This window comes from Amblyomma mixtum, chromosome 2 (assembly GCF_055824585.1).
Source record: "Amblyomma mixtum isolate Tamu chromosome 2, ASM5582458v1, whole genome shotgun sequence".
NCBI classification, from domain to species: Eukaryota; Metazoa; Arthropoda; class Arachnida; order Ixodida; family Ixodidae; genus Amblyomma; species Amblyomma mixtum.
This window is the reverse complement of record NC_143013.1, coordinates 11,604,101-11,676,189: the sequence shown is the minus strand read 5'-3', so window position 1 is coordinate 11,676,189 and position 72,089 is coordinate 11,604,101. Positions and strand designations below refer to the sequence as shown.

The 72,089-nt window shown below is 48.3% G+C and overlaps 2 protein-coding genes across 2 annotated transcripts; both read right to left on the bottom strand.

The window, feature by feature from the left end:
- Positions 1-42,558: 42,558 nt before the first annotated feature.
- LOC149358423 (neprilysin-1-like) lies at positions 42,559-65,986 on the bottom strand. The gene is made up of 4 exons (XM_089568835.1): positions 65,927-65,986; positions 63,920-63,970; positions 49,043-49,135; positions 42,559-44,980 (listed from the first exon to the last, which is right to left on the bottom strand). The coding sequence occupies exons 3-4, from the start codon at positions 49,127-49,129 to the stop codon at positions 42,908-42,910; spliced, it is 2,160 nt and encodes a 719-aa protein (XP_089424961.1). The 5' UTR covers positions 49,130-49,135; positions 63,920-63,970; positions 65,927-65,986; the 3' UTR covers positions 42,559-42,907.
- LOC149358424 (neprilysin-1-like) lies at positions 60,866-62,981 on the bottom strand. Its single transcript, XM_089568834.1, has one exon. It carries the CDS (start codon positions 62,833-62,835, stop codon positions 60,952-60,954), a length of 1,884 nt encoding a protein of 627 aa, XP_089424960.1. The 5' UTR covers positions 62,836-62,981; the 3' UTR covers positions 60,866-60,951.
- Positions 65,987-72,089: the final 6,103 nt, after the last annotated feature.

Sequence of the window (72,089 nt, the reverse complement as noted above, 5' to 3'; positions counted from 1 at the left end):
TGTGTACTCAGTCGAGACGTATGACTTTTTTTACTTTTTTGCTTACTGACCGTCCTTGTCCTGTCGAGTAACCCCGTGGGAGTTGCGTTCCAGCGGAACCAGTGCAGTGCTCCGACAGGGTTATTGACTTGAAAAATGAAAGGCGGTCCCTGGGAAATAACAAGGAAACTTTGGCTTATAAAGGTCACGTGACCATGCCATATCCCAGAACGCTGACGTCGGGTCGAATAAACGCCAGCATGTGATATGGCGGTGCAAGATTCGTCTTAAGTATAAAAATAAAAAAGGGAAACCCTAGTTCCTTTCCGTTTCCGCCCACTGTAATAGAACTTTATGCAGGCCTTCAACACATTATTAATTAATTCATCAATTTATTAATGTCGCTGCTCTTTCACGGAAAGGGGTGACATGTTGGCGTTATTGCAGAAGAGGAAGAGTGTTTAAGGAATGAATTTTGAGAAGCGGTGAGCAGTCATAAGGGCGATGAGCTCCACCCCTATGGGTGCAGTGTCGCTTATCACGATTGAGCTTGTGGTCTCAATGAATAACGTGACAACACATATACGACTCGTAGTATTCTTGACCCATCAATGACACAACTGATGCCAATTAGTCATGCGACTGTGCCACGTAACGACGTTATTTCACGCACACGACCACAAGATTTTAGAAGTGGGGGGGGGGGGCTTCTGAGATGACGATGCGGCGGCATGCAGTGTAGCTAGAGTAGCTCTCGACTGCTTTAAACATGCAGTAAACAACGGCAAAATCGTCACGTTTGGAACATTTCTGATGGAATGCTGGTATCCGTCGTCACGTACCTACCGTATACTTCATATGGGTGCCTTGTTTCTTCTAAATTGTTATTTGAAGGTGCGTACCATAATTTTGGCGCGCTTATAGTGCATTTCGTTCGTCGAGCACACGGGATTCTGCATGTCTTCTGTTCCCGATTGCAAATACACGTCGGAAATTTGCTTTGGCACAAAAGGAAGAACACAATACCCAAAGGAAATGGCGCCGATGCCAATATCAATTGCTCTGCCTGATTTATTTTGGATGGTGAGCGTATTGTCGTAGCAAATGTCGAAGGTTTATTAAGCTGCCACGTGCCTCATGCATTTTTTTTTATTTTTCACTTTCGCCGAGGACGACGGTGCCGTGCCTTTCCTGGCACGGGACGGCCCTATAGTGGGATTATTCGTCCAGAGCAACGCTCCAAGCATCATCACGAACGGCTGTAACAGCAGTTGCCAGTAAGCATGAGTAGCAGCGAGATGGAAGCAGAAATGCACGAAACAGTGTCAACTTTACTTACCGCATGCAATAGCGCTGCAATGCGTAATCCAGAACGCATTTAAGCGCAATTGAGAACACCCATTAACCTTTATAACTAGCATCAATATGTACTCCGTCAAGCAGATTGAGGCGAAAAAATGGCCATAAGAAAGCCGAATGCAGTGAAAAAGTGAACAGCAGCAAGGTTGATTCGCTTGGCGTCATCCGCCTTCATAAAGAGCTCAGAGCCCGGGGGATTTTTGTTCACGCGCCTTGCAATACAAAGTTCATGTATCTTTCGTTATGGATGGTAAAACCTGACGTGAAATGAGCAGATGTATCGTTTGTCACGTTTACTGACGGGCGATCCGACATGCCCGATCCTTTTGGAGCTTTTGTCTTGCATACAACGCATGAAAGTGGCATCCCGGTGCATGAGAGCGCGAGTGGCTCTTTTTGTCGCATACGGCTCTTTGCTTTAAGTCCCTTAGTCCTATAGCTTAATCTCCTTAAGCAAACCGAAACAATGAAAATCAGAAGTTTAAAACCGAAACTCCACGAGCGTTTACTCGTAAACATCGTTCACAAAGGGAACCAATGGGTGTACTAAGCATTGCGAAGTGTATTTAAGAACATAAAAAATACGAGTAAAACTTTCATAAAATTACTTTCTTTACCGTAGTTCTCGGAATTAAGCCATCCTTGACTTAGCAAGAAAAAACTGCTGGCCACAATGATGTGTTGTTACATCCATGGGTGCCTACATCCATGGATGCGTACAGGTTTGCTTGCTCAGCTGTACCCCCCCCCCCCCCTTACTCTGATTAGCACATGCGTATACAGGTTTACCGGACCCCTCCTGCGCACGCGCAGGGGACCCGCCAGCTCCATCCATGTCACTGGGCGTGAGCAGGGCGGATCTGGTAAAAAGGAATGCGTCTCCGACGTGCTAAAAGCCTCTATTGACGAAAACACCATCCGAATTACGAGTGTAAGCCCACAACAATGCTACGCCGAGTTGTTGCTTACTCTCTCGTCCTGAGGTCGTTCCAGGCCCATTAATTCTAACCAATTTCTTCTAACTCTTGAGGTCTGGGCACGTTAGCCATTTCCAGCTTTGATCCCGTCGTGTCTGCGCACGGTTACGGCCCGTCATCCCGTACTACTCTCGCTGAACGTGAACTTGTTATCACCGACAAAATTTCAAGCATTCCGAGCAAGCGTGGCATTCTTTTTTCCCTCATTTAAGGCAGCTGTGCCTTGGAGCTTACAGCCAGGGCCCCGTTTTCACTCCACATCTCGCGAGCACAATCACCCTAGATGCAGGCACTGATACGTTCAATTTCGTTGCCTTCAAGCCGCATGATGTGCCCCTACAACACCTACCCCTCCCCCCCCCCCCCCCCCCCCCCCCCCACCGCACGCGCGCACGCACGCACAAACGAACATATACACACGTCAGGCTCCGTTTGTCAAACACGTGTATGTGGTCCCGTGAACGTTGCCCCGAGACCTGCAAGCTGCCGTCGCCTGAAGCAGTGAAGGCGATTTGGAGCACGTGCATTCGAAACCGTTCCCCGCAAACAATCCTGCTACCCTCCTCCTCTTTCCTACGTTTCAGAACAAGAATCTCACGTGGCGTTTCCCTCTACACGGCCAGTAACAAGCGGATCGCCCGTACACGGCGTACAACGCCTGTCAATTACGATATCGGCACAAAAATCCCGCCTCCATAGAGCTGTGGCGAACAGCGACCCCGTTGCCTTGACTCACATGGGGTCCCGGAAACCGCGCTCACCCCATTACGTGCGGAGCCTCTGCTATGCATGCGGGACGCTTTCTCCGGACTTGCGCTGTTCTTTCGATACTAGCTCGAGAATAAATAAATACATTAAGGTTCGGAGTGGAATTTCGCGGCCTCTCGCCGAGGAGGTGAGGTTTTATCTTCACCCTGTTTTATTGATACGCGTGTGAGGAACACCTCCTGTGAGGTAAGACGAGATGGGCTCCAAGGACGTAGCCAGAGAGGAAGCTCTGAGGTCGGAACGCCACCGAAATACTGATGCTCTTTCGTCTCCTGTATTCCTTTCAAACCTACTGACATCAATACGTAGGGTGATAAAGGTTTTTATCCTATCGCCAGCAATGCAATTTAATGAAAGCGCTACAGTGGTGATCAGCATTACAGTGAACACCGGTGCGCGTGTTCTTGCGCGTGCAAGCCCGCGTCGTCTGCTGTAGGCCGTGTCGTCTGCTGCGTGTTCTTTCTTGATGCCGGCGAAGGTCGCTTTAACTTCGCGATGCAATATCGCGATAACGAAACACACTCGCTGGAGTGTCCACGGTGACGCTGACCGCCACTGTACGTGGCACTGGTGAACGGCATGGAGGATTGCGAAAGCATCGAGAAGAGAGAGAGAGGCGATGGAGAGCGCGCGGCAGCGGCGGCGGCCCCGGTACGCTAGCTATGCGCCGCTACTGCGCATACGCAACTGGCAAGCGCGGCGGCGGCACCTTTGAGTCACCCGCGTAGCGACGGCGGCGGCGCGCCAGCTGTGCGCCATCCTCGCGCATGCGCAGTATGGCCTTGCGTCAGCTCCGCGAAATGGCTTGGCGACTCGCGTAGTGTTGCTTTCCCAACAAAATCCCATAGTCTGGCGTGTTCATTTGCGGCCAGCATATCACATCGTGGTCCGCGTGACGCTGCAGTTCACCTGTGGTTCGGCCCCACTCACGCTTAAGTGCTCCCTCCAATTTTTTTTTTTTTTCCCTTAGGCGTAAACTTTCGTCCCCTGCTGTACATGATCACTATCGCAAGGACGCAAAATTCAAAACTTTAGTATGCATCGTGATGCCACCGAGAGGAGCGATTGAGCGCAACGCTTGGTTTCGCAGAGCAGTTTGCTGGGTTGAACACACCACAAAATGACCGTCCCAACCCAACACACGCGTCCCACCCGATATGATCGCTGTCCTGCAACCAACCCTTCGCGTTCAGTCATTCTTCATTAAAGTCAGTCGACTGACTGAGTTGACGGGCCCCCTATTTTAGAACTCTCTAACGCCTTCGACGCCGGCGGAGGCTTCCATTACCGCTGCCGATCGACGGGAGCGCGATCGGCTTCACAAGCAACAGCCGACAGATTCGACTATTCTCCCAAGCACCGAAGGCAGGATCGGCATAGAAAGCTATAAAACACGGTGCTAATAAGGGAGTAATTGCTCACTGGCAAACACCCGTGCGCAGCCTTACGGCTACAAAGGAAAACTCAACAGCTTTCTCAGAAACTTTGTAGTTAACGGAAAATACGCCCCGGTCCGTGGCGGCAAGCTTATCGCAGGACGAGAGCGAATTCAATAACTCAATAGCTCAAAGTGGGAACAGTGTTGGTCAAATGTTTAGGGGTATCCCTCAAGGCGGTGTAGATTTGCAATAAGGGAGTAATTACTCATTGGCATCCAGCCAAGCACAGCCTTAGGGCTACAAAGAAAAGCTATACAGCTTTCTCAGAAACTTCGTAGCTAAAGAAAGAAGCTCATGTAGTCCTAGCATGGCATAGTTTAACCTGTGAATGTTTCCACTTTCAGGACGTTCACTTTGCGAAAGAAGCTGCCCGTCTGCCTTATCTTATTAAGGCTGCAAACGATACACTGCAGCGCACCAGTGCGAGCGCCACGCACATGAAAGACAGAGCACAAAAATGCTTGCCATGAAAGCAGTGAGTGCAGTAGCAACACTCGTCGAGCCGTGGCCACATTGCGACCTCACCACGCGCCCGGTCCGAGAGGCTTTCGGCAAGCGTGCAAGTTTTTATTTTTCAGCCGAAGATGGAGCTCCCCCTCAGCAGCAGTAACGCCTCTCGACGGTAATTTCGCAGCCTGTACTGCTTATGTACATATTTCTATTTACCTTGCTGACTTTTATGGCATGGGAGTTGAAGTTGCATTGTCCTATAACCGTTCTAACAGTTTATTGTTGGACGACCACATTTCTCTGGGTCGCTATTTTGCTGCATTGTACAATATGTAATTTCCTGTAGTCTACAATCTACTAACAGCAGGTCTTAAAGCAGCGTGGAATTCTGGGACCACTTTATTTATCCTACATTCTACGCCAGGCATGTATCCAAGAGGGGCCCAAAGGGGGCTAGGACTCCTCCTGAAATCGAGCTCAACCACTCCCCCCCTTTTCTGTGTACAAATAAATTTCCTCGGGGCCTCTCCCGAAAAAAATTCTGGCTACGTGACTGTCCCACACGCAATTTTGTTGTGATGATAGAATAACTGAAGCCGAGTCTAAATTTAGAAACCATAAAAGCTGAACCAACACCAGGCTGTTGAGCTCGCCGCGCACGCGTGGTCGTCTAGCCGTATTTTCTTTCTTTTGGTCGGAACAATCGAGCCCGAGAGGTCGCTGAAAAGGTATCATTGTGTTCTATGCATCTGCAATTAGTGCAGTTTCTTTCTGTAGGCGGTATTGTTATTACTTTTTTGCTGCGTTAGACCGCTCTTCACATTCTTGCTTCGTCGTTTGCTTCAAGGTCGGCCGCGGTGTTTGCTTGAACAAGGTATGACTGTGGGGATATTTCGCTAACAACGATTATTTTCAAGGCTAGCGGCATCGTCACAAAGTGCGCGTCACACCGGGTAAGTAGTGTTCAAAGCTAAAGACAAAGCGATAATGTACCAGTTAGAAATATAACAGAGCGGAGCCCCCCCCCCCCCCCCCCCAAAAAAAAAAAAAAAAAAAAACTTTCTCAAGGGCTTTTCGTATGTACAGCGACATCAAAAGTTGTTTTTGTATACGGCGTTCTTGACAACCTGCGTTTCCGTTAGCAAGCTGCCAAGTCATAGCACAGAGGCAATAATTTTCCCGCTTTTGTTATCATGGATTTAAATAACGCCGATCCTTTTCATCTGGCGCTATTACATCCAATGGTTGTTAATATGGACGTGCACGCCGTGTACGCCGTGTACGCCTCCGTGTACGCCGAGAGCCGGGTTTAACGCTCTTTTGCCCCTTGTATCGCTGTGCTGTTCAGGCTCGTTCTTTGCTACTACTTTACCATTTCCACCTCCCCGTTTGTTTTTCTGGTTGTTGTTCAGTCGCGGCCCGTGTAAGAATTGTCGTGCTGCCTATTATACGGTCCCCTGCCCTCATTCTCAAGTTTGTTTAGAGGGCAGAGATTATACCTCCTCGCTCGTTCTGTGTCCTTATATTGACGAAACGGATTCATTGTAAGCCTGCCCTGACGAAGGGAATACCATTTCCGAAACTGTTGGCAAAATAAACGTTAAAAGAACAGTCGCGTTTGTCGTAATACTGTACCTAAACTAGTAAACTGGGCCATTGGAACCCCTACTGAATATATATATATATATATATATATATATATATATATATATATATATATATATATATATATGTCCATGCAATATATTCGTCAGTTTTCTCGCTGAACACAGGTATCAAGGTTCGCTGAAGAGAAGGCCATGGTAATTAGCGAACATAAGCGTCACGGGTGATGTTTACGCCTCCAACAGAGTCCAGTGCTCAGCACGGACGTACACAAAACAGGATGTTACTCAAGAGAAGCGTCCGTAGCAAAAAGAGGTTTGACGTCATCGGGTAAGTGAACGGTTCGCTATTCAAGCTGTTATGCCAAGCCCCTCTAGCAGAGGTGGGTAAATAAATAGCAGTTGGAAAATTACCCCGTCGAGCCGGCTATACGTGCGTGAATACAGCGCAGGAATGGGTAAACTCACACGTCTTTTATTATTTTTTTCGTGACATAACCCCCCCTTTAGATCCTTCGCGTTTTCTGGTCCGCTTGTCGAGTGGAGCCGCGGCCAGCTATCGCGGTAATTGAGTTTGACGGCATCAAGAAATGGAGGCAGCGTTTTGTGAAGAGAGCTTGTAAAAAGGACGGAACTCGTATCCAGAAGGCAAGGGTGCCGTTTTACGAATTTTGGGTGTAGAAATGTATCAAAAGCGAAGCTGCCTGCCCCTGAAGTCCGAGGGCTATAGAAAAGAGACTTCAGAAAGAAAACAAGCGATGTAATTTGAAAATACCTTGTATTTTAGGTAAATGGTGGTCGGTCCTTAGCAGAGATAACAATTGCATTTTCTTTTTTAACACGTTGAAGAACTATTTTGAAAACTGAAGAAGAGCCTAAAAGGGGTCTTACTGCTGTAGTTCTATGAAGACGCAAGCAATGCGAACAGACGAAGGGGTTGGTGAAGCCAGAAAGGGGGATTAGGGCGGATTTGAGGTATCGAGGGTGAGGCCTACAGCAGACAACGAGACGTGAATTCAGGCTTTATGGTGAAGCAGTGATCAAGGTTATAATGCACCAAACAAGCGGTCTGAAAGGTTGTAGAATTGTTTTTACTTACTCATTCCGTCACATAAAACAACGAAATCGGTTGACGTACAGTCTTTGTCAAAAGTTTAGAGCCCAGGGGTTTGGCTTCTAGGCCTTGTATTGGGACTACTGAAGCAGTAGTGGAAGCCCTACCCGCTGTAGGAGGCAGGACCAGAAATCTTCTCACCTGCAGCAAATTTGGAGCGCTGGAGATGCATTACGAACCACACAGTGTGACTCAAAAGAAAACTCCCTGGGCTCCAAACTTTTGACAAAGACTGTACCTGTTAACGCGCGAAAGCTCGAAAACTTTTCCAAAAAGAAATTTCAAGTTCGTGCAATAAGAACACGTGATGTAGGGACACAAGATGATCGTAAAGTGGATAAAATAGTTTACGGCGAGAGTGTAAACCAGGTTCCGCCAATTTAAAAGTTCGATAGCACGCTGACCTTCACTGTCAGCACATGGAGCTGATTGTTTCCCAGTAAGTGGTTGTTTCATGCAGTATCTTCTGAGAATTCCGTCAACACAAATACACATTCTGCTATTCATATTACGACTCTGCTATTTTTTCTCGAATTCTCTAATTTTTTTCGTTTTTTTTTTGGGGGGGGGTCTATCGTGGTTTTCCTCGTAGACACACCACTCATCCGCACCCTGTGCTCAATTAACGTAAATGCGTTTGTGTTTTCCCGTATGCGTGCCCTGAGCGTGAGCGAGCATCGCTTCATATTTCATCATCTTCAATGGCCAGCCGGGTTACATTACACTCTACACGCAAATATGCCTGTATAAGACTAAAAATGGAGTAAGCCATCCTCTAGCACCCTCCCTTTCAGTAACAGTGTAGGCTGCCCAAGACCGGGTCCAGATTTCCATCACTAAGAATGCGGAATACTTACGCTTGGCAACGGAAATCGATTCCCTCATCAAACCATGCCAAGTTCGAACAGTTACGAGAATTTTAAGTGAGGCTTTAATCTCCTTTATCGGCTAATCTCAACACCCCCCGGTGCCGCGTATAAAAGCCTTCTTCCATTGCAAACTGCACCGAGTTACTGTGATTTGCAGTGAGATTATCCGTCCGTTGCCAAGAGTAAGTATTTTGTATATTTAGTGATCGAAATCAACCCTGGGACACGGGCATCATACCCTTCCCAGTCAAAAAATATGACAGAGCCAGTACCAAATTCCTACAGAAATTTTTGTCGCCCTGTCGCTACGACAGATTTTTCTGTAGTACTGCCAAGTTGTCTGTTGTTGGGACAAAATTGGCACTGTCGTTACGACACAAGACTGCTCAGTACTACAGAAAACCCTATAGTTCCTAAAGAAATTTCTGTTGTGAGGCCCCAAAATACTACGGGAAAATTTGTTGTGACAAAAGAAAATTTTCTGTTGAGTTTTTCGATAGGGTTCCCCTAAAAAGGAGTGCGCTAGAGGACACCTTACACCCTCTTTACTCCACCATCATCATCATCATCATCATCATCAGCCTGACTACACCCACTGCAGTGCAGAGACATCTCTCCCATGTCTGTCCAATTAACCCTGTCCTTTGTCAGGTGCCGCCACTGTATCGCCACAAACTTCTTGATCTCATCCGCCCACCTAACTTTCTGCCGTCCCCTGCTACGTTTGCTTTCTCTTGGAATCCACTCCGTTACCTTTAAGGACCAGCGGTTATCTTGCCTTCGCATTACATGCCCTGCCCAAGCCCATTTATTCCTCTTGATTTCAACTAAGATGTCATTAATCCGGGTTTGTTCCCTCACCCACTCCGCCCTCTTCCGATCGCTTAACCTTACACCTATCATTTTTCTTTCCATAGCTCGCTGCGTTGTTCTTAACTTAAGCTGAGCCCTCTTTGTTAGCCTCCACGTTTCTGCCCCATAGGTGAGTACCGGTAGGATACAGCTGTTGTATACTTTTCTCTTCAGGGTTATTGGTAAGCTACCATTCATGATCTGAGAGAACCTGCCATACGCGCTCCACCCCATTCTTATTCTTCTAGTTATTTCCCTCTCATGATCCGGATCTGCGGTCACTACCTGCCCTAAGTAGACATATTCTGTTACTACTTCCAGCACCTCGCTACCAATTGCGAACTGCTGTTCCCTTGCTAGGCTGTTGAACATTACTTTGGTTTTCTGCATGTTAATTCTTAGCCCCACCGTTCTGCTCTGCCTGTCTAACTGATTGCTCATGCTTTGCAGTTCTTGTCCTGAGTGGCTTGGCCACTCATGTTTAGAGTGTGCCTGGTAAACAATTCCACCAACCATTAAAACATACCTCCCTCCTCTCCTTCCCGAAGTGTCCAGCGTCTGTTTGCTCAACATGTTTGGCCGTGGGTTTGCGTTACAACACGGCGACGCCGCTTCGTTGGAGCAGGCGTGGCGAACTAAGCGCTCCTGGCTCAGTCAGCGTAAGGATACTTCATACGCATTCCGCTTAGCGCGACCCAGCAAGTCCCTTTAAGAGAACTCCACCGTGTCAAACACGTGGGCGGAACTGCATCTTGGGACTGATGATGGCGATGCCAGTTTCGGAGCGTGACAGGGAAGGAAGCGACGAATTCGGGACGAATGACATTTTATTATGTAGGGTCGACGAGCGATTTGCGAGTGGGCGTGCCTCAACAAGCACTCGCTCGCTGTCGAGACGGACGACCTTGGCGATGTTGTTTATGGCCCCTGCGTACGTAAAAGGGTGTCAAACGATGTGCACGGCGTTCTTGCTAAGTGTGATCGGTGAATGAGGAGAACTTGCTGCTAGCTCAGTCGTGTTGGCGGCGGAACGCATCTTTTATTCGCAAACTGCGACGATCACGAAGTGTGCAGCAGGCCTCGTATCGGTCCCTTACACTTGTGCTGGGGCCGCGCCGTCCCTGAGGTTGGCGGTGTGTGCAGTATAGAGGCACTTGAGCATGTTGAATTTTCAGAGAAGTAAGAAAAATTTAGCACATTTACCTGCACCACTGACTTATAACAGGCAGCAATCGGGGATCAGTGTTATAGTGGGACCAATGAAGAAATAAATATAAAGACGCCCCCTCATTCCACTGGGCATAACAGACTTAGACATTAGAGAACATTAGAATCCTGTAATAAATAGAACATCTGAGCACGAACTACGCTAAATCACCCCCGTTGGGGTCAGAGAGAGACCCCGCCACGTGACAATAGCGGTGACAATTTCACCACAGCTTCTCGCCGTCGTTGTTGTTATGTTTAGTACCTTTCCGCTCCGCTTTTTGCTGCCGCTTACTTTCTTTAATGGTTTGAAGTTGATTGTGTTCAAAGCCCCGGCTTGCGAGTATTCGAGGACGCGTGGCCTTTTCTTGAATAGGTGCTTGGGTTCGTGCTTGTGAGGCACAACATCTGAGTAAATGGTAAGACGGAAAGAGCAGTGCTTGCGTGCGTGCGTGTGTGCGTGCGTGCGCGTGTAACTTTAACTTTTGCATACGTTGCAAGCCTTATTTGTTAATAGTAGGAACAACAATGATAAAACTATGGTAGAGAGAGGGTGTGGTAGATGGTCCTTGGCGATCACAAAATGAACAAGGGAGGGGAAAACCTCAGGTTGCTTGAGCCAACGTTTCGACAAGGGGACTTGTCTTCGTCTGGGCGAAGCGTTCATCATTGGCAGGGATTAAATAGGGCCTTCGCTCCGAGGACGAAGGCCCCGGGGGTGGGGAAGGAAAGTGGTGTGAGAGGGGATGCGTGTCAGGAAGGGGAGGGAGGTGAATCTTGATTCGTTAAGCTGCAATAGTGGGAAAACTTATATCCCGGGGGTGTGTAATGAACAAAGGCTTTGATATAATAAAACTAGATAAATAAAAATGATAAAACTAGTACTTCGTTGTGTTGTTAGCCGTTTGCTTCGCTTTTCTTCATCTTGTACCTGTGCGATCACGTGAATTATCACTGGGCAGATATGGCTAGTGTAGCGGTCTTGGCTCCTGCGCCAGAAACTGCGGCTTATTTTTTTTTTTTTTCCAAACATCATTACCTCAGGTTTTCAATCCTCTTGTTGCTTCAGCGGCATACAATTCTGCTGTCATTATTATGGTACACTTAAGTGCAGTAGTGAGCAGATTGCAGTGCCATTTAAGCCATGCAAGTTTTATGCTCTGGCTATGTGGACAGCACATTAACGTTTCCATTTCTTTACATTTTCGAGTAACACAAAAACGTGAGGGTGGCAAGAAAAAAGCACGGTTCCACCACAGTTTGACTGGCCTCGCCGCCCTTAAATATCGGCAACAAGCAATAATATGCACAAAAAGTTTCAACAATAATTTAGGTACAAGAAATCAGGCGAGAAATTACGACAATACTCAGTACGAAACTCGGCGTCACAGAATATAAAGACGAATGTCTCATTAAATCCTTCTCTCAGCAACAAAGAGAGAAAAAAAAGTGGAGAGTAGATCCTCGTACCACGACAATGAGCATTTCAGACGTGGTGCTTCTCCAAAAAAAAAAAAAGAGCGAGAGAGAGAATAATTCAGCGTATTTATATTGAGAGATTACGAATGGAAGGCAGCAACAAAGTACTAAGTTCATCAGACAAAGGTGCGTTTAGAAACCGAGGCAAGATAGACCTGGGCATCATGAACCCATAGTTAGTCCTCTTTTCTTTTTTTTTTTCGGGGGGGGGGGGGGGGGGGGGGTTGCGTAAAGTTACATCTTCTAGCCTCATAAGGGAATCACTGAGACATAAGTGTTAGAACATCAGAAAAGTAGGTGTCATCTTTAGCTCTTGTTAATTTACAAAAGTATGCAAATCTATAGCCAAATTATCGTCTCACGGGCATATCCTTTTCTCATAGAATATTGGTGTAATTGGTAAATAAAATGATGCATTGGAAACCGCACGCAACACTCTTTTTTGCAGAATAGAAAGCTTGTTATATTTATGTAAGTCGTATTTCCCCACACAAGAATACCGTAACTTGAAGACGGGTAGAAAAACGCATAGTAAAAATCCATCCTCACCTGCAACGGTTCAACATTTTTAAGACGGTAGATAATTCCAATAAATCGAAAAAGGTAAAGGGAGACTGCTTCGACATGAGCATGCCATGTCATTTTAGATGCAAGTAGTATGCAAAGAGATCTTAAACTGACTACACATCCGATAGTGTCGCAACCTAAATAAATTGGAGGCGGATTCTATACGTGCTTTCCCTGATGGCAGAAAAGTGAGGCAGATTTTTGTTATTTATTTTTTGAGAATTATTCAGTAACCATGTTTCTAAGGCGAACAGGGACTGGTTAGCAGTGTCAGTGAGGGATAGGGTGCTCGCAGAGCTGAAGGAAAGGCTAGCGTCGACCTCGTATATAATGTACGTCGCTTTGTCGTTTCAGTTAGCAGCGGTCGTAAAATACTAGCCTGAGGCACGCCTTCTGTTATGGTTAGTAGTTAAGAGCAGTAGCAGTCAGTTTGTACGTTTTGGGATCTGCAGCCCAGAGATTATATTTTTAATCCAACTCTCTCTGCTTCACATAGTGCTGTCGCAGCCAAAAAAAAAAAGAAAGAAAGGGTAAAATTTTTGAGATACCGTTTTTCATGAGCCAAGTTGTTAACCATTGAATTCAACAGCATTGTTATTGGTATCGCCGGTTGTGATAATTATAATGAGGGTTACGTGGTTGTTCCAAACGTAGCTGAGCCGAAGGCTTCGCCCTCTCAAGTAGCTAGGAGAATATTTGCTCTGTAGTAAGCATACTGAGACGATAAGAGCTACTAATGAGAGCATGAGGTACGGGTGAAGTTTGTGTCTCTTCAGAGTATGTGTTGGTTAAGTGACACTTCTTGGAAATGAGAATGCAAGATGTCGGCATAAAAAGAGATGCAGTAAAGCTGAATTCAATCAGAATTGCACAATTTTCTGTTTGTTTTCAAGTGCACATTGAGGGCTTCTTTACGATCCGAAATTTTAAGTGCCGGTATCTGTCACATTTTTTCAAGCGACAGACTACTACAAAGACTGCTATAATACTAGCGCTTTAATTTCTTATAGACCGATGTCCGAAAAATTAAGTGTCCCGTCTTTGCTGTGCACAAGCAGGAGACATATTATAATTGGCAAAAAAAAAAGAAAAAATTGCCAACGAGAAGGTTGCTTTAGAGACATGTACTGTGGTGTCCATTAATTTCGGGTGTACACCATGATATGAGGACAGGCATTTCCTTTCTTTAATACCAATTTTCATTACATCTCATTTTCCTTAAGGCTCTTACACTGATCTCCACTAGGTGGAGATCAGTGAGCCCTTACGGCGCGGTTCGGGGATCCACCGAGATATAAGAGTTTCCTGGCGCAATGTTTGTCTTTTACTTATTTTTGTTATTTCTGATATTTTATTTCATTCATTTCTTTTTATGCTCGTTTCTGTGCTTGTTTTTATTCTTTTTTTTTATTACGGAGTCGGCAGCCACCTGCGCTGCGCGTGACGTCACTCGGTTTCGCGCATGCGCAGAAGTGGCAAATCTGGCCTCCGGCTCACGCGAAGCGCGGTGTTGACGAGACTAGTAAAGCTTTTCGCTTCAATATCCGCGACGGCGCGGAGAGGTCAGTTTTACTGGCCACTGCGCGAGAGACTATAGGCTATATTTTTTTTTCTTTATTGAGAGCACTAGTTTATCGCCGAAGCGGAACTCGCCTCATGTTAAACTGCTACACTCTCGCGCCGTGCATTGCACATCGTCGTCTTCGTCAACTAATACTACTATTAAATCAATATTCGCGCTTTGAGCTATGTGGCGGTAGTCAGAGGGATATGTGAGCTGCATGCGTTGGAGTGAACAACGGTGTGGCTGAAACACGGCTGTAGAACAATACGCGTTAACGTTGACACCATTGCTGCAGAACGCGGCACTGAAGCACAGGCCACCGGCATAAATTGGGTAAATTGGCATTGACGATGAAAAGTTGAAGACGCGCATAAACTGGCACCCTGGGTCACTTCAACAGCTCTTTCACGTATACGTGGCGGTGGTGTCCACGTGCAAAAAACTGGACTTTCGCGCAATACTTCGTGCTTAGCAACTCTAAACTGGCAGCCATTTTTTTTTTTCAATTAAAGAGCATTCCTTTCGATCAAGACATACCACCAGACGCAATAGTTGCCTGGAAAATGCGTCCGTAGCCCGAGGGCCCGAGTGAAGTTTCGTGCATTTGTCGGCGGAATGGCTGCCTTAATTTGGTATAAATGGCTCAATTGCGGAGCTTCTCTTCGACATAACAAATCTGAAAAAAAAAAAAAAGTTGCGAATGGCCGTGATCGCTGCTTTAATTCTGAATTTGAAAGCAATCTCTCCAGCCTCCACAAAGGTTACAGATAAGGCGTTGCAATGATTACTACACGCGCTCGCCGGATTTTTGGGCAAGTGTGAACGGGCCTTGTGCAGGACTTCCTCGTTCATCTGTATGGGATGCGCATTTGTCTCGAGCACACCGCGACTCCAGGCCGTTCATCTGGAAACCTCACGGAGCGCCGGTGGAGATAAAAAGCGACTGGCTTGCGTAAGCGCGATGGCTCGCTGCCATCTTCGAACCGCATAGAGGCGTACGTTTTGAGCTTCCTGAGACGCGCAGAGAGTGGTCGTTAATCTCGCATGTTTATTTACGTTGCCCACGGGTTCTTGCGACGTGGCACCGGCTCAGCGATCCGGCAAATCCCCCCCCCCCCCCCCCCCCCCCCCTTGGGAATACGGATGCTTTCTCCTACGTAGGCTCTGCTTAATTCCTTTACCCAGCTGCTTATATCACTGCACAGGCAAGAGGTGCATGTGAATCTGACGTGCACATCGCAATCATCATCATCAGCAGCAGCAGCCGGATTATTCCTGCTGTAGATTAAAGGCTTCTCCTTCTAATGATCTCCAATTATTCCTGTCCTATGCTACCCGTCACCATTCTATACTAGCAGACTTCCTAGTTTCTCACTCATGCGTATGATGAACAGCACTGGGAGATTGGATGCGTCAATCTGATCGTTAACTTGCCGGAATAAGTGAGCACTCTTATCATGTCCGTGCACATGGGATTACCTCTGCGTGAACTCCTTAACGTCCCAACGTAAGGCGATCGAGCAGAAGAATTTAAATGAACAGGAATAAACGAACGCAGTGCACTTTATAATCGGCAACGGACGATTGTATTTAGACACTAAGACGACAAGCAAACAATTCACAGGGACGCCTAATTATATAATAGTAATAATAATAACTTATTTATTTCCATCAATGATGGAGGAGACTGCGGGTAAAAGTCGCTTTAGAGGCAAGCGACTTGACATGAGCCCGCAGCCTCCTGCTATTGCTTGCAGTGCGATAGCATTAAAAGCTGCTGGTGCCTTGACATCGAGCTTTGTGTCATTATTTCATGACAGTGCTTGCGGAGCCCACACGTCTGTCTGCCCAAAAACCAGATTCCTCTTCAGGTCGTATAACGGATAATCGGATGCTTCGCCGAACCTATCTATAGGTGGCGGCACGGACGCAATGAAGGCGCATGAAACGTGTAGTTCTCACTTCCGGTCTCGTGACGTCACTTCCCGTCGTCCTGGGACCAACGAAGTGTTATTCTTCCCAATTACGCTCCTAATGCTAACACGTTAAAAAAAAGCTCCGCTTTGCCAATGTAAGTTCAAAACCAGCGGAGATGTAAACAATGACCAGCGGAGAAGACACGGTGCCGTGTCGTGTAGTTCTCTTTCTTGTCCTCGTCGGTTTTTGCTCTCATTCTGCACTATAAATAATTCATCAAGTCCTTCTTGTCTGCTAGTGCTGCATGAATTTACCATGAGTAAATGGCCTACAATTTAAACAGTTCACGGCAGAGAGCATGTTGCCGAAAAAATGGAAGGGACATTTAAGCTCCGCTAAGTATGGCGTCATAGCGTAATGGGTTAATTCTCATATACGCAGAAGGTCGTTCTCCACTTTACATTCATATGTGCCTGGGAGTCCTCGTACCCCTCCTGGCGCAGTGGTGCAGCGGTTAAGCGATGCGCCGCTGCTCTGCCATGGCAGGTGCTGCCACTTGGGGGTCTGGTAAGACCAAGGTTGCTCTTCCCGAGATACTAATCATTAACCGCGGTGGCTCAGTGGTTATGGTGCTCGGCTGCTGACCCGAAAAACGCGGGTTCGATCCCGGCCGCGGCGGCAGAATTTCTTTGGAGGAGAAATTCTAGAGGCCCGTGTACTGTGCGATGTCAGTGCACGTTGAAGAACCCCAGGTGGTCGAAATTTCCGGAGCCCTCCACTACGGCGTCTCTCATAGCCTGAGTCGCTTTGGGACGTTAAACCCCATTAACCTAACCTAACCTAACCATTAATTTAGCTGCTTCCTGCCACGGAGTGCAGTTTGTTCACTATCCGGAAAGAAGGTTGTGATGACGCCTGAAGGTCACGTGACATGGGTGGTCCACCTGCCTCCTAGGTTGCTCTCTGGGGACCGCCTACCAGAGCTATGCCCGTGATTTTTAGCTCATAGCGCCGACGCCCAAAACGCCTACACCAGGTTTTCTGGAGAACGGAGTCTTTAACGTTGTCGCGTTTAAATAAATGGCGATCGAAGAGAAAAGGCCAGATGCTTCGACAGCCGGTACAACTAGTTAAAAGCTTCGCGTTGACGAAGTGGAGTATTCTGGGATTCTTGGGGACGCTCATTTCCCGTGTGGTTGGATGCCGCGTGGTTTCCACCTCGCCAGCCTTCGCTCCGCAGCCGTACCAGTGCACAGATGCGGTTGGTTTGGTTGGTTTATGGGGTTTAACAGCCCAAAGCGACTGAAGCTATGAGAGACACCGTAGTGAAGGGCTCCGGAAATTTCGACCACCTGGGGTTCTTTAACGTGCACTGTGTGGGGACGCCTTCGTCCCCTGCGTTCACTTTCCCGCACTGCACCCCACTGTTGTTAGCTGCCCCCGAAAAGCACTCCCTTTAGTTTGGTTACTCTAGCTAACAGGGGAGGGCGCTCGCGTCGCAGCGACAGCAGCGCCACGGATGGCGTGTTTGGCCGCTCGCGCGCGGGGGAAGGCTAGGTCTCTTCTCCCTCGGCATCGGGAAGCGAACGGACGTTTCGCTCGCAGCTTCGCTCTTCGTCGACGGGCGCCTCTCGGTCGGAACTTACTCCCGCCGAGCCCGTTCCGCTCGACCTCGGAGTTGATCCCTTTGCCCTACCGTGGGCGGACGTTCGCTCGTAGCCGTGCTGGTGAGTCGGACATCCTAGATTCCTCAGTGTATTTTGTTGCTAGCTGGCGTTATTGTTGCTATAGCAATAAATGCCTTGTTTGTGTCAGCCAGTGTGTCGTTCCTTTGTTCCCGTAGAGCACGGCCCGCCGTGGTCGGCGTGCGCTCAGTAGCGTACGCGACCACGGGGTGGGGTCCGCGCGGTTTTGAACTGGCTCAGCCGCGGTTAAACGGGGAATACCTATTTATCTCCCCCATTTAAACCCCTTAACTGACATCGCACTATACACGGGTCTCTAGAATTTCTCCTCCAAAGAAATTCAACCGCCGCGGCCGGGATCGAACCCGCGTCTTTCGAGTCAGCAGCCGAGCACCATAACCACTGATCCACCGCGGCGGCCAGTGCACAGATGCATCAGATTTCTGCTGATTCTGGTAGAGCAGTGGGTATGCCCGCTACCATTCACCTCTGCTTCCGCAAGAACGCTGTTCGTATTGCTGCCGTTCCCTGACACATGAGGGAAATAGGCCGCAAAGCGAAAAATTCTACGCTTCACAGAAAGACACAAAGGACGCAAAGGGAGATAAAGATTAGCTCAAGTAAGAAAAAAGAAAGGAGTAGAAAGAATGTCGTAAACGATGTCTGTAAAAAATACTAAGTAAAATGCCAGAGCTTAGACCTAGCCTCCCAGGAGACGCCCTCCTATTAACCTTTATGAACTTATCAAAGGCGTCTCGAACAGACCCATGGCTGATGTTCAAGTGGCCCCGAATGGCAACAAACATGCTCTTTCAGCGAAGGTAAACCAGAATATTTTGCAATGTAATCTTCGAGGTAAATAAAGATGACGTCGGCGCCATTGTAATACCAGGTGGGCATTAGAAAACAGGTGAATCCTATTAACTATAAAACTTGTTAATTAATTTCTAGTACCTAGCCTCTTAAAAGTTACAGTTTAGACATGGTTGCCATTATAGCTGGTCGTTAGTAATAGCCATGTAACTTTTTATAGTTTCGAAAACGAAGTTATCATTGGCACTCGGGGTCGTTCCGCGCCGCATGTGTCACGCGAGCTTCACTTTCCCGTCTGCTCTAGAGCAGTGTGCAGCGGCGAGCACGGCTGGAGACAGAGATAGTCACGTGACGTGTGCGCCATGAAGTGAAGTTAATTGGCGGGTGCTGCACAGCGCGGGATGAACAAAACTTGTTAAGCTGCTGCACCGAAGGGAGTCGTGCGACGAAGAAACCATCTCTTTGCCTCGAAGCGCCTTTTTTTTTTTTTGGAACTGGTTTTCCTGGTTGAATATGTTTGATGAACTACGCATTGTGTGCTGTATTGATGCTGCTTCTGCTCTGCCGTCCATTCTGAGCAAGTGTCAGATTTTGGGGGCGGGGAGGGGGGATGGCGCTTTGTCGAGCATTTCACTGTCTTTTCGCAAATCTCCCAGGCATTTGCACCTGTACTTGTACCTTCGTTGAAAAAGTGCATATCATATCGACAGAGATAGCACAGGCTATTACTGTTTACGGGGAGTCTGTTTACGGGGCGGGGGAGGGGATAACTGAACCAGTGTCACGAGAGGACTGATCACAATGCGCAGCTATCCCAGAATACCTGCCACTTGACCCCTGAACATACAGTTTTAAAGTGGTAATCCTGCAGAAGAATTTAGTGAAACTCTCTCCGCATTGTAGGAAAAGGCGCTTCGTTGATCCTCACTTCATAAAATGTTAAAGTACGGAAGTTTAGCCGCACTAACTAGGACGATCACCACAAACGCTGACTAATACGAGCATTATCTGTCAAGGGAAGAAAAAGGTAGCAAAAAACAAAAATCACTGCACCTAAAACTCTCGCATGGACATACTTCACGATGAATAGTATGGCAACCACTAAATTAAACTAGTGCGTGCTTTGACACCACTTATCTAATGAGAGTCTCTTGGTACTGTAAACACCGAGATTCCCTCCTCATCATATATATTTCTGAACTGCCCGTTGTCAAAGAAGTTAATTGCCAAAATAAGAAAATTGAATCCTCTCCCAATACTCGAACCTATTTTGCTGTCTTTAACCATAACCTGGCACGCCAGATAATTTTGGTCAAATATACAGAACAAGCACTGCCACTGCAACCAGACTTAAAAACTACAGGATCAGCAGAGACTTTGTACACAGGGTCTCGCACTACGCCCCTTCAGTCTTAAGTTTCCTTGTTCTAAAGCACCTGCTTAAAACACACGATGGCCGCATTTAACATGCGCTGAGTAATAGGACCCTGCACTGGGAGGACGGACGAAGAAATCGCATAAGAATGTGCCTAACTGCGAACTGCCATTATAAAACGGAATCGCATTTGTGCACTTCTCCAACGCAGTCAGAATTCAGAATGCTTCGAAACACTTTACCAGCAACATCTGGTTACAGGTGTATACACATGTACTTGTTATATCCAGATATATAATAGACTGTATATTAAAAGGACAGGGCTAATTGGAGAAATATGGGAGTGACATTTAGCTCTTTAGTGAGCTTAGTTAGGACGATGATGACTATTAGTATGACGATAGTGATGATGATGATTTAACTTGTATGTATGTATGTATGTATGTATGTATGTATGTATGTATGTATGTATGTATGTATGTATGTATGTATGTATGTATGTATGTATGTATGTATGTATGTATGTATGTATGTATGTATGTATGTATGTATGTATGTATGTATGTGTTGCGAAAGCATGAAGTACTTGACTGCTTACAAGAGTATATAGTGAAGTATACGCTTTGTTAAAGGAAACATATTTATTCGACTCGACGTTTGGATCGGAAGACCGATCTTCCTGTAGGAGATCGGTCTTCCGATTGAAACGTCGAGTCGAATATGCGAAATTCAGAAACGCTTCATTTAGGGAAGCATTTATTGCTACTCGACGTTTCAGACAGAGCCTCTCCTTTTTCAAGACTGAAGATACAGGGTTCTTGCTTCCCTTCTTAAAGGGTTGGCACTGTACAGGTGTCGGACACATGAACCAATACAACAAGCAAACGATGCGGGAGAGAAGAACGGCTCAAAAGAAAAACAATATATTTAAAAATTAAATAAAAACTGAAAGTTAAAAAAAAGGGAAAGAGAAACGGAACTGGAAGGGGGAGAACAGGTGTCGCCCGCCACCCACGTTTGCGATCGCGGGGAGAAAAGACGGGGAAGATAAAAGAAGAGAAAAAAAGTAGTTATTCGCAGCTTGTGGCAACGGCTATTCAATCGTCGTGGCCCAGTGGTTTGAGCGCCCGTCTCGGCTGCGGGAGGTGGGTGGTTCGAAACCCACCGCCGGACACCCACCCGTAAAAATGGGTACAAGCGTCCCCCGGCCTGACGCTCGGCGTTCTTTAGGTGTGTACGCTTGGGAGAAGCTCCGTAAACCCCGCTGCGCCCCTTGCGGGTTAAGCCCAGTTTCGAACGACCTCTCAGTCTGCTAATGCCAGACAAGCGCAACGCCCTTTCCTCAAACGTGAGGACAAAGCAAGCCTTCCGCAGGAAAAACTCCTCAGCGCCTACACTAGATCGGGTCAAACAATATGCCTGACTGCTCTCACGCACCCAATGTTGTACGGTTTATCCTCGAATCATAACATAGGCTGTGAAACGAGTAACAACTACGCACACCTCCTTGACCATGCAGTTCTTTCGCTATACGTTAATCTGGATAACCCAAATCCGCCTAAGCCACCACCGACTGCCTTGCGCAAGGTCATTGGAGTTAAGAATGGCTTTGGACAAGAAAGCGCAGCGCGGTACATGTGTAATGAGCTTAATCCTCTGGTCCGCAGTATTTTTCTCGCAGTCACAAAAATGAAAAAGAAAAAATGTAATATCTCTAGTTATCGAGAAACCAAAGCGCAGACCGCCATTTGGTGTCCTTCAATACAGACTGAAAAATCTCAGAGCAAGAAATTTTCTTCCGCATCTTGCGCACCCTGCCTCGAATACTGAAAAGGAAAACGGGGCCGCTTCAGTTAGGATTCGAACTAGAGACCTTGGAACAATGGCAGAATTAATTCGTAAGCCACTGCGTCATCTCGGCGAGTCCTGTTCTCAGTATGTAGGTCATGGAAACTCGATTATGATTTCCTGATAGTAGCGCCTGCATGGTTTTCTCTGCTAATCCATTGCTCCGATCGCGGCACATGGACGGCGATGAAAGAGAGCAGAATGGTTGATATGCAACAACTGACCCAACACTTTACCCTAGCATGGTTCAATCCCGTTATTGACGCCATCCAGATCAGCCTGAACCGCTGCTTGTACTCGGGAAATTCCGGTGTAGCGTAACGCAGTGCGATTACTTAGCGATATATGACCAGGTCGTGATGAACCGTTATGACTGAAGCGGCAAGTGATCACGTGATGCTTTCATCAATCCTCGGCACACCTTGTTAGATACACCTCTATTTCAGCTCTCACTCTATTTCAGGCAATATATATATATATATATATAGCACAAAAAGATAAACGTATTTGGTTGCTAGAGGTAAAATGAGAAATTCAGAAACGCTTCATTTAGGTAAACATTTATTGCCAGTGACGTTTCGGACAGAGCCTGTCCTTTTTCAAGACTCGAGTTTCAGAATTTCGCTTATATATATATATATATATATATATATATATATATATATATATATATATATATATATATAAATTGTGCCAAGCATCTAAATATGATTCGAAGCATTTCTTGGCGTCTTCGTAAGCGGGCCGATGCAAGAAGTTGCGGTCAAATCTGTGTTTCGCCTGGACTATGCCATGCAAGCCCCGACGAAATAAAGACGGAGGAAAGCTTTGCTTTCGTTTTGCGCTTCGCGCCACCTGTCGTTATAGCAGCGATTTACTTCAGGCTCGCAGTATGCCAGTAAAAATTAAAAAGAGATGGAAATGCCTTTTAACTACAACTCCCTCAGAAGAAGCAGCAAGAAGTGCCATCAGCCAAAGCTCATTACAAATTTCTTCGGTGGCGTAATACAGATCGAGCGATACCTGCCGCCACGCGACCGCGGGCATTATGCCAAAAACAAGAAGCAACCGAGGTCGTTCGCAGCGTTACAGAAGTATCTGCTGTGGAATGAATTGCGCGAGAGACGAAAGAAGAAACGTCTGTGACACGCATGTCGAAACTATCATTACTCACGGCAAGACAACTTGCGGCAATTCACTGCATCATCGGCACTGTGAAGGCAAGCAGGCCGAAAGTGCTCATATGAATCCCCAATGCGTTTGGTGATCACATGCGAGACGTTCTCTCAGAAAGAGGCACAGTGTAGCGGTAATATTTCATTGGGCGCCCCCAATCTACATCGACCTCCTACCACGTGTTACAGCAGCTGGAAAGATTACTTTTGTTTCCATTAGGCTGTCTCATAGGCCCCTTGAGTTCCAGAAATGGAGTGTTCAGCGCGTGCTCATTTTGCGAAAGAAGAGGGGCAACTGCGAACAACGGAAGAGGGACTTGGCAATAGGTTTTCGCGTATCGTTACCGCACACCGCTAAGACAAGTCGTAATAAGTGAACGCATTCTTCGCTGCCAGAAGTAACGCTATGCTAAACCTGACTAATAACTTACGCGAATGCGGGAAACTCATCTCGCAATACTGCTTCGCTGAATATAACGAAAAACGAGGGCGACAGATGAAAGACCGGGTGGACAGGTTTGTTGCGAGCCGCTTCTTGCAACATGAACCTCCCTCCTGCTTCATTTATCCGTGCTGCCATCTGTCGCCAGTGCAGGAGATGATGCGGACATGGTAGTCTAGGAATCCTGCTGGAGGATTATACTGCGGATGATGAGGGGCATAAACTGAAGTATTGAAAAATGACAGCCAACCCACCTTCTCTTTTTCGTAATTTATGAATTGTACAAGTTGCACTCGGCTCCCTTTTATTGTAATTTTGGTCTGTGTTCACTGCACATCAAATGCTATTCAAATGTTTATTCCGTAGTATATTTCTTTGCTCTCTAGTGGGCATTATGTGCACCTTATATTTGCTTCCTGGGCAGACTAGTGCGTTGCTCCAGGAATTTAAACTATAATAAGCAAACATTCTTTCGTGTGCATTTTGTGCATGGTGTATTTGTATAGACCTGTATTTGTATATTGCTTTGTTGTCTTTTCATCCCAGACAGCCGCGTAAAGTGTACCCACAAAGTGAACAAGAAAGGCAAAGACTCAGGGTGCTTGCCAACGTTTCGACAAGAGTACTTGTCTTCGTCCCGGCAAAGCGTTCGTAATTGGCGGTGTTTAAATAGGGTCTTCACTCTAGGACGAAGGCCCGGAGAGGGGGGGGTGGGGAGGGGGGAGGGCGTGAAGTAAGAAGGGTGTTAGGATGGGGAGGATGATTCTTGTACGGGCGGCGTCATTCCTGCTAAAGATCATTTGTATTTTCGGTTAATGCCTTCATGTTTAAAACTTATGACTGACTCGCAGTGTTTTTAGTGCATTTCAAAGGCGCTCGAATTGAACACAATTTTCACTTGATTCGAACTCCTTGCTCCCTCCCGACTCGCCTTCCTACGAGAAGAAAACAGCACGAAGCGGCACTTGTAGGACATCGCGGGGACTGCAAAGATTAAGAAAGAGTTCGCTCACAAGCGAGGCGCTACGTGTATGGGCCGATAACAAAGCCTGCTCACCGCGCTAGCCCCATTGAGTTCCGGTGTAAGGAAGACTAAAAAAGGATATAGGTATATATGTTATGTTATGTTATGTTATGTTATGTTTGTTATGTTATGTTATGTTATGTTGTGTTCAGTTGTGTTGTGTTGCGTTGCGTTGTGTTGTGTTTGTTGTGATGAAATGTGATGTGATGTGATGTTTTGCGTTGCGCTGTGTTGTGTTGTGTTGTGTTATGTTATGTTGGGGTATGTTATGTTGTTATGGCATGTTATGCTATACTATGTTATGTATGCAGTCTGTACCTCAGTGTAAGATGGGCAAAGACACATAGTTCCGCACATATTAATAAATTCTTGCCTAAAGCCTTGTGAGTGCTTCTTTTAGGAATCACCTCCTGCGAATTTTTGGTCACGATTAAGCACGGGTTAATGGAAAAACACGTATTTCGAGAGTTGATCTTTTTCCCCGCCGTTATGAACATACAAAAAGGTTTTTTGTAATTAATCTAATTAAAAAATACACAATACATGTGGCGAGAAGTCGTTTTCTCTTTTTTTCTCCAGTTCTACCTTACACCTCGTCTCGTCGCAATGGGAAAGCTTCGCAAAAGCAAGACGAAAATCTCGTTTTGCGCGCACCTTCACAGCCCTGTGTTGACGTCATCGTCAGCTATTCTTTTGAAAAAAAAAATGAAAATTGGTCACGATGAAATGAAAGGCGCAGTAACTGTCTCACCCTACGGTGGCCAACTCACCTATGCCGTGAGCAAAAGGATGAAGGAGGGAGGAAGTGAAAGAAGGAAAAAAGAAAGAGGTACCGTAATGGAGGCTTTCGGAATAATAGACCCCCATGGCTCTTTAACGGGCACTGACACGTTCAATTAGCCCATGACACACATACGAGGAAAGAAGTGAAATGAAAAGGCAGAGAGGTCGTTGTCAAGAAAAGCAACAAATTGGCTAAAGTTACGACTTTTCTCTCGCCATGGTTAAGGCATTGCCTTTCCGCGTCGACACTTGCGAATAACTGTTCGTTTGCACAACCCTTACAGCGAGTGTCTCACTGGGAAAACCTTTCAGTGACAGCAGCGGCAGTAGTAGCGGGTGACGCAAACCAGAGGAGTGCCTTGACGTGCGTGCATTTTGCAATTCATACGACCACACAGTAAGTCAGGGTTGACACGCACGTCATCAGATTCTGGTACCTTATCGCCTCAGGTCTTACCTAACGCAGCCAAGGCAGTGTTGGTTTTAGCTGGTGACACACGAGACGACATTTCCGCTGACCTTTCGCTAGACGTGCTAAGAATACTGCGCAATGTAACCCCCAGGAATGGGATATCTACTAGCAAGTCGTCTGCCTGCGTAAAAATATACTTGCATTGTCAGCCTCGCGCTCGTTGTTGTAAACGAGTCGGAATATAAGCGGGCTGTGGTAACTAATAACTAGTGCTGACAAAGCACACAAAGGAGACGTGTGGTAGGGAGTAAACGGCTATGCGTACTACGTTCGCGGCCTTTGCTTTCCCCTGACGGTACCAAGAGGCGACAGGAACCCGACTCAACAACCCGCACTTCTGGAAGCACTGAGCAGCCGGCACCGACTCCTCATATTTAGGAGGCATTTCCGGCTGCCTGGCGCCTAATGCACTGCGGGCCATAAAGAAGAAAAGCTTTATGTCCCATCGTGAGCAAAAGTAACAGACCCCCCTCCTTTCAAGTTCCGGCCCTTGCCACTGTGCGTGGGGGCGCCACCAGACAAAATACTTTTGGCGTCGAGACCGGCGCGGCGGGCCCGTTTATACACCAGAAGTGCTTTATCAGGTGGAGCCCCTGCGCAGAGTGGCAAGAGTCAGAACTTGGAAGGAAGGGGGTCTGTTACTTTTGTCTCCGATGGTACGTCACACTCCTGCTTGGAATACAGGGAGGGCGAGTAGCAAGGTGGAGAAACGTGTAGTGCATGGCGAACGAGATGACCAACCTAAATCTATCTCTTAAACACCACGCCTGTTTATTAAATCATGTAGCCAGAACTGCAGCTGCAGGGGAATTCTATCTATATATAGGGCGTCTGCTTCATTTTAGAATGTTGTTGAGAACTAGGAAGGTGCAGATTCTATAAATTCAGGTATCAAAGAAGACATGATCATGCTTTACGAAGCTCTGGGTTTTAGAGATAGCGAGAGTGAAATTAACACTTCAGCAGCAGAAACCAGTAAAAGAAGGCCAAATTACTGGTGGTGGTCAAAAAGGTCAAAGAGGTGAAAATAATATAGCTTAGAACATAGCAAGAAAATCAACAAAATAGCTTAAAACAGCAAGGAACCAGATTACGACTGCAAGTTTCATCAGTTTCTCATCAGGGTGGTGACGAGAGCAGTAGGCTATCGCTGCAGCCGGACACACCTTGTGTTAAACGGCTACACACTGATGATGATGGTGATGATGTCCTCAGGCTTAATGGCATATAACCACGGCGGGGGATTGGCCAGGGTGCATAACAGATACAAACGCACTCATGTGCAAGGAGTGTTACTCACTCTCGCGCTGTGCATTGCCCATTGTATTCTTCGTCATCTAATACTACTATCAAATCAATATTTGCGCTTTGAGCTATGTGGCGGTAGTGTCACAGAGAGATGTGCGCTGCATGCGTTGGAGTTGACAACGTTGTGGCAGAAACACGGCGCTATAGAGCAATACGCGTTGGTGCTGACAACACCGCTGCAGAAACGTGGCACTGGAGCATAGGCCGCCGGCGTATATTGCGTAAATTGGCATTAATGACGAAAAAGTTGAAGACGGTCATAACTGGCTGCCTGGGTCAGTGGATAGCTCAATGGCTCCTTCAGGTATGTGGCGGTGGTGTCCACCTGCAAAAAAAAAAAAAAAAGACTGTGCTTCCGCACAATATTTCGGGCTAAGCAATGCTAAGCCGCCAGCCATTTTTTGTTCTCTTTGTCTCTTGATTTTGTTTCTTCTTAATTGAAGCTCTATTGGTACTTCTAAGAGAACGACTACGCTATTTTAGTTGGCATATTTTGTTCAGCAAACTGCTTCACGAATACGACATAGTCGCTCAACTGTAAATAGCACCGCGGGGTGGGATGATTATTCTCTGCTATCAATCTCTCGGAGAACCCTGGCAGCACTCTCGACGAAAACGAGTTGACAGCTCAACTTAGAACTCCTTCATATACGCAGTCAAGATGCTAAGCCAGAATTAATATGCTTACTTCATTACAAAAAATCTGATCTGTCATACAATGACTTCTGCCCGCATCTGAAAGGTGGACTACACTCCCCCACTCGAAGATAACGAGTCCATATATGCGTCTGTTGTTCAGTACAAAACCACAAAAAAAACCTTAACCTTACTTTCGCTATCCGTACATATGAGTGTAACTGTTGTCTTGCTTTGCTTGCAAAAGCCTGGGATGAAAAACGTTCGGCAAAGAAGCTCTGACTTAAATTATGGTTAAATTCCAGCAAGAGCTGTCGCTTATGATTTAGCTGTAGTATATTTATGTGCTTTGGCTATAGTAGACCAATTTTTAGGAAAGGCTGGTTTAATGGCGCCTGCTGCTTCGGCTGCCGCCACCTATCGTGGAGTTCGCGACATTCTCGTTGTTGCGCATTCTTTCGAGAACGAGCGTCATCTTGACAGCAGGCGGATCGTCATTAGCGAACGAGAGGTCTGCAGAAGTCTGGAAGTCGTTGTGCTTCCATGACAGTTGCCACCTGTTGCGCATATAGGCTCCTCCATCTTGTGACGTAATACCGGGCGCCGCGCGCCCACACAACGCGTGTTACTTCTTACAGTGACGTCAGACCAGCCGATGGTGACGTCACAAAGCTATGCGTCGAGGACCGGCTTCACTGAAGCCTTCCACTGGAAGCCCCCTCATAAATGGTAAGTTTTAAAGCTTTCTCTGTAGAAAAGCTTTCCTCATTTGTTGTGACAACGTTTGTAAACCCTCTCCTGCTTAGACCGCGCTGATGGCTGCATTATTTTTAAATAAACGAATCAATAAAAGCAGAAAATGCAAGTTTTGGTTGGGAACCATTTATCATTGTCATAAAAACTGAATAAGAAATAATCGCCTCACCTCCTGTTGATCTCAATGAAGTTTGTAAAAAAGAAACAGTGACCCAGAGAAACAGCCCCAACCTTTGACAGCTTTTTGCCATAAGTATTTAGCAAATAGCTATTTTTTCCCTCTAACTGCAATCATCACAATCAGCAGCTAGTTCGTCATTCCGCGCCAAGAACACCTAACAAAGCTTATTAGCTTCAACCACTGAACAGGCAGCTCAATCATTGGCATAAAGCATTTGATTGATTCCTCTTCTCGATTACTCAAGACAGTGGAGGAGTATTTTCGCCGATGGAGCGTAAGCGAAAACTGCGATTGTCGTGCCTCATGGAATCGACGGATGAAGTTCGTAAGCCGCTCATACAATTTTCACGTTGCGCGGCAATTCAGATGTTTCGTACATCGAGGATGCCCCAATTTTTCGGCGCCGATAATGCTTTGAAAAAGCCCGACATTCTGATAAAATCAGCCGAATTATCGTTCTCACCAAGTACTACAACTTACAGCTACTCTAACTTCAGATATCATCCTGAAGCAAGAGTATTCCTTGAACAATTCGCGCTGCCTGTACCGACTTTTGTGGCAGAAGGGCTCACAGTCGAATACGCTTATGAATGCTGCAGGCCAAGCATCCAACGCTGAACTGACGTTCAGACACGAATGAGCAGCGGTAACACAAAAGGAACAGTTCGGTACAAAAGGACGGTCGAGTAATACAGTGCGTGCATACAAGGTTATTAGCCTCAATAACTTCAAACGTGAAGGCACTCGGATAATGCAATGACTCTCTCTATTTTTCTCTCCTGCTTCACGAGGCTGAGTGTGTATTGCGAAGCCCACTCAGTGTGCAGGCCATGGCTGGCTTGGCGTCACATTGTTGTGCTGTGGGCGACGTGGAAGAAGCATCGCGCTATAGACGATGTTGCACCGTGATTGGTTACGATTACCACAACTTTATGGCAGTAAGGCTTGTATTTCGTAAAGAACTTAAACTTCTATAAAAATGACCTTGAGTGTTGTATATCACTGTGGCATTGCCTCATCTGTCCTTCCGGCTGTTCTGTGTTTAGCAGCAGTAGTAGTAGTAGTAGTAGTAGTAGTAGTAGTAGTAGTAGTAGTAGTAGTAGTAGTAGTAGTAGTAGTAGTAGTAGTAGTAGTAGTAGTAGCAGTGTGAGAGTGCGAACAAAAGTCTTATATCCCAAAGCATAAAACTTTATTGAGCCCAAACGCCATATATTCCAAAACATCAAAATTTATTTAGCATACAGCAATGGATAAAATACCGTTCCTACCTTCATCCCTCTACTCTCTCAGCTCACCGCTAAAGCCGCATCGATGCAGACGTGCTGGGTTTTAAACCACAGTGGTTCTGATATGACCACTTATAGTATGGGGCGTACACATCAAACGGTGCGCATACGGTATCAAAATGTTGTTCGATCGCACCACAGAAGCTCCGCAGATCACCCACGCTCGCACTGCGTATTGAACGACAGAATCCGCCGGCGTCTTCGCTCAGTGACCTCTGACACCACGGGGAGCCGACGCTCTGGTCCGAGCGAAGGCCGCCAGATGTCACGACGTCAAGCCGGCGAAGAGGCTTCTGTCACGTGAGAGGACCCCGGCGGTTGACGCGCGAAACGTGTCTCGAGGAGTCACGGCTTCAAGCTTCGGCCAGGGAAAAGTGATCCATCGACGTCGCCCTCCGGAGAGGGAAACCCCAGCGACCCTGAGAAACACATCTCCAGCGTCTGGGGGAGAAGGTCACAACTACGCCACCGTCTTCGCATTGGGCGCCTTTTTCGCACCGGGCGATGGCGTCATCAACGCGACGGGTGCGAGAGCGCGAGGCTAAGCGCCCAGCAGCGGCAGTAAAGACAGCGGAGACAAGCCGCGAGCCTCTTGGATAGTGGGATTACGGACCACACCGCGAGTGTTGCGCTGATGGCGCCGTCGACGCTGCTGTTAAAAGCAGGAAGCCGTCGCGATTGTGCCCACCTCAAAGGGGCGCCATTGTGGTGACAGTTGTGAAAATAGAAACTTACAAAGAGCTGTTTGCGACAATAGGAGAATGACAGGACGGTGATCAACTTTAATGCACCTGTTGCGCGCACGAATCGTTCGGAGAAGCCGGAGGAGTAAGCGCTGTGGTGCGGAAGACAGGCAGAGGACTTTTTTTGAGAGAGCTTAATTCTTTATGCCAGGAAGAGCGCTGCATGCGAAGAGCGTGGCGAGGCTTACATGCGTGCGTTCCTTGCCTCCTTTGTATAAAGTTCGGTGATAAGCAACCACCCGTCACTATTACTCAGCTGAAACTTGCGAAAAAACATCAGTGGGGAAGAAAATGAAAACGGTAGGTCGCTGTGAGGTTTGCAAACCTTGACCTCCAAACTTTTCTGTTGGGAAGGAGGAGATAAATACTTTATCGATGCCAACCCGACCTTAAACGCAGAGGTAAGCGAAGTGCAGGAGAGGATTGATAGGAGGAGAGTGGTAGCAAGCCTCTGTTGAGCACTGCGCATGGCTAGGATGACGATTATTATTATTATTAAGAGGAGTGCTCTATTGCGACCAGGATAAGTGGTGCTAGGTGTGGTTGGGTCGAGCGGAGAAAGTGCAGTGCCTTAAAAAGCACCGTTGGGTCACATAATGGTGTATGTGTTCGGGCTTGACGGATGTGTGTTGCGTCTAGTTGTGAAAGCCGCAGGGACTGGAAGATGAGGCATATGTGCCCATCCCGGTCTCTCGTATTGTTTAGCAGGGCTCATTTCACAATTAAGCGCATTCCCAGCAACCCTCCTAGAGGATTGCTGGGAGGTGCTGTGTCCTGCTGTGGGCGTTTAGGTTTTCTTAGCCCTCTGTCCCCTGGAATACAGGCACTTTGCGATTACTGTTGAGACACCGGGAGGAGGCTATAAAGGTTAATGACTGTAGGCATATTTGAAAGTTTAAGTTGCGTGCAGTGGAAGGTAGATTTGTTGACATTAATGACAAGCGAAAAGCCAAGCGCACATTCGCGACATTTAAAAGCTAGCTATATTAGGGCTACATTATGGGCTATATTTGTTATATTACCTAACAGTGCGTCCGAGTAAAATAATGTGCCAAGACCACTGCGCACCCATGTCACGACATGGGCTAGATATTAACTACATGAAAAGTCCACATAATTAAGAAGTACGTCTTTATAGTCAAAATTAAGGAGCCCAAGGATCTGGCTTCTAAGCTGCATAGTAGGGCTTGTGTAGCATCAACGGAAGTCCTAACTTTCGGAAAGATGAGGAAAAGAGATTCCTCACATCTTCAAGGGATTTGGAGCCCCGGCAATGCGTAACGAGCGGCGCATTAAAGTAAATAGGCAAACCGTTTCTACTGTAAATTTTAGACAAAGACTGAACATTTCCACTTCTTACCAGTGCACTGACGAACACGACGCTTTTTTCTGGTTTCACAAATAGTAAGAAGCGCCTGCTTTCGGCCTACTGTAGCATTTGTATATTCTCCGAACTGGTTTTGGCTGTATACAAACTGTGTATGCTGTAAGGACGTGCAGATCGAAAAATATAGTTTTCTAAACCGCCGAGATCGGCGAAAGAGCGCCGGGCCGTGCGAAGGCGGGACCAATAATTTGTATATTGGGAGATGCACGCCGCACAAAAAGTGCAAATGGCTTCCCTAGGAGTAAATTTTCGCCTGCGGATAAAAATCACACTTTCCTTCCTTGTTCGGACTACTGTTCCAAAAAATAAGAAACTTGTTGAAGCCCAGAGTGGATATCCATCGTAAAAATCTTGTGGAGCCCTGGAACAATACCTTATCATCTGTCTCGCCTCTACTAGTCCCCCTCCCATTACCCTGACCCGCCCTGTGTCCATCAGAATGCCTGGCTGGAATCCTCCGCACCGGAGGATGAACTGCACTGACCAGACAAGCCGAAGACGACGCCCTTCGCGCTTAAGTCTGAAGCAAAATAAAGTTTATTGCTAAGTAATAATCCTTTTTACTCCAATGTGCTTGTATGTGGCCTCCGTGATTGGGTCAAGCGCGCATGTCAACTGATCTGGACAAGCGCACGCAGGTGTGTGATGAGAGAGAGATCACCTTTCCTGATTCTAAAGAATTACCAAAACCGGCATCGCATTGTGTCCGCTGGCCAAAGAAAATGCGGATGGCGTTTGTGGCGGCTGAGATACCTTTGCAAGTCAACCACTCTCACTTGCGCAAGTATGTAATCGAATCGACCGAACTTGAGGCCGGTTTAAGGTCAATCCAGTAGCAGCAAAAACTGTCGAAGATATACCAATTCTATGGCCCCCTATTGGTGTTGCAATGTTTGTACGAAAGCGAAAAGCCCATTCATTACCGAGAAATTTTCATCTCTAAATTTTGCCACCACTCGTGACGTCTACGCCGAAAAGGACTCCGTGATCCCCGTTTTGAAGTGGATGGCGGTGAAAAATGGAAAGGTCAACCGTTGTATCATCGTCGACTACCGAAGAAAACTGACAGACATCGATGCCTATGGCTCTCATAGACGTACAGGCGCGGCCATAAGTAAACGGAGCACGCTATTGCGTTCGAAGTGGAATAACGCTTTCTCCATTGGTAATGAAGAAGCGTTGTTTGTCTACAAGAAAGCCCACCAACCTCCGCTACCAGCATGCGCACACCACTGCAGGAAATTGCAATTAGGTGACGCGTGAAAAATATTCGAAGACAGTTACGTGCTCCGTTTACTTTTGTCCGCGCCTGTACACCGGCAGTACACCCGATGTACTGCGTATGAGAATACGAAATGTATTCATCTTGTCTTACAACATTTATTAGGTAAGCAAGCCGCAGTTCGATGTGGCCAAACGTTTCCGGGGTGTGCTTAGCGAATTTTGAGCCGCTTTTGGGTCTGAAACTGCAGACAGAAAAGCTGTCTCGTTAATATTATTTCCGAGATTTGCAAAAGGCTGAAAGAAAGCAGACAGCACAACCTGGAAACTGCTCGAGAGAACCCGGGAGTGGCCTCCGCATATCTGAAAAAAAGGTGAACTCGCGTTAGAAGTTCCGAAATATTATCATGTAGCCTTTAAATGTGCTTCAGACATAGCCTAGAGGGCCTAGAGGTGGCCCAGAGCGTGTGTGCTGATGTGGCGGCATCTTGTGATGCACTGTTCAACTAAAGCGCAATATTATATAACCGTCTTGATCACTTGCAACGGTTCTTGTCGAAATGTTCACAAAGGTGACACCACTATAAGCGCTAGTAAACTGGCGACCAAGTTCTCTGAGCCACAAGATCAGCACCGCACAATATCTCTCGCAATAACAGTTTTATTAAAATGTTGTGATTCTCAGTTCTGCATAGCACCACAAGATGTCGCCACTAGAGCGCGCAGCTCCCTGTTCTGGCATAATGGCGGTAAAAAGTCAGCGCAACTGGCGCGAGTCTTGCAAGGAAACGTACGCACGACGAAATCCCAGCCTTCGTCACGGAATACAGTCAAGTGAACTATTACTTGCACATAGGGCGCATGGAGGTCCGAGCAGATGTTGTACCATTGCCGGCGGAGTTTGAAAATGAACAAACGAACGCACAGAAGACGGGAAAAACGACGGCTAAAGTAATGCAAACGGCCTTTGCGTCACGGAGTGAAATGCATAATATAAACGGAGCCGATTAATTTGCTAAAATCTAAAAAATCAAGAGAAAATGACAGGATGATATCAAAGGGTGCAAACTCAATCTAAATTCGCCACAGGTGCACACAGCCGATAACAATCAATGCAAAAAAAAAAACTGGTCACGACAAAAACGCTTGCGACAGGGGCCCCGGTGGAATCTAAGAAAAATCGGGACAAGAAAAGGAAGAAACATACTTCGGGGACAGGAGCAAACAAAAAAGCAAGAATATTTGTCGTAGAAATAGTAAGTTTATTTCATCAAATTATTGTGCTGCCTGAAAATTGAAAACTAACGGTGCATGGTCAGTGTATAGACATTTTTAAACCGTAGTCCTTACGTTGTATATATTTAAACGCGCAGGTGCTTGTAGCAGGAAGTCGTTAGCATCGGCAGCGCTTGACGCAATGATGGCAATTAGACGCGTGGTCAATAGCCGTGCTTTAGCCTCTCGCTTCTAAAACCTATTTTCCGAACTGATCTTCGATTAAGCCAAGCAATCGGTAACAAATGTTTAAAAAGGTTTAAGAAAGCCGTTAACCAACGCCCCTCCGGAACAAGCAGAAGATGTGCGATAACTTCCGTGCGGATATCTTTAGATTTCTGCAGGAAAACTCCCTTTCACTAGAAGGCGCATATTTGGGTAGAAATGGGGTTTAACCCGATTTTTAAGATCTCTGTTAGCGGTTCAGAAATCGGGTAAAAGGAAAGGCCCCAACTTTAACCTCGCTCCTGTAAAGGAGGGAAACTCTGAAAGTTCTGTTGATTAAACTGCCTTTTCTTCATTTTTGGGCTGTGCATGACCACTTAAGATCACTATGGAACAAAGCATTGCATAGGTACGCACTGGAGGCGCCATTTACCTCCACCTAAAGCCTATACAATGTGCATGATCATTTGAGATCATTACGGCACAAAGCATTGCATAAGTACGCACTGGTGGCGCCATTTACTTCCACCTAAAGCCTATACAATGTGCATGACCACTTGAGATCATTACGGCACAAAGCATTGCATAGGTACGCACTGGTGGCACCATTTACTTCCACCTAAAGCCTATACGATGTTCATGACCACTTAAGATCACTATGGAACTAAGCATTGCATAGGTACGCACTGGTGGCGCCATTTACTTCCACCTAAAGCCTATAAGATGTTCATGACCACTTGAGATCATTACGGCACAAAGCATTGCATAGGTACGCACTGGCGGCACCATTTGCTTCCCCCTAAAGCCTATACAATGTTCATGACCACTTGAGGTCATTACGGCACAAAGCATTGCATAGGTACGCACTGGCGGCACCATTTACTTCCCCCTAAAGCCTATACAATGTGCGTGACCACTTGAGATCACTACGGCACAAAGCATTGCATAGGTACGCACTGGTGGCATCATTTACTTCCCCCTAAAGCCTATACAACGTGCATGACCACTTGAGATCATTACGGCACAAAGCATTGCATAGGTACGCACTGGTGGCACCATTTACTTCCCCCTAAAGCCTATACAACGTGCATGACCACTTGAGATCATTACGGCACAAAGCATTGCATAGGTACGCACTGGTGGCACCATTTACTTCCCCCTAAAGCCTATACAACGTGCATGACCACTTGAGATCATTACGGCACAAAGCATTGCATAGGTACGCACTGATGGCACCATTTACTTCCCCCTAAAGCCTATACAACGTGCATGACCACTTGAGATCATTACGGCACAAAGCATTGCATAGGTACGCACTGATGGCACCATTTACTTCCACCTAAAGCCTATACAATGAAACGAATTTATTTTTAGAGCGAAGGCTCTACTTCACGATCAATGCTGTAAAAGCCAGGAATAGTGCCGCGACCGGGATCCGAACCCGCGGCGGCGCGAACGCATCAGCTTCGCTGGCCACTGCACGAGCCCACTATGCTATCGCCACATCCGGTCACGCCTCGTGTTTGCAACACAGTCTCGCGTTGTGCGTTGTACATCTTCGTCTTCAACAACTTCCACCTGCGGCGCGAACAAATCACATCAGCTTAACCTCAATCAAAGCTTAATCTGAGTCTAATATCGTCGCCAGACGTGCCGACGACCCAGCAAGGCAAAACTATGAGCCAATCATGCAGGCTAAACACAGGCGTTCGCACATCTACGTGCTTTAACTACGTTAAAACCCTAGCATTTTTCTTCTTCTCTTTTTCTGCGCCCCATTTTGGTGTTCTCTGCGCACGCGCGAGTGCGTGTCGATCGTTACCTCACTGCGCAGCAACGCTACGCCGCAGGAAACGTATGAAGCAACGCCCGTTAGGTGCAACTAAACCCAGTGAAGGAGCCGAACTGGAGCGGAGCGCGCGCTTTGCAGACACTCTTGCTTTATGCAGTTTCTTGCTGGCAACTCTTCACAACTGCGTGTAACGCCCGAGCGTCGAGGAATTCCCCCGATTTCGAAAAGCTTCGTTGCGTTCTGCTCTCGCGTTTAACCCCGGACGATTGCGCACCTGACGGCTCGTCATGAGTCACGGCGCGTTCTGCACTGTAAATGAGATATTGCACTTCAGCTCTCATGTACCGCGAGAGTCAGTGAGACTTGAACCAAACGCGTGGAGTTTCTGCGGTCGAAATTGCCGCATTCGCGCCGTCCTTTCAGGCTGTCATTATGTACGAATGATGAAGATTATAACCTCGGTGCAGATGTCCAAAGTAACATCAATGTTCAACATGGAGGGCAGCCTGAGGTTACCTGGAAATCAACGATGGTTGAAGCGTCTATATGTTTCAGAATGAGAAGTATGATATCAACAAAAAAAAGCTATAGTGTCTGAGCTTCACTGAAAAAATGTCCAATATTCAATTGTCTCAATCCCAGAAGTACCGGTAGAAACACCCAGAAATTTAACAGTATACACACGCTTTATGACGTCGTTACGAAAATCCTAGGAAAGATTGCTAGCAGCTGTGTGTTGAAGAGGTGACCTAGAAGGCAACCGTGGCCACATTTATTAAAGTGCTGCCGTAGAGAAGATAACGGCGGAGCGGCGGCGGAAGCGTCTGGCTGGGGCCAAGGTCCAAGCGTTCTCTGGCGGGTTGTTGTTGTTTACTTGAGTGAACATAGCGAGTGCGGCCACCCTTCGTCCTCTTCGGCTTTTCGCCACTATCGGCCGCGCGGGTCGCTACAGAGCCCCCCCCCCCCCCCTCCTTCGTTCCTAGACGACTAGTCGGTATGTCTCGAAATGGTCGTGTAGGACGTCCGGGGTCCGAAGGCGAGGCTCAGGCGGGCGACTTTTAAGCTGTGGCGTTGAATCGGTGGGCTGCGAGGGACGCGTAATGGCATGGGAGGGATGTGGGTCGGCCTGCTGTGTGGACCCAGTGCCGGCGGTTGTGGTACAGCAGCTGACGGCCGGCGCAGCAGAGGCAGCTATGGGTGTTGGGTGTCCCGTGATTCGCGCAACTGTTGCCAGTCCGATCTGCCCGGTACCAAGGCGGGCCGCTACGGGAAGCACAGCGAGATGCCAGGCGCGGGAATGGTTGTGGTGGACTGCACAGGGCTGCTGGGACGCGCTCAAAGCCAACCGTGCACTGATTGGCATGAACGTGACGGGCGGCACGAGTGGCTCCCTTGCTACTGGCGCCGAGCCGTTCATGAAAGAGGATGCCGGCAATGAAGCGGCAAACGGTGGCCGCCTCGGCACCGTTGCAGCAAATGGGGGCACATCTGCGCCCTGGTCAGCACAGACATCTTGCTAGATGGCGGCTGATGAAGCTGCAGCGTGGGTGTAACCGGAATCTGCTGTGGACGAGAGGTTGTGTGCGGTGGGCTCACGACGAACTTGCATTTGACGGCGGCCGAGCCAGTGGTGCCAGGCTTCTTTGATGATTCTAACACCGGTGGGGAGCAAGACGGGCCGACACCAGTGGCCTAGGTTGGCTTGAGGACAGGTGCTGGCACCGGTGCAGGGTCCTTTTCAAGCAAAGTAGGGCGGGTGACACTCGCCATGCTTGGTACTGCTGCCACCGGCTTGGCCTTATCCTGCTTCGCGTTACTTTTAGTTCGTTGCGGACATTTGGTGGGGAGTGGCGAGCAGGCATGGGCTTTGCAGAGAGCACTTTAGCATCAGCTAGCCACGGCTTCGACGTCGCTGCAGAGGCCTGTTGAGCTGTTGTGTCGGGGCAGACGAGGATGCCGAAAGCCGCGACATGGATGCTGCTGCAGAGCGTTCCTTGTCGTCAGGAGGCGATGGCGACAACGTCAGTGAAGGGCGATGTGCTAGGGACTCGGCAGAATTTGTCTCTGGGTGGAAGCTATTGCAATCAGACGTAGCAGGGGCATCATTCGACGTGGTCGCAGGCGGGCTCGAAGAAACGCAGGGAGGCAGGTCCAAAGACGCGCAGAGGACAGTTGTGGGAGAAGGACGCGCGGAATAGCTTGAGTTGAGCCTACCTGGTGTGTCGTGGAGGAACGGCCGTGCCGGAGACGCTGGGCAGGAGTGGCGGGCAGACGGCCAGGGATCTGCCGAAGCGGGCAGTGTTCTGACGAAGGCTGCATGCAAGAGACTGATGCTGGTGCGAGGCCAGATGCTGGGTGCGGTGAAAGCTGGTCTGTAGCATCGTAGAGCAGCTGCGGGACGTAGCAGGCGCCGAATTCCGCCAAGACAGCCGCGCGCAGCTTATCGTACGGCCGGCAGCCCAAGGCAGTGCAGGCGAGGCGGCGCAGCAGGTCGGGCGGCAGGATATCGCAGAGTGAGTGAGTGTTTGAGCGGCTGGATAGTGATGCCGTTCATGTACAGCGCAGCCTCGAACTGAGCGAACCACTCGCCAACGCCTTGTGGCCGGAACGCCGGAAGCGGCGGGTCGAAGCCTGGGTCCTTCTAGACCGCCGTGCTGGAACGCCGCTGGGCAAGAAGGGGCGGTTCGCCGGGTCACCACGATGTGGAGGTCGCCTAGAAAGTAACCGTTGTTTTCTTGTTGTTGTTGTTGTCCTCATAATACAATGGCACATGCCCACACAGGGGGATCAACCATGAATTGGGGTGCACAAAGTTCTTCAGAAGATTTTTTTCACGGACGAAAATAAAAGGATTGCTGGGGCATAGAGTAGTAAACAAAAGGAAGAAACACCGAAATAAAACGGGAAATTCACAACGCACGCAGGAGATGGGCAATGTGGGATTTGTAACCGAGTGATTAAAATAATAATAATAATAAAAGAATGCACCCGATTAGTCGGTTGGTTGGCCCCAAGATTCCAGTAAGAAATTTTCAATGGTGTTATTGTTGTTGTTGTTGTCCTCTAGAAAATGGCGCATACCCACTGCGGGGGATTGGCCAAGACACAGGCGGCAACTGATAGGTGTACAAAATGGTGTTAAAAACAGACCTGTGGTCACCCTTCATCCTCTTCGGCATTTCTCCCCAGTCGGCCGCGCGTGTCGACACCGTGGTATTGCGGGTTCTAAGAATTACATTTGTTTCATTCGTATTCAGCCCTAATTCATTTGCAGCAAGCCATTCAGAAAGTTCACGCAGCCAGTTATTCGCGCCTATTTCTAGCTTTGGCAGGATAGTGCCCGAAAAAAAGACATTTGTGACATCGGCATGCAGGAGTATTTTGGGTGTGTGTGGGATGGAGCATATGTCGTTTAGATAAAGAAGAAAAAGCAGTGGTCCTGAAATCGAACCTTCAGGCACACATGTGAATTCACTTCTTCATTTAGCCGCCGCGGTGGCTCAGTGGTTATGGTGCTCGGCTGCTGACCCGAAAGACGCGGGTTCGATCCCGGCCGCGGCGGTTGAATTTCTTTGGAGGAGAAATTCCAGAGGCCCGTATACTGTGCGATGTCAGTGCACGTTAAAGAACCCCAGGTGGTCGAAATTTTCGGAGCCCTCCACGACGGCGTCTCTCATAGCCTTAGTCGCTTTGGGACGTTAAACCCCATAAACCAAACCAAATCACTCCATTTCGATGAAGGCGAAATTCTGCAGGCCCATGTACTGTCCGATGTCAGTGCACGTTAAAGAACCCCAGGTGTTCGAAATTTCCGGAGCCCTTCACTACGGCGTCCCTCATAGCCTGAGTTTCTTTGGGACGTTAAACCCTAATAAACCAACCAACCTAAACCAACATTTTCTTTTCCGTATTTTTTATTCTGGTACAACTAAATTCTAGCTTTAGGCCCACTCCAAATTTCACTCCTTGTACATGAGTGCGTTTGTGTCCGCTATGCACCTTTGCCAATCCCCCGCCGTGGGTATGTGCCATTAAGGACATCATCATCATCATCACCTGTTAATATATGCTCTAGAGTTGGAGGCTGTACCATATATCAAGCACTCTTTCAATCTTTTAGGCAGCTTTCTATAAGCTGGGAACTTTGTTTTTAAGATATGGCCTCTGACGGAATCAGAAGCTTTACATCATGGCATATTCCAATTCTTAATAGTTTTTGATCAATGTTTTCTATGACCTCCGTTTCACATACAAAGCGCTAATTCCGTAGGTTTGTTCTTCTGGAATCCAAACTGGTACGATGAAATTAACTTTTTGTTGTCTAAACAGTCAGACAGTCGACAATAGATAACACGTTCTATAACTTTCGAAAAAATACCTAGCACTGATACTGGCAGGTCATTGTTGAAATCATCTATGGCGCCACCTTTGTGGATGACACTTACTCGAGCCATTTTGAGCTCATCCAGGAACCGCCTGTCTTGAAGCACACAGTCTCATACACGACTGAGCGGGGGAGCAATCATGGAAGCACCTGACAATATCGGTTCAGATTTCTTCTCCAGACCTGTTGCGCTATTATTAATCAAGGAGTTAATAACTTCTGTAACTCCCGTCTCACTTGTGTGTTTTTGAGAAAACATTTTCCGTAAGATACCGTTGCTGCATGTACCGCTAACTTTTGCGGGCTTCCCAAAATCTAGGCATGTTAATCATTAATCTTAAGCCTTTGTGATCTAACAGTTGACTTTCGAAAATTTTTGTATTTCTTGAACATTTCAGCGTAACTTTTTTTGCATGCTGCTGTTGTTGAAGTTAAAGGGTTTTTTTTTTTTGCTTTTTTATCATTTTTCCCAATGCAAAGTGGAAAAGTGCGATCGTAAAGATCGACCATTATCCTGTAAAAGCGACGGAAAAAAGATGCTGCGTTACTGTGATTAACGACCTCTAAGCAGTCATTGGGCCATAATCAGGTATTTAAATGTATCTACTGCTGCTTCGTTAATTTTTCTTGATTGAAACAACGGTTTATATACGCAGCGACACGCACGGCAGTACAAGATACAAAAAATAGGCATATGATCGCTTACATCAACCGCTAGAACAGCGGAATGGCTAACTAATAAATATTACGTTGTAGAAAGGTAGTCACATCGTGCATAACTGACAGACAGCAAATCATTGTCTTCAATAATTACTGTCTTGAATGCCGATGTACATACAAAGGTAAATGCATTATCCACATTCACTCGTCCTCATGACACATCGGCGCCTCCAAACGGTGCGGTCTAAATAATGCTCTTTGTTCACGATTGCAGTCTGATTTCATAATGAGATCTTCTAAGAAAGCAATGCGAGGCAAAGAAACCAAGGACCTGCATAAACACAAACGCACTCTGACGGCAGCCGTCAATCTGACATTGGAAGAGTTCTGCGCCCACATTTTACGTTGCATTGCACATAAAAAAGTTCAGAGAACGCCAATTACAGTTGCATGGACGACGCACTGAGTTATGGCCCGAAAAACAAACATCGGGGAAGAAAGCAAACGTGTATCAGTCATGACATAGCACAGTAAAGCTAAATCACAACAAGGTACAACGCAGAGCTAAGTCTATTACAGAATGGTTGTTGCGGAAGTCGTGATCCAAGCACAGCGGATGAAGTAACCGTGCCAGCAACCATGACGTTAGTTCACTGTGCGTCCGCAGCCAGCTTAAAAGAATTCAGAGGTAAATTGCTTAATCTAGCCTAGATCGAGTAGCCTACAATACGTTCCTGTACAGGCTCGAAAAGATGCCTAACATTATTTTACGTGATAACATTTTACCGCTGACCCAGGCGGAACCGTTCAAAAACAAAAATGATTAGCGGGACGTCCTCCCGATTCTGCTAACGGTCTTATCCCTTTCTTTAATAACGCGAATGACACTTTCTCAACTAAAATCTACTGCACTCCCGAGGATTGATCACGCTGTGACCTGTTCTGTAGTCATGACGGCCGAAAGTCAGGCTAGCACATTCACGACGCTGAGCATGAAGCACTGCAATGAACACTTGTCGAAAACTGTTCATGAAAATTGTCAGATATCTGGTATAAAAAAAAACGGTAAGCGGTAGAGCAGCGCATATTCTGACTGAACTCCACCCGCTCTGTCTGTGCGCGCGCTAATTCCGTACAGCACACCAGATGCACCACTGCTAAGGACAGCGGAGCGACGCGCCATAGAGCGGACTTGCAGACAACTTAGTCATCCGAGGGTCGGTTTCCGAACTGCAAAAACGTGAACAATAGGGCGGCGTTAAGAGAAACAGTTTGTGCAAAAACATAGGCGCACACTAAACGATGACGCAAAAGCAGGAAAAGCACATATACGGCGCCGAAAAAAAAAAACATCACTCAAAGAACGTGCATTTGTTCTTCGGGTTCATCGCGTCTTTGGAGCCGCAGCGAAATGCGGCGGCGAATATGGGCAAGTGACGCAGCGGCACATTGCACTCGTCGCCGTTGCTCTCCATAGCGCACGTCATGAGGCAGTACGTCATGAAGAACAATTGGTCGTCGTTGTAGGTCTCGAGCCCCTCCAGCGTCATCACGTCAGATTTACTCCACATACGGATAGCCTTGCGGTACGCCCGAAAGGAGGCGTGCACGGCCAGCTGTCTCGAGAACAACGGACTCACGTACGTGCTCGACGGCGGGTGCGGTGTTGAGGCGGCGCTGGCGTTACTGGGCGGCTGCGCTCCGGAGGAGGTGATGCCCAGGTCGCACCTGATACGCTTGTTGTACTCGTCGCGTCCCACATTCCACCAGCTGTCCTCCGCGCCTTTCTCGTCGTAAAGGATGCCACGTTCGTCGAACGACCGGACCATAGATGCCGCCAGGGTCGTTGCCATGGAGCCATATGCCATTGCGAACGTACCGTCATCGTACAGCAAAGGAGGTTCGAGAGCGCCGATGCCCATGGACACGGTGTTGTAGTAGTAGCTGTAACGGCTCGCCACGTTGCCTCTACCTAGCCGTTTCGAATATATGCTGACGAAGTCTTCACTAGCCAGGATCTTTCGGATCGCCTTGGTCCCGTTAACAATGTTGTCCATGAACGAGTCGACGGCGTCGGGGAAGTTCTTGTACAGCGCGGCCAGGCTGTAGCTCGAAAAGAAGCGGCTGTCGGGCAGCACGTCTCTCCAGATGCTGTCCAGCTTTGCGAGAGACTTTTTCTTTACGACTGCGTCAATCCACGAGGTGTTTGCGAACTCGGACTTTAATTGTTCTTGCAAAACGTTGAAGTAGTTGTCTATTGTATCCCGAAATGTCTTGCTGAACCGCTCGTGGATGTGCCTAGCAGACACAACCAGGCCGAAGGTGGTTTCCGCGTGCGAGAAGCAACTTAGCGCCCTGATGGTCTGGAGCGTACTCGCATCGCCCCCGTAGCGCAATTCTGGTTTACCGATAGCCTGCCAGAGGTACAGGCGAATGAACACCCACGAGACAGTCACCCGGAACCAGGTTGGTGGCGTATTTTCGAGCAAGTTATGGAGGCGCGAAAGTAGCGCCGGGTGCTCGATTAGCACGACATCATCTTGGCTCCATGTCAACTGAGGACGGTAAATCTCGTTGAGGTATTCCCACCACTGGTCTTTATCGGACGTCGTAAGAGCGTCGATTTCTTTCAGCGTCTGTTTTTGCTCGTCTCTGGCGTCTGGAGTGAATGTCATAACATGGTCGATCATGAACTTTAAATATTCTTTCAGCTGCGTGAGGCCACTTTGTGGTGGTTTCACTCCCAGGTACTCGCAGTGCTGCTTGACGAGGGCAGTGAACTGCTCCATCGTAGGATTTTGCCACTTGGGTCGCCAATCTCCACGCATCATGTACAGAGACTTGGGCCGATTCCGGTAAGGGGGCATGGCACGCAGGTTGAAGAGCAAGTTGATGTTCCAGTTCACAGTCAAGTTGATCAATATCATCAGTGGGGGCACGCCGGTATCCGGCCACTCTTCGGGCCAAGTAAGGCCCACCTCTCTCTTGAATCTCTTGAACTTCTCAGCCTCCCTCTTAACAAAATCTTCGGTGAGCTTAGCCATGCATCTTTGGAAATGGCGTTGCGCCATGGGGACTGGAGCCCGCTCGGGATCTCCCTGTAGTTCCTCGAGAGCGATGTATAGGGAGCGGTTCAGGATTCGCTCGATCATGGAACGCTCCTTCCCGACTGGCTTCCAGGAGCCGCACACGAAGCTGTAGAAGTTGGTGCACGGCTTGACCGCAGTGTTCATGGCGCTCTTCAACTCTGCAGCGTGCTTCATGCATCCTTCAGTATCGCAGACTTGTAGGCTATAAGCAGACCTTACGAATCTCACATACGCTAGTACGCCCAAGACCAATATACCCGCTGTAAACGCTGCCACTAAGACGGCAAGCTTCGTCTTCGGTTGGGAACGTCCTGCAACTGCAGCTTCGGAAGACACCTGGAGGAAAAAAAATAAATAAGGCAGAAGAATGACTATGGGGAAGAAAGCAACGGAAGTGTGCCGCGCGAATGTGCTGTCACAGAAGCGAATCCATAGTAACACAAATGCAAACTGAACGTTCGAAATGCTGCCCGAGTAAAGTGGAAGGTTCACAGTAAAGTTTACACGGGATTTTTTGAAGGTGAAAGACTTATGGCTCATGAGAGTCGAGGGCAGAATATGTCATGCTTTCAAGAATCCATAGCCAATCCAGAATCCAATCCAAAGCGGCACGATCTGTCAATTAAAAAAGGTAAGGAAAGAAAATTTTGTTCATGGCGGGAATCGAACCCGGGCCTGCGGCGAGCGGAACGCGAACGATTTCACCGCCCCACGACGGTTCGACGTTTGCAGCTGAATAAACTCGCGTCTAGTGAATGCAGAGCTGTGTTAGAAGCGTTCATGAGTACTTATGGGCATATAAGTTACAGATGCCGCAATTTACTGAGTACAAAAGCACGTTTCCGGTAAATTTACTTATTTCTTGGCGTGTCGTAGTGCCATCATGCGGCATTTGCTAACCGCCCCCCCCCCCCCTCCCCCACGCAATGTACGATGATGGGCGCAGGAAATGGCGCCATAATGCAAGCACAAATGTTTTCGCATTACCTCAGGTAAGTTTTTGTCGAACAAGATGTTTATATGTTACTTTTGAAGGCGTCATTCAATTCGGTCTCCAGATTGAAAAAACTCGCAGCCCAGGGGGCAGGAGTTACGAAACACTCTTCGTTTGTATTATTAACAGCCGTTTTTACAGGGTGGTTAATCTTACCGCCGGACCACCAGCTGCCTGTACTCCGGCTGCCGCGTTGGCTTCGGGCGGCTGCAATGGGAAATAACAAGGCGCGTGTTTCCAGATTAAAAAAGAGTGAAACGCTGGGCGAGTTGGTTCGTGTTGAAACAAAAAAAAAGAAAACAGCGAAAAAAAACGAGACGCAAAGCTAGAAGAACGCACGCACGCACGCACATGTCCTCTGTCGCCGGTGCCAGTGGTTGCGCCTGTGCCCTCTTCTGGTCCTGTGCCACATGAAAAGCCCTCACTAAGTGAACAAAGGAGGGAAGAACCTCAGGTTTTCCCTCCCTTGTTCAATTTGCGTGTATCAAGAACCATCTGCCCACCTTCTCGGTAAGCTTTGAAGGAAGCATGGAAATATCGAGGTCCTTCTATCCATGGTTCACTTCCATCATGGTTCCCTTGTTCACTTTGCGCGTATCAAGAACCCTCTGCAAACCTTCTCGGGACGCTTTGAAGGAAGCATGGTAATATCGAGGTCCTTCTATCCATGATTCACTTCCATCATGGTTCCCTTGTTCACTTTGCGCGTATCAAGAACCCTCTGCCCACCTTCTCGGGACGCTTTGAAGGAAGCATGGTAATATCGATGTCCTTCTATCATGGTTCCCTTGTTCGCTTTGCGCGTATCAAGGACCCTCTGCCCACCTTCTCGGGACGCTTTGAAGGAAGCATGGTAATATTGATGTCCTTCTATCCATGGTTCACTTCCATCCTGGTTCCCTTGTTCACTTTGCGCGTATCAAGAACCCTCTGCCCACCTTCTCGGGACGCTTTGAAGGAAGCATGGTAATATTGATGTTCTTCTATCCATGGTTCACTTCCATCATGGTTCCCTTGTTCACTTTGCGCGTATCAAGAACCCTCTGCCCACCTTCTCGGGACGCTTTGAAGGAAGCATGGTAATATTGATGTCCTTCTATCCATGGTTCACTTCCATCATGGTTCCGTTGTTCACTTTGCGCGTATCAAGAACCCTCTGCCCACCTTCTCGGGACGCTTTGAAGGAAGCATGGTAATATTGATGTCCTTCTATCCATGGTTCACTTCCATCATGGTTCCCTTGTTCATTTCGTGTGTATCAAGAACCCTCTGCCCACCTTCTCGGGACGCTTTCAAGGTTGGTTTATTGGTTTATTATGGTTTAACGTCCCAAAGCAACTCAGGCTATGAGGAACGCCGTAGTGAGGGGCTCCGGAAATTTCGAACACCTGGGGTTCCTTAACGTGCACTGACTTCGCACAGTACACGGGCCTCAAAATTTCGCCTCTATCGAAATTCGGCCGCCTCGGCCGGGATCGAACCCGCGGCTTCCAGGTCAGCAGCCGAGCGCCGTAACCACTGAGCCATCGCGTATCGGGGTCCTTCTATCCATGGCTCACTTCCGTCATGGTTCCCTCGTTAACTTTGTGTGTATCAAGAACCATCTGCCCACCTTCTCCCTACCATGGATGGAAGGACCTCGATATTTCCGCCGCCGTGGTGGCTCAGCGGTTATGGTGCTCGGCTGCTGACCCGAAAGACGCGGGTTCGATCCCGGCCGCGGCGGTTGCATTTCGATAGAGGCGAAACCTGTGTACCGTGCGATGTGCACGTTAAAGAACCCCAGGTGGTCGAAATTTCCGGAGCCCTTCACTACGGCGTCTCTCATAGCCTCAGTCGCTTTGGGACGTTAAACCCCATAAACCAAACCAAACCAAACTTCGATATTTCCGTGCTTCCTTCCAAGCTTCCCGCGATGTTTTGTAGGCGAATGTAGCCCTATCCGGAAACTGCCTCGTCGTTAACATATACAGGAGCAGTGTAGCGCACTGAGAACAGCATTTCTGGGAACCACCTTCGGTTGCTAGACTTAAACGAATCTTTTGTTTAAACTTTACGTCGAGTATTACCAATTTGTCACATATTTAATTCACTGCTGCCTTCTGATCTCAAGTCGTATATACGTTGCCTTGATTGAATATTTTTTTTTCGCTGCCTATGTTTTTCGTGAGCTCCGCGGAGTATAGAGCTTTGCTATTGATAGCGTTTTTATGCTTGCGTATGTGGCAGTCCAGCTAGGGCTCCTTGATAGCAGTACTCTATAAATAGAGTAATAGACACTGGTCAACACTGTCAACACAGACAAATCACTAAGGTAGCACCATTTCACCCGCTACTGCGATAGCTTTGGGCCTAGGCGCCAAACTTAACTGGAACACGGAAACTAAATGGCCGACGGCATAACATAGAATGCATTCTTTGTATAGTGTCAATCAGCTTGAAAAAATTAGGCGTCGGATAACACGCTGCGTCTAAAGCTCCGGTTACATCTTGCGATGATTGTAACCTAAATTTTTTTTTATTATTCTATGGCAAACAGTGACTTGCTTCCAGCCATCTAGCGAAACGTAGTGCCCATAAAGGATGCTTTATGTTTAGTACTTCCGGAATTAAATCACGAAAGCCCTTGTCTCAAGCAACGCGACATAGAGCAGATTACCAAAACCAAACAACAACTCTGCTCTATCAGCGATTATAGATCGCAGCCATCGGCATCCTACTATGAAAGCGAAAAATTCACCTTTAAAAGGCCAGAGACATGAAACTTCGAAGGCCAGCAAGGAATATTATTTATTTCCTCAAGGTGTAGGGGTGCATTTCAACTACTTCTAATGAGAGGCTTTGCGTGAAACAAAATTTTAAAAATATTTTTCACTACTGGCAGGCAAGAGCAGCTTATCGATCAGCATGAAAATGAACTTATAGTAACGTTTCATCCGAGCCCAACCAAATATCACGCAGTTTCTGTGAACATATGTCAACATACGATGACGCGGTACCTGGGACGCTGCTTTCCGGCTCGTGGTACAGGCCCAAAGCGACTCAGGCTATGAGGGACGCTGTAGTGAAGGGCTCCGGAAATTGCGGCCGGAGCCCTTCACTACGGCGCCCCTCAAAGCCCGAGTCCCTTTTGGATGTTAAACCTTCTCCCGAGTCCGATACTGAGCCCACGTCACCACCGACGCTACGGCTGGTCGAATGCGACGTCACGCAGGCACCGCGAGCAGTCCCTGACCGAAGCAGCAGCATAGGATAAATGAGAGTGTCTTGGTATTTAACTATCCGCGCTGCCCTCGGGATGCCCGAGCTGATTTCCATAATTCGAACAAAAATCTTAGGCTAAAAAGCGCTTAAACTTTCGCATCTGTACCATTTAATTCGCAAAAAAAAAAAAAGACGCCCACCTGGCCCACCTTCGCACCATCAGAGTCCGGGGCTTCCTTGGATTCTTTCGGCTTGCCGTGTTTGTCCTGCTTTCCATGCTTCTCCATGCCTTTCTGCGCTCCCAAGAAGAAGAAAAAAAAGGGCAAAGGTGTATATATAGTGAAAGCTTGAATAACTGGCGCAGTAATGTTTTTCATCTTAAAGATCACTGCCGCGATTGTGGGAAAGAAAATGATAAAAAGAAACAGAAAAAGTGCCGCCCTTTGGTCGCAAAAACTAAAATTTTGTTTAGACACCGGAATGAAATGACCAGGGAGATTATGGAAGCTTATTTCATACGGAAGAAAGAATCACAGTGTATCAGCCAGCCTTCTTTGGCATTAGTTGACAAAGAAGTATCGTTTTTAGATAATTCGTGACTTGTTTCATTTGGGTTCTCAGGGGTGCCTTTGTTCGGAGTTCACCACGTGGCATATGGTGCGATTGTTCATCTTGATTCTGTTAGACCAATGCTCTTTGCTCTATTTGTTCACGTGATTATGATGTGTATATGATTTCTCTTTTCAATAAAAAATTCAGTTTCGAGTCAGCGCTCGTCTTTGTGTCCTCTTGCTTCGTCTGTCGTCTTGTTCGCGCTGTTCCCTCCCACGACGTAATATTACAAACTCGCCCAGCTATCCATCCTCCTTTTTCAATATGATTGCTTTCAGCTGCCATTCTCGGCAATCGCAGCCGAACATCACCTTTAAGTCCCGGCAGGTTGAGGACGAAATTACCGCAGAAATTTCCGTCCAAACTGCACTCATGTACCGAGCAAAAAAAAAAACACGCCCTGACCTGTATTAAAGCGAAAGCCTTTAATGCCTCATACTGTCGTGAAGAAGACGTGTTAGCAAATGTGTCCGCGTTTCGGATGCATGCCTTATATGGGCATATGCCAGTCAATAGTCAATCGATACTTAACCGGGTGCAATCGGAAGACATCGGAATTTGATATAAAGGTAGGTTGGTTTGGTTGGTTTATGGGGTTTAACGTCCCAAAGCGACTGAGGCTATGAGAAACGCCGTAGTGGAGGGCTCCGGAAATTTCGACCACCTGGGGTGCGCCGACATCGCACAGTACACGGGCCTCTAGAATTTCTCCCCCAAAGAAATTCAACTGCCGCGGCCGGGATCGAACCTGCGTCTTTCGGGTCAGCAGCCGAGCACCATAACCACTGAGCCACCGCGCCGGTATAAAGGGATTTCATGATTATATCGTTGTACTTAATGACTAAATGAATAATTGGTTATTAGTAGTTAAGAAGTGGCATGTTGGACTGTGCTCTGCGCCTGTACCTTAACAACACTAATTAATCAGGTTAGGTTTAGGTTATAGGGTTTAACGTCCCAAAGCGACTAAGGCTTGAGAGACGCCGTAGTGGAGGGCTCCGGAAATTTCGACCACCTGGGGTTCTTTAACGTGCACTGACATCGCACAGTACACGGGCCTCTAGAATTTCTCCTCCAAAGAAATTCGACCGCCGCGGCCGGGATCGAACCCGCGTTTTTCGGGTCAGCAGCCGAGCACCATAACCACTGAGCCACCGCGGCGGACTAATTAATCAGTGTACTAGTTAAGGTCACGTTAACTATCATTAACCATACATTAATTCGTATCACGAAATGTGAAAGTCATGTTTAACTATCATTAACCATCATTAATAGTTAGACGTTTCTATACGTTTCATAGACATTGTGTCGAACATTCTAGAGAGTTCCATCACTTGACAAGTGAGTGACATGACATGATGGGTGGCATTAGATCAATGGTAAAGACCAATCAGCCTAATTAACATTTCTAGTCAGACCACAAAACTAAATAAAACCGAGTAGGTAATTGGCCTATTTGGGGAATCCAACCAGGGTCTCTGGAGTGCGAGACGCGCACGCTAACCACTCCGCCATGCCACCTCGATGGTTTGGAATTAACAAAGGCGCGTCTAGCTAATACGGCGTCTTCGTTCCCTCCCATCTTCCTCCCTTCCCTTAAGGCGAGGTTCAGGTGTCCACCGAGATAAGCGAGAGAGATACATTTCCTTCCCTCAAAAACCAATTTACCGGCGAGCAAGGCGTACAGCCGAATGGGCGATGGCGTTCTGTGGACCCCCTGACAGCGTTGCGAGACGCTGTCGCGTTCCACTCTTAGAGGCGAAGCATAACATCTTAACCACACATCAGTGACACAAGCAGCAACACTGCGCTTAAGGCTTTCGCCTCACCGCACTTAGATCAACAAAGTGCCCCCCTGAATTTTTCGTCCCGACGCCCTCGCGAAGTTTGAAGCTGCCGCCTCGGACCACTGGACGCCTTGGTCTGCAAGACCAACGCTCCAAATAAACCCACAGTGTTTCGAACTGGTACTGATACCAGTGCGCCTACCTATAGCCTGTCGGCATTGCTGCGACCGGCGCACTGACGACGCATGCGTTGCACTGACCTCGCAACTGACTGCAACTGTAAGTTGACGCACCCATAGCAGATGGCGCTAATTAAAATGCTTTCATAGCGACTGCGAGAGAGAACACATGGTAACGCCTAGCCCACTGACACAAAGGAGGAACCCGTAAATCATTAGCCCGTACAAAATTTTTCGAAAGACGGAAGCTCAATTTCGCGAGAATCTAATCATAAAGCTATCACCTGAAGGGTCATGTGAGTACTTTCCTGTTAGACCTGGGTATAACCCTCCTCCCTCACAGAAAAAAAAAAAAAGATTTTTGAGGAAAGGAAATGCGCGGTAATTGTTCACCTTGGTGGACACCCGAACCGTGAAGTGAGGGAAGGGAAGAGTGAGAGAAGAAATGGAGAAAGAGGTGCCATAGTTGGTCATCTCCGGAATAATTTCGACCACCTGCGGATCTTTAACGTGCACTGACATCCTACAGCACACGGACGCCTTTTATGTTTTGCTTCCATCAAAATGCGGCCGGGTTCGACCCCGGGAACTCCTCAGCAGCCGAGAGCGCTTACCAGTGAGCCACCGCGGCGGGTCAAAAACACCACCGCCACGTGCCTCAAAGCACGATTGAGGTGTCCACTGACCCAGGAAGCCAGCTATGCGCCTTTTCCTTCCTCAAAACCAACAGAGTCTAAAGCTTCCGCTGGTTTTGAGAAAAAGAAATGCGCATAACTGCTCCAACTTGTGGGTGGACGCCATCGCCTACTCACTGGGCGATTGATGTGTCCACTGACCCAGTGAGCAGTAGTAGTAAGTGGTTTTAATAAAACATAATAAACGGAAGGAAAAGATTTTTGCTAGCCCCGGCATCTGCTATCGCTGCGGGAAGCACCTGAGCTAGGACAGCGGAAATAAAGGATAGCAGGCAGTGTGTAGGAGTGAAATGAAAGGGGGTGAAGGGATAGTTAATTAGAAAGGATAGGGGAGAGGTCTACTGTAATAAATCTATTTAAATATTAACACATGACCAAATGACCCAGTTACACTTGCTCCTCAGAGGCTTAGTAAGATGCACACCTCTAAAGCCCGGAGAATGCGGTTAGAAGTGATTTCCCACTAAAAATCATATTTGGCACTACAAAATCATCTTAAATCTTGCACATGGCCTGGCCAACTCCGATTCAAAAAGAGAAAACATGAGCATCTACCAACCGCCAGTATATTCTAGGCACTATAGGCATAGGATGTGCTTTTCCGAATACCAACTCTATCGCATTGCGTAGAATGACGGCAATCCCGCTGATTGCTTACTCTCTTCGCGTTCAAGACTGATTTCTAAACGCAAAGTGTGAAGCGAATAAGTAATCAAAATCAACATCACAATTACGATTAGCAGACACACAGCTAGAGAGAATGGCAGGAGAAAAAAAATGGCAGCTGATTTAGCGTGGTGAGGCAAAATGCGAATTAGGTGCGCTAACATTTATTTTTTTTTTGTTCACCTCGGTTTCGATTCAAGGCTCGGTTTTCAATAACAAAGAACGGCGAAGTCGGACTTAAGTGTATGGCGCGAGAGCGTTCATGTATTAATGCCTATATACGCGGAATTGGTCATTCAGGACATTCATAGATCCCTGGGAGTGTTGGTACCACTCCTGGGCACAGCTGTGCAGCTGTTAAGGGAAGCGCCACTGCCCTGCGATGGCAGCTGCTGCGACCGGTAGGGCTTGTGAGACCCAAGTTGTTCTTCCCAAGCAACCTCAGGGTCACGAAGATATGCTTCGGACAGGTAAAAATCAGGGAAATCTGAGATTGGAGGTTTCAGTGCTCGCGCGCTAAAATATCGCCCTGCTCCAGTGAATGGCACCTACGGTCCTGTCTCTCTCCCGTGTCACCACCAGCCTGAGAACAAGCAGGTTAGCGAACCAGGCCGAAACGGACATGCTTTTCAGGCGTGCCTTTAGGGTATCGCCATGGGCGGAGCAGGTTTTATAGAGTAGAAAATGGCGCCAATTACAAGAGGAATAAATTTAATTGTTACCTCTATGAAACCCACTCCAACCCGAGAAACACACATTCCTCGCAAAACACATTCCTAGTAGCCGTTCCGGTACACGTCAGCGCTGAGTTTGCCCCGCTGATCGAGAACATCGACATAAAGGGCTCATGCGCAGACCGAACTTGTTGAGAGTAATTAGCAGTGCACGCAGAAAGCGACGTGCGTCATTAGCGCAAGTGAGGGCGTTCGCCCTATGAACTCGGTCGTAGTACCTTGGGTCTCATGGGATGAGGCTTAGGGGGGCGCTTGTGCCTTCTAGGCGATGCAGGCGACACAGGCGAAGCAGGCGACACAGGCGACACAGGCGAAGCAGGCGAAGCGGGTGACATAGCTGACGCAGGCAAGTTGCTCGCCATGCCGCCGCGGCTCCTCTCGCGTGCTTAAGAGGAGGCGTTAAAACTTCAGAGCAGCTTGTGAACTCTTGGTGCGGTCGAGGGCCCTGAAAGGCTGCGGTGATCGAGGCAACGCAGTCGTCTCGGGATCGGTAGAATCGCGGCACGCGCTCGTCACGCACGGCTCGCGGAACTTCTTCTTCTCCTGATAGCGATGGCTTTGCAGCTCGTCTGCTCGTCTTCTTCTAGAGGTTGGCATTCAGCAGGAAAGAGTGGAAATGCCTTAACCGGCTGCTGCACTTGAGGACACGTTTCGATGGGGGCGAGATTGTAAAACATGCCCCTGTGCTGTGCGATGTTACGCGCATGTTAAAGAACAACAGGTGGTCGGAATTCATTCGGAGCCCTCCACTGACGGTGCCTCTATCTTTCCTCTGAATTTCTATGGAGGCGAAATTCTGGAGGCCCGTGTACTGTGCGATGTAGTGCACGTTAAGGAACCCCAGGTGGCCGAAATTTCCAGAGCCCTCCACTACGGTGTCCCTCTTAGCCTGAGTTGCTTTCACTCCCTCCATCATCCCTTTTCTCGGCGTTTCGGTTGAGGCATCCGAGAGCTTTCTTCGGCTTGGCATGGTCAGCGGTGTCAGAACACAGCTAATTAGCTGGCTGGTTAACTAATATTCAACAATGCCCTTTTTGACTATAACTGTTAGGCTTCTTAATTACTGAGAGGCGTGTAGCCCACTGTAACTAATACCCATATCAGTGTTTAGAATTTTGAAAACACGGTTAAACATATGCTTGGCTCCATCGCGCCACAATAAATGCGCTTTCGAGAAGCTTGCAGGCAACGCATCCTCCCCAGTGCACTAACTCGTCGAAGTAGCCAAATTTGTTGGGCCTCTGCACCGAGGGCAAACGCGTTTTCGAAATTCTAAAAAATCACATGGATAATAATTACGGTTCGCTACACGCCTCTCAATAATTAAGGAGCCTAACAGTAATAGTTAAAAGTTTTACTGTTCAATATTAGTTAACCAGCCTGTTAGTTCGCAAGTCTTGGCTGTATTCTTACAGCGCCGACATAGCTATGCCGAAAAAAAACGCTCTTATAATTTGAAACGCTCATTTGCCAGAAATAGTGTAAAGCCTTACGTGAAACACCCTGTATACGCTTGCCCCATTTATTTTATATTAAGTACGCATTTTTGATCAGGTGGCATATTGATTTTCGCGGCTAAAAAGAAGGAACCTTCACATGCGTCTCGAGGTTTTTCACTGATAAATTGTCCAGAGAGGGAACCTAAGCGTATTTGACGCCTGTGGCATCACAGGGGACACTAGGTTGCGTCATACTGCACACTACGTGCTTTCAATGTCACCGAGCGCTTAGAAACACCTCCAGTTGCGTCACGACGGCCTGCTATCTGCAATCCACCGGTCTCCACTTCTGTAGCCTCTTTTAGTCTTCATTTCTAGTCTCTCGTACCTATGAGGCAAGACTTCGTCGAACACCAAGAAATTCGTGCACGTAGGCAAGCCTCGTTGCATCACGTGATCTGTGACACCTGCTACTTGTTCATACGCTGTCCTCCCTGCGCGCTGTACTTTGACGGTTGCTTCAAGTGCACGGAGTTTTTCCTCGCGTGGGTGCTGCCGACGGATACGCCTCTGCGCTCCACCAGGAATCCGCCTTTTCACAAGGCCGCTTTGCGCATGCGCGCCTCTTCTCCTCCAGTTCCACTGCTTGAATACCAAAACCTCCAGCTCCCACTGCGCATGAGCAGTTCATGTTAGTGAAAGGCGCATGCGACAGATGGCGGCAGTTGTCAAACACGTGCCACTTCGGTTTGATTGGTTTATGGGGTTTAACGTCCCAAAGCGACTCAGGCTATGAGAGACGCCGTAGTGAAGGGCTCCGGAAATTTCGACCACCTGGGGTTCTTTAACGTGCACTGACATCGCACAGTACACGGGCCTCTAGAATTTCTCCTCCAAAGAAATTCAATCGCCGCGGCCAGGATCGAACCCGCGTCTTTCCGGTCAGCAGCAGAGCACCGTAACCACACGCCACTTCGCAGGCGCAGATGGCTCCTCACGTAACCAGGTCGTGCCCAAGGAGGATATATAGAATTGGTCGTGCCTCCGTCTCCGACGAGCGCTTGCTTTCAGCCAGTAGCAGGGTTAAACGAGGGGCGACATTAATAAAAGGCACGAGCCATTCCTTCTCCTTCATGTGCACCGTCAGGTTTCCAGGCTAAAATTCTTTTATATGCTGTATAACAACAGATCCGGTTTGCCATGTGACACCTACATTCTTGTTGCACCCCATAGATGTAGTACAATGAACTATGCCAAGGTAATCCGCCTCTATTTCGCCAGGACAAAACTTCATTAGAATTCCTACTTTCCAATCACAACGTATCAGTGGAACTGTTTGCCGTCATTTATTGTTGAGCCTACCAATGAAAAAAATTTTGCTGAATTGTTACTACAGCATATGTAACCCTCTCCTGCTTGGGCAGCATTGCTGTCTGCAGTATTTGTAAATAAATAAAAAAGAGATCCTTTTCGCGCCTTAACTGCCTTGGTCAAAAGTCCTCGGACTACGTGCTTTCCTGTAGAGCTAATAGCTGGGCTGTTCTTAAAACTTTAAACCCCTGAAAAGGTGCTGACTAGAGTTCTGCTTGTCCTGCAGGCTGTGGCCTGTGTACTTCTAACCAAAGCTGTACGTATGCTCGAGGAAGCGGTGGATGCCAGCGATTTAATAGTCACGCCGTTTGCGGAACAAGGAAAAAAAATGGAAGGGATACTTAAACTCCGCCTTGATGATAGGACGCAATAGCGTAGTAGGTTAATTCTCATATATGCAGAAGGTCATTCTCTACTTTAGATTCATAGATCCCTGGGAGTCCTCATACCACTCCTGGCGCAGTGGTGCAGCGGTTACGCGATGCGCCACTGCCCTGCGATGGCCGAGTGGACTAAGGCGTAAGCCAATTCCTCGCTCCGCGCCGGCATTCATTCCAATCCTGCTCGGAGAGAACGGAAAGTTTTTTCCCCCGTATACGAACGCATTCCTGAGCGAAATTTCGACGTCATATTCGGCGCTGGTTTCGGAGAGAACTTCTCTTAGAGTTTGATACAATGTTTGGCCAAAAAAGATTGCCAAGAATGGCAGGTAAAATAATTTCGTGCTTAAAATTGGCGGTCTGTCTCTGGGCCAAGTGCGGAGTCGAGCGTGAAGTCTTCACTGGCGTAAGATTAATGGAAAACCGCAGAGATCGCCAAGCCTGTATTTGGCATGTTCGACGAGTGTAATCGCATATTACACGCCATTGCGCCTTTCCATGACGCGTGCTACGCGTAAGCTTCATGCGTCACTTTCGCCAGATTACAATTTCCCGTTGCCACTGAACCTTGAGATGAGAACAAGGCTCCCTCTTCTTTCACAAGCGTACAATGTTGGCTGCCGTTTTTACTCGCCATGGCGGTCAGGTGACCTTGGTCACGATTCAGGACACAAAGGGCTGCACTTTTCACCTCTATCTCGCTGCCCTCTCGTTATCAACATCACCATACATAGGTATACGACTGGATCCCCTTATTATGCATAGTTAACCATCATGACTTTCTTGAGTATGCGCCTACGTATTCGCATTTGGCATGTTCTATGACCACGAAAACTTTCTCCTCATCCTAGTACGGCACAGGCGCTTGGGAAAGATGTATAAATGCGCTTGTGGGGCGAAAAGGAGTTTATTGGCAGCGTTTCAGACGTCGGTGCATGGTGTAAGAAAAGTGAATGAGCCTATCTGAAACAGTGGTGCTTGCGCGACTCTTACTGGCCTTATAATCCTCCGTTTGTCTTTTTTCGTTTGTCGAGAATTATTCATGAAAATTGTCAGATATCGGGTATAAAAACAAACAAGAAGCGGTACAACAGCGCAGATTCTGAGAGAACGCCACCTTCGCTGTCTGTGTGTGCGTTAATTCGGTACAGCACACCAGATGCACCATTGCTAAGGGCAGCGGAGCGACGCGCCACAGTGCGCACTGGCAGACAACTTAAGTCATTCGAGTGTCGGCTTCCGAATTGCGACAACGTGAACAATACTAGGCATAGGTAAAAACCAGATGTATGCGATAAGAAACAGAGGGCAATGTCATCAGCAATATGGATAAGATAGTTAAAGTAGCTGAAGAGTTCTACGCAAATCTATACAGTATCGATTGCAATCAGAATGTTACTGAGAGAGGCAGTAGAGCACAGCAATGGGACATCCCGCCAGTAATGAAGGAGGAAGTAAAGAAAGCCTTAGCAGCAATGCAGAAGGGGAAAGCAGCTGCTGAGGATCAGATAACAGCAGATTTGTTGAAGGATGAAGGAGATATTGTGCTCGAAAAACTAACCACCCTGTATACGCAATGCTTTGTGACCTCGAGTGTACTGTTGAGAACGGGGCCGCAAGCCCACCGCTGGAACCAGTGTTAAAGATGGGGCTTCTATCCCACCGCTGGAACCAGAGTTGAAGACGGAGGGGTCCTGGAGATGACTAACTCGTTTAGCTCTGCAGGTACCGTCTCCCAATGACGATGTCGGACTGCGTTATCGAGGAAACTGTATAGAAGGGTTTATTCTACATATTTACAGATGAGAATCGAATCGAAAGCGAATGCAAAAGCTCACACAACAACATTCCGTTAAATACGGTTCGCGTTCCCCAGATCCCTGACTGGGGAACTTGGTTCGAATAACGTTGACCAATCGGATGGGCCATTGATGACGCTGGCGGTACCACCCACGGCACGGGGCGGTGCTGAAGCCCTCCCGCTCTCTCACAGCTCGGGGGATGAGAAGGGGAAGACAGTCATCAAACACAGATGCGTCACCTTGACCACTGCCGCAAGTTTTCTGTGCGTTGCCTCCGTGGGAAAGCAGAATCCCGCAGTCTTCTCGCAGGTGGTTGAACCTTCTCGAACTCCCCCGCCGGATGGCCGAAGCACGAGACCCCTTCGACACAGCGTCTTTCAATTAGCAGCCTCGCTCAGCGTGACCTTGCGTAGCATCATCCCGTTCGGTGACCCGAAGACCGACTCGGCCAACGTATACCGCTGCTTCCGCCGTGCTGCTGCTGTGGCAAACTCTCGCCGCATCTTTGCCTAACGACGACACTCGTCTGACAGTAATTTCTCCCAGGCCCGTGGGAGACGGCCTCCTTCGATCGGTTCGGAGGTTCGGTGATTTGGAGTGCAACAGCCCCGGCCGTCGTCGTCTATGCTTCTGCCGCCGGCGCCAGGCCTCGTCATATCCCTTGCTTTGCGATGAGTCACACCCGGCTCTCAGGACCACGTTGTCCACTCTTAACAGTACCTAGAGCTTGGAAAAACGCTAACATTATCTTAATCCATAAGAAAGGAGACCTTAAGGGCTTGAAGAATTACAGGCCGATCAGCTTATTGTCTGTTGCCTACAAGATATTTACTAAGGTAATCGCTAATAGGGTCAGGAAAACCTTAAACTTCAATCAACCAAATGATCAGGCAGGCTTTCGTAAAGGATACTCGACAATAGACCATATTCGCGCAATCAGGTGATAGATAAATGTGCAGAATATAACCAGCCCCTATATATAGCGTTCATCGCTTACGAGAAAGCATTTGACTGAGTAGAAACCTCAGCAGTCATGCAGGCATTGCGGAATCACGGTGTAGAAGAGTGTTATGTGAAAATATTGGAAGATATTTATAACGATTGCACAGCTACCATAGTTCTCCATAAAGTCGGCAATAAAATTCCAATAAAGAAAGGTGTTAGGCAGGGAGACACAATCTCGCCCACGCTATTCACTGCCTGTTTACACGAGGTATTCCGGGGACTGAAATGGGAACAGTTGGGGATAAGAGTTAATGGAGAATGCCTAAGCAATTTGCGATTTGCTGATGACATTGCCTTGCTAAGTCACTCAGGACATGAGCTGCAAAGTATGATCAATGAATTAGACGGGCAGAGCAGAACAGTGGGGCTAAAAATTAACATGCTGAAAACCAAGGTAATATTAAACAGTTCAGCAAGAGAGCAGCAGTTCGCAATTAGTGGCCCGGTGCTGGAGGTAGTAAGAGAATATGTCTATTTACGACAGGTAGTGACAGCTGATCAGGATCATGAGGGGGAAATAACTAGAAGAATAAGAATGGGGTGGAGCGCATATGGCAGGTTCTCTCAGATCATGAATGGCAGTTTACCAATATCCCTCAAGAGAAAAGTTGTATTTTACCGGTACTCGCCTATGGGGCAGAAACGTGGAGGCTAACAAAGAGGGTTCAGCTTAAGTTAAGGACAACGCAGCGAGCAATGGAAAGAAAAATGATAGGTGTAACGTTAAGAGATCGGAAAAGGGCGGAGTGCACGGGTGAGGGAACAAACGCGGGTTAATGGCATCTTAGTTGAAATCAAGAGGAAGAAATGGGCTTGGGCAGGGCATGTAATGCGAAGGCAAGATAACCGCTGGTCCTTAAGGGTAACGGGGTTGATTCCAAGAGAAGGCAAGCGCAGGAGGGGGCGGCAGAAAGTTATTGGTTTATTGGGGTTTAACGTCCCAAAGCAAATCAGGCTATGAGGGACGCCGTAGTGAAGAGCTCTGGAAATTTCGACCACCTGGGTTTCTTTAACGTGCACTAACATAACATCGCACAGTACATGGGCCTCTAGAATTTCGCCTTCATCGAAATTCAGCCGCCGCGGCCGGGATCGAACTTGCGTCTCGGGTCAGCAGTCGAGCGCCGTAACCACTGAGCCACCGCGGCGGGGCGGCAGAAAGTTAGGTGAGCGGATGAGATTAAGAAATTTGCGGGAATACGGTGGCCGCAACTGGCAAAGGAAAGGGTTAATTGGAGAGACATGGGAGAGGTCCTTGCCCTGCAGTGGGCGTAGTCAGGCTGATGATGATGATGATGAACAATATGGAGAAGTTAAGAGAAACAGTGCAGCAATAGGGCGACGTTAAGAGAAACAGTTAATGCAAAGACATAGGCGCACACTAAACGGTGACGCAAAAGCAGGAAAAGCACATATATGGCGCCGAAAAATAAAAAACATCACTCAAAGAATGTCCATTTGTCCTTCGGGTTCATCGCGTCTTTGGAGCCGCAGCGAAATGTGGCGGCGAATATGGGCAAGTGACGCAGCGGCACATTGCACTCGTCGCCGTTGCTCTCCACAGCGCACGTCATGAGGCAGTACGTCATGAAGAACACTTGGTCGTCAGTGTAAGCCTCGAGCCCCTCCAGCTTCATCACGTCCGATTTACTCCACATACGGATAGCCTTGCGGTACGCCCGAAAGGAGGCGTGCACGGCCAGCTGTCTCGAGAACAACGGACTCACGTACGTGCTCGACGAAGGCTGCGGTGTTGAGGCGGCGCTGGCGTTACTGGGCGGCTGCACTCCGGAGGAGGTGATGCCCAGGTCGCACCTGATACGCTTGTTGTACTCGTCGCGTCCCACATTCCACCAGCTGTCCTCCGCGCCTTTCTCGTCGTAAAGGATGCCGCGTTCGTCGAACGACCGGACCATAGATGCCGCCAGGGTCGTTGCCATGGAGCCATATGCCATTGCGAACGTACCGTCATCGTACAGCAAAGGAGGTTCGAGAGCGCCGATGCCCATGGACACGGCGTTGTAGTAGTAGCTGTAACGGCTCGCCACGTTGCCTCTACCTAGCCGTTTGGAGTATATGCTGACGAAGTCTTCACTAGCCAGGATCTTTCGGACCGCCTTGGTCCCGTTAACGATGTTGTCCATGAACGAGTCGACGGCGTCAGGGAAGTTCTTGTACAGCGCGGCCAGGCTGTAGCGCGAAAAGAAGCGGCTGTCGGGCAGCACGTCTCTCCAGATGCTGTCCAGCTTTGCGAGAGACTTTTTCTTTACGACTGCGTCAATCCACGAGGTGTTTGCGAACTCGGACTTTAATTGTTCTTGCAAAACGTCGAAGTAGTTGTTTATTGTACCCCGCAAAGTCTTGCTGAACCGCTCGTAGATGTGCCTGGCAGACACAACCAGCCCGAAAGTGGCCTCCGCGTGCGAGAAGCAATTTAGCGCCCTGATGGTCTGGAGCGTACTCGCATCGGCCTCGTAGCGCAATTCTGGTTTGTCGATAGCCTGCCACAAGTACAGGCGAATGAACGCCCACGAGACAGTCATCCGGAGCCAGGTTGCCGGCGTAGTTTCGAGCAAGTTATGGAGGCGTGAAAGTAGCTCCGGGTGCTCGATTAACACGACATCATCTTGACTCCATGTCAACTGAGGACGGTAAATCTCGTTGAGGTATTCCCACCACTGTTCTTTATCGGACTTAGTAAGAGCGCCAATTTGTTTCAGCGTCTGTTTTTGCTCGTCTCTGGAGTCTGGAGTGAATTTCGTCATAATTTGGTCGATCATGGACTTTAAATATTCTTTCAGCTGCGAGAGGCCACTTTGTGGTGGTTCCACTCCCAGGTACTCGCAGTGCTGCTTGACGAGGGCAGTGAACTGCTCCACCGTACGGGTTTGCCACGTGGGTCGCCAGTCTCCACGCCTTATGTACAGAGACTTGGGCCGACTCCGGTAAGGGGGCATGGCGCGCAGTTTGAAGAGCAAGTTGATGTCCCAGTTCACAGTCAAGTTGATCAGGATCATCAGCGGGGGCACACCGGTATCCGGCCACTCTTCGGGCCAAGTAAGGCCCACCTCTCTCTTGAATCTCTTGAATTTCTCAGTCTCGCTCTTAACAAAATCCGCGGTGCGCTTAGCCATGCATCTTTGGAAATGACGTTGCGCCATGGGGACTGGAGCCTGCTTGGGATCTCCCTGCAGTTCCTCGAGAGCGATGTATAGGGAGCGGTTCAGGATTCGCTCGATCATGGAACGCTCCTTCCAGATTGGCTTCCAGGAGCCGCATACGAAGCTGTAGAAGTTGGTGCACGGTTTGACCGCAGTGTTCATGGCGCTCTTCAACTCCTCGGCGTGCCTTATGCATCCTTCGGTATCGCAGACTCCTACTTGGTAAGCAAACCTGACCAATCTCACAAACCCTAGTGCGCCGAAGAGCAATATAGCCGCTGTAAACGCTGCCACTAAGACGGCAAGCTTCCTCTTCGGTCGGGAACGTCCTGCAACTGCAGCTTCGGAAGACACCTGGGCGAAAAAAAATAAATAAGGAAGAATGACTATGGGGAAGAAAGCAACGGAAGTGTGCCGCGCGAATGTGCTGTCACAGAAGCGAATCCATAGTAACACAAATGCAAACTGAACGTTCGCAATGCTGCCCGAGAAAAAGTGGAAGGTTCGCAGTAAAGTTTACACGGGATTTTTTAAAGGTGAAAGCCTTTTATGGCTCATGAGAGTCGAGGGCAGGATATGTCATGCTTTCAAGAATCCATAGCCAATCCAGAATCCAATCCAAAGCGGCACGATCTGTCAATTAAAAAAAATTTAAAAAATTTGGTCAAGTCAGGAGTCGAACCCGAGCCTGCGGCGAGTGGAACACGGACGATTCCACCGCCCCACGACGGTTCGACGTTTGCAGCTGAATAAACTCGCGTCTAGTGAACGCAGAGTTGTTTGCAAGCGTGCATGAGTAATTACGGACGTTTGCAGCTGAATAAACGCGCGTCTAGTGAATGCAGAGTTGTCTTAGAAGGGTACAGAAGAAATTATGAGCATATAAATTACAGATGCCGTAATTTACCGAGTACAAAAGTACGTTTCGGGTAAATTTACTTCTTCCTTGGTGTGTCGTAGCGCCATCAAGCGGCACCTGCTAACCGCCCCCCTTCCCCCCCCCCCCTCCCCTCCCTCTCGCAATGTACGACTGCTGGCGCAGGAGATGGCATCATAATGCAAGCACATATGTTTTCACATTACCTCACGTAAGTTTATGTCGAACAAGATGTTTATACGTTATTTTTCAGGACGTCATTCAATTCGGTCCCCTGATAAGAAAAACTCGCAGCCCAGGAGGCAGGAGTTACTAAGCACTCATCGCTTGTCTTAATAAGAGCCGTTTTTACAGTGTGGTTTATCTTACCGCCGGACCTCCAGCTGCCTGTACTCCGGCTGCCGCGCTGGCTTCGGGCGGCTGCAACGGGAATTAACAAGGCGCGTGTTTCCACATGAAAAAAAGATCGAGTGAAATGCTGGGCGAGTTGGTTCGTGTGTAAATAAAAAATAAAACAAAAAAAACGAGACGCAGAACCAGAGGAATGCACGCACGCACATGCCCTCTGTCGCCGGCGCCAGCGGTTTAGACTGTGCCCTCTTCTGGTCCTGTGCCACATGTAAAGACCTCACAAAGTGAACAAAGCCGAGCCCGGAGGTTCTCCGTCCCTTTTTCACTCTGTGTGCATCAAGAACCATCTGCCCACCTTCTCGGGAAGCTTTGAAGGAAGCATGGAAATATCGAGGTCCTTCTATCCATGGTTCACTTCCATCACGGTTCCCCTGTTCACTTTGTGTGTATCGAGAACCATCTGCCCACCTTCTCCCTACCATGGATGGAAGGACCTCGATATTTCCAAGCTTCCTTCAAAGCTTCCCGCGGCGTGCTGTAGGCGAAAGCAGCCCTAGCCAGAAACTGTCTCATTGTTAACATAGAGCGGAGCAGTGTAAAGCAATGGGAACAGCTTTTCTGGATACTGTCTTCGGTAGCTAAATTTAAATAAATGTTTTTATTTAAACTTTACGTACAGTATTACCCATTTGTCACATATTTAGTTCACTGTCGCCTTCTGTTCTCAAGTCGTATATACGTTGCCTTGATTGAATATTTTTTTTCGCTATGTTTTTCGTGAGCTCCGCGGAGTATAGAGTTTTGCTATTAGCGTTTTTATGCTTGCGTATTTGGCAGTCCTGCTAGGGCTCCTTGACAGCAGTACTCTATTTATAGAATAACAGACACTGGTCAACACTGTCAACGCAGACATCACTAGGTTAGCACCCTTTGACCCGCTACTGCGATAGCTTTAGCGTGGGCCTAGGCGCCAAACATAACTGGAACACGGAAACTAAATGGCCAACGGCGTAACATAGAAGGCATTCTTTGCATAGTGTTAATCAGCTTGGAAAAATCAGGCGTCGGAGTCAACGCTGCGTCTAAAGCTCCGGTTACAGCTTGCGATGACAGCAACCTAATTTTTTTTTTTATTCTATGGGAAACAGTGGCTTGCTTCCAACCACCTAGTGAAACGTATTGCCCAGAAAAGAGGCTTTACGTTTAAAGCCTGAGTCTCAAGTAACGCGACATAGAGCAAATTACGAAAACCAAACATCAACTGTGCTCTATCAGCGATTATAGTTCGCAGCCATCGGCATCCTACTATGAAAGCGAAAAATTCACCTTTAAAAGACCGGAGACATGAAACTTCAACGGCCAGCAAGTAATATTATTTCTTTCCTCAGCGTGTAGGGGTGCATTTCAACTACTTATAATAAGAGGCTTTGCGTGAAACAAAATTTTAAAATTATTTTTCACTACTGGCAGGCAAGAGCAGCTTATCGATCAGCATGAAAATGAACTTATAGTAACGTCTCATCCGAGCCCAACAAAACATCACGCAGTTTCTGTGAACGTATTTCAACATACGCGGTATTTGGGACGCTGCTTTCCGGCTCGTGGTACAGGCGCGAACAAATCAACTTCTAGTTTAGTTTATAGGGGTTTAACGTCCCAAAGCGACTCAGGCTCTGAAGGACGCCGTAGTGAAGGGCTCCGGTCGAAATTTCCGGAGCCCTTCACTACGGCGTCTCTCATAGCCTGAGCTGCTTTGAGACGTTAAACCTTCTCCCGAGTCAGATACTGAGCCCACATCACTACAGATGTTGCGGCTGGTTAATGTGACGTCACGCAGGCGTCGCGAGCAGTCCCTGACCGAAGCAGCAACTTAAGATAAAGGGGAGTGTCTTGGTAATTAACTATCCGCGCTGCGCTCGGGCTGTCTGAGCTGATTTCCATAATGCCAGCAAAAATATTCGGCTAAAAAGAGCTTAAACAAAACTTCGCGTCTGCACCATTTAATTCGAAAATAAAGACGCCCACCTTGCCCACTTTCGCACCATCAGAGCCCGGGGCTTCCTTGGATTCTTTCGGCTTGCCGTGTTTGTCCTGCTTTCCATGCTTCTCCATGCTTTTCTGCTCTCCCAAGAAGAAGAAAAAAAGAGAAGAAAAGGTGAACATATAGCGAAAGCTTGAACAACTGACGCAGTAATGTTTTTCAATGTGATTTGCTTTCAGCTGTCATTCTCGGCAATCTCTGTCGAACATCACCTTAAAGTACCGGCAGCCTGACGACGAAATGACTGCTGAAATTGCCGTCCAAACTGCACATATATACCAAGCAAAAAAACAAAAAAATTGGCGGGGACATGGCTTTGGTTAAGCCTGGTAGGTTGCGAAAGCGAGCGCAGCGCCCCTAACGGAAGGAACGCGGCGCGCCGCGTCTAAAGACGGAACGCAGTGCGCCGCGTCTACAGGTCACGCGTGGCTACCGGCCGCCGCTGCGCGACGACTCGACTTGGTAGCCCATCTCTCACCCTGGTATGACGTCAGAGGTCATTCTAAAGGTCAAACGTGGCGACCGGCCGCCGCTACGCGAAAGGCCGTTGTCACAGAAGTGGCGGCAGCCTGTAAATTACTTTTGTTTGTATAAAACTGATGCGTCCGCATTTCTTTGTATGTGTCTCGGGAAGAGCAAGAATGCATGCACGTTTTTTTTTCAGTTATGTAGACAACCCCTCGCATTGCGAAAGCGGAGGCGGCTCAAAGTCGTCCCCGATACTGCCGGAGTCTGGAGCTGACCATTAGCGGCAAAGTTGCGGCCTACGTGACTGCCTTTTTGGTTGTGTTTTACTTTTTTGAGTTTCCAAGGTCACCGAATCGAGAGTCGAAGCCTGGGGCTTCTTTTTAGTTGTGCGTTAATTTTTTCCTCCTCCAAGATGGCGGCCATGCAGAGGCAAAGTGTAGGTGCTCTCGTTGCGCTTTTTGGTGTTTTGTTTTTTCGACGCCGACGCTGTGGCGCCGCGAGTGCTCGCTCGCTAGCGCCCGAGGGCTTTAAAAGGGGGCCGTATGGAAACGAACTTGAGTCCGCTCGTCGGTGGAAACGCTTCCGCCGCGAACTCCCGGGTCTCCGAGCCGCCGCACCGCATCCTCGAAACCGCAAGCTGCCCTGGACGGGCGTCGCCTTCGGGGGCCGCACTGACTGCGTTTTTGTGGATGGACTGCAGCCGCGCTTCCCGGTTGACTGTATGTTTGTTCACCTTCCGACTTTTGATCGACTGTATCTAATTGGCCTCTCACTTGTGTTCTGACCTGTGTCGAAATATTCAATGTATAACTTAATTCAGTGTGTATACTGTTATGTGCTTTCCGCAATTGTTTTGTAGAATGTAAATTACGTGTCTGTGAAAGCTGCCGCATTGTTCAATCGAAGCTATAAACGTTGTTTTGTTGTTGTTACCTCTTAAACACGCCTCGGTCTCAGTCACTGCATTTGCTTACCGGCTACGCCGGGCATCAAACGGCCACCCCCTCATTGTCCGGACTCGGTGATGATGTCGACTAGTCGCCGAACCCGTGACAGCCGTTCATGAGCGTAGTATTCCTTCGCAATAAAACACGCCTTAACCTGCATTCGTCTCGACGCCCTCGCGAAGTTCGAAGTTGTCGCCACGAACCCCTGGACGCCTCGGTCTACAAGACCAACGCTCCAAATAATGAAATAAAACAGCGCAAGGAACGGGACGAAACACGAAGGAGCAAAAAACACAGACACGGGCGCTGTTTTTTGCTCCCTCGTGCTTCGTCCCGTTCCTTGCGCTGTTTTATTTCATTATGCAGTACCAACTAGCCCGGCATCTTGCACTTCTGAGCTCCAAATAAACCCACAGTGTTTCGAACTGGTACTCGCATCAGTGCGCCCAAATAGCCTCTCGTCATAAGCGCGACCGGCGCACTGACGATGCATGCGTTGCGCTTACCCAATACCTCCTAGAAAGTCTTTCTAGGAGGTATTGGCTTACCTCGCCACTGACTGCAACTATACTTTGACGCACCCATAGCAGATGGCGCTAATTAAAATGCGTTCATAGCGACTGCGAGAGAGAACACGTGGCGACGCCTAGCCCAGTGATACAAAGGAGGAAGGCGTAAATCATTAGCCCGTACAAAATTTTTCGAAAGACGGAAGCTCAATTTCGCGAGAATCTAATGTAAAGCCATCACTTGAAGGGTCATGTGAGTACTTTCCTGTTAGACCTGAGTATAACCCTCCTCCCTCTAAGAAAAAAAAAGGTTTTTGAAGAAAGGAAATGAGCAGTAATTGTTTCATCTTGATGGACGCCCGAACCGTGAAGTAAGGGAAGGGAGGAGTGAGAAGAAAGGGAGAAAGAGGTGCCAGAGTGGAGGTCTCCGGAATAATTTCGACCGCCTACGGATCTTTAACGTGCACTGACATCGCACAACACACGGACGCCTTTTGCGTTTTGCTTCTATCAAATCGCGGCCGCCGCGGCCGGGTTCGAACCCGCGAACTCCTCAGTAGCCGAGAGCGCTAACCAGTGAGCCACCGCGGCGGGTCAAAAGCACGGTTTTGAGGCGAAAGCCTTTAATGTATCATACTGTCGTTAGCAGCCGTGTCGGCAGATATGTCCGCGTTTCGGTTACGTGCCTTATATGGGCATATGCCAATAATTACTGAATCGATGGCATTCGAATGATATCGGAACGCCATTTAAGGAATTCTATGATAATTTCATGATAGTTAATGAGTAATGATAGTTAAGCAATTAGCCTAATTAACCTTTTCTAGTCAGACCATATAAATGAATAAAACCGAGTAGGAAATTGTTCTAGTTGGGGAATCGAAGCAGGGTCTCCGGAGTGCGAGACTAGCACGCCAACCACTCCGCCATGCCAGCTGGATGGTTTAAAATGAACAAAGGCGCGTCTAATAAATACGGCGTCTTCGTTCACTCCCGCCTTCCCCCCTTCCCGTTAAGGCGAGGTTCAGGTGTCCACCGAGATATGCGAGACAGATACATTTCCTTTCCTCAAAAACCAATCTACCGACGAGCAAGGCGTACAGCCGAACGGGCGATGACGTTCTGTGGACTCCCTGGCAGCGTTGCAAGACGCTGTCGCGTTCCACTCTTAGAGGCGAAGCCTCTTAACCACACATCACTCACACAAGCAGCAACACCGCGCTTAAGGCTTTAGCCTCGCCACACCTTAGGTCAGCAAAGTGCTCCCGTGAAATTTTGAAGCGAAGCGCTTCACTAGGCTAGTCAAACTCGAGCCTGGCGTATGCGCCGTGATCAGAATTAGCCCCAGCTGCGCATGCGCAGAACCGAGGGACGACACAGGGGAGCAGTAAAAAACAAACAAAGACAAACAGTGCGCCAGGAAACACTCATATCTCGGTGGACACCCGAACCGCGCCGTAAGGGAAGAAAAATGAAAAAAAAATTGGTTTTAAGAAACGACGCCTGTGTCTCTCATATATCAGTGGATACCCAAACCGCGCCGTAAGGGCTTTAAGGAAAATGAAATGAATATTGGTTTTAAGGAAAGCAAATGCCTGTCTCATATCTTGGTGTACACCCGAAAGGAATGCGCACCACAGTACATGTCTCTAAAGCAACCTTCTAAGACAGCACCGTATTCACTACACGCGCGGCTCCTCCTCCGGCTCGCCGCAGCTTTTCGCTTCGAGATATCCAGGCTTAACCTTAGCCAAGCCACAGCCAATTTTTTTTGGTGGGTAGACACCCCCGCCACATACTCAAAGCTCCGACACCTCATTGACCCCACGCGCACCAAATCAGCAACACAGCACCACGTGACACGCCTCACACATGTACACATTGACGATCCCGACACCCTTCTAGACACACTTCGAACCATGTACACATCTCCAGGCGGCCCCATACCTCTACCGCACTACACAGGACAAGCAAATCCAACACTCGACACCGACATCACGGAGACGGAAGTCAGAGCGGCCCTCCTGACTCTCCGCGCCAACTCCGCACCTGGTGCACACCAAATCACAAACTCCATGCTCCGTAATCTGGATGACCAATCGATCACCCACATTACGAAATACTTCAACCAGTGCTGGAGGGAGGGTAACCTCCCGCAGTCCTGGCGCCACGCGAAGGTAATATTCATACCTAAACCCAACAAACCACTTACACTTCAAAACCTTCGCCCTATTTCGCTAACCTCATGCCTTGGGAAGCTCCTAGAGCATGTTGTGTTAGCGAGACTCACAAGTCACATGGCGGACAACAATCTTTACCCGCATAGCATGGTAGGGTTTCGCCCCCATCTATCCGCACAGGACGCTATGCTGCAACTCTCACACGACATTTTCGACCAGCTTCTTCCGGGTCACACCAAGGCAGTCTTAGCTTTGAATCTCTCCAAAGCTTTTGATCGCATTGAACATCAGGCGATCATGACTGCTCTATCCCCCTTGAATGTGGGTGTGCGCACGTATGCCTACATTCAAGCATTCCTCACTGACCGCACAGCTGAGATACACTTCGGCCCTCTTTCTTCCCCCTCCTACACTCTTCAGAGTATCGGCACCCCTCAAGGATCCGTCCTTTCTCCCTTTCTCTTTAACATTACCCTCATCCCCCTCGCCCGAAAATTGGCCACTATTCCCCACCTGAAGCACACTCTTTATGCCGACGATATCACCCTGTGGACCACTCACGGCAGTGACGGAGACATAGAGAACACCTTACAGGAAGCAGCCACCCTCACCCAAAATTACGCACGTACCATCGGACTGTCTTGCTCCCCAGAGAAGTCCGAACTCTTCCTCATCCGGCCTAAGAGCCACCGCTGCCCCCGCTCCCCCATTGCCATTGAACTGAATGGTGACCCGGTACCCGAGGTTGGAACCCTCCGTGTATTGGGCCTGCACATCCAGAACGATGGCAAAAACACCACCACCCTCAAGAAACTCAAGCAGGTTGTAGGCGCGATATCGCACCTCATCCGCAGGGTTTCGGGACGTCATAGAGGCATGAAGGAGCGCGACCTATGTCGCCTCATTCATGCCTTTGTCCTCAGCCGTGTGCTGTACACTACCCCATACTTACACCTATCCAAACATGACATAAACGCTTTGGATGCTTTGATCCGCAAGGCATTCAAGGTAGCACTTCACCTTCCCCTCAACACACCCACAGACAGATTACTAGGCCTGGGCCTCCACAATACGATCGGGGAACTGGTGGAGGCCCACCGACAGGCCCAATACATCAGGCTCACACAAACCTCCACAGGTCGGTATATCCTGGACACCCTCGGAATCAAAATACCGGCCAACGACCCAACCCTCCTCGCCATCCCACGATCCCTTCACCGAGAGCTCCTCATCAGGCCGCTCCCGAGTAATATGCACCCGTCCCACAATGAGCAGCGCCGCAGAGCCCGTGCGAAGGCACTTCATCGAGCGTACGGCCCCCAGCCGGACGCCGTGTGGGTGGACGCTGCCTGCACGGGTGATGAAGCGACAGCAGCTGTGGTGGACTCCTCTTTATCCGCCCTCCTCACACTACCTCTCCCTCCAGACACGTCCCCAGAGGCTGCAGAGGAAGCCGCCATTGCCCTTGCTATAACCCGCACGGAAGCCCGGTACATTTTAAGCGATTCTAAAACTGCGATTCTAAATTTTGCTCGAGGCCGAGTCCATGTCCCTGCTTTTGGCATACTGGACTCGCCCGATGCCCCCCCGCCCCGCCAAGTGGAGCTGATATGGGTTGCCGCGCACTCCGGGAATCCCGGAAACGAGGCAGCCAACCTTTTAGCCCGAGGTTCTTTAAACCGGGCTCAGGTGGCCTCTGATCGGGGATTCACGAAGGAGCGCATGCACTCATTCAGTGAGCTGACCCAGGCGCACAGAGCCTTACGCCAGCTCTACCCCCCGCCCCACCCCTCCCTAGATAACAAACACGCAACACTCTGGCGCAGACTACAGACACACACACTCCCTTCACCCCTTACCCTAGCCCATTATCATCCCTCCTTCCCCACTCCGGCATGCACTCTATGCCCAGAACCCTTCGCTTCTTCCCTCCACATCCTTTCCCTCTGCCCGGCGGACCCTCCCCCGCGGGACCTAGAGAACCTCAAGACCTGGGAGGACTGGGAGACCCTGCTGCGCTCGGAGGACCCGGCCGTGCAGACC

Coding starts and splice junctions, on each gene's coding strand:
- LOC149358423 (XM_089568835.1), bottom strand. CDS start 49,129: ATGGAGAAGCATGGAAAGCAGGACAAACACGGCAAGCCGAAAGAATCC. Junction 44,981..49,042: donor ATGGTGCGAAGGTGGGCCAG/GTGGGCGTCTTT, acceptor TTTTTCCTCCAG/GTGTCTTCCGAAGCTGCAGT.
- LOC149358424 (XM_089568834.1), bottom strand. CDS start 62,835: ATGAACACTGCGGTCAAACCGTGCACCAACTTCTACAGCTTCGTATGC.